General features: G+C 43.1%; 3 protein-coding genes across 3 annotated transcripts; all 3 read right to left on the minus strand.

Annotated features, from left to right (window-relative positions):
* Positions 1-1332: 1332 nt before the first annotated feature.
* Positions 1333-3911, minus strand: glod5 (glyoxalase domain containing 5). The gene is made up of 4 exons (XM_080502128.1): positions 3827-3911; positions 3337-3492; positions 1770-1925; positions 1333-1693 (listed from the first exon to the last, which is right to left on the minus strand). Exons 1-4 carry the CDS (start codon positions 3884-3886, stop codon positions 1544-1546), a joined length of 522 nt encoding a protein of 173 aa, XP_080358254.1. The 5' UTR covers positions 3887-3911; the 3' UTR covers positions 1333-1543.
* A 1519-nt stretch (positions 3912-5430) lies between these two features.
* Positions 5431-12054, minus strand: rlim (ring finger protein, LIM domain interacting). Its single transcript, XM_080502617.1, has 4 exons — positions 11923-12054; positions 10259-10485; positions 9013-9108; positions 5431-8932 (listed from the first exon to the last, which is right to left on the minus strand). Exons 2-4 carry the CDS (start codon positions 10425-10427, stop codon positions 7122-7124), a joined length of 2076 nt encoding a protein of 691 aa, XP_080358743.1. The 5' UTR covers positions 10428-10485; positions 11923-12054; the 3' UTR covers positions 5431-7121.
* Positions 12055-18890: 6836 nt separating this feature from the next.
* Positions 18891-27779, minus strand: nexmifb (neurite extension and migration factor b; the record flags this gene model as incomplete). Its single annotated transcript, XM_080502821.1, has 2 exons — positions 18891-23113; positions 27698-27779. The coding sequence occupies 2 exons, from the start codon at positions 27777-27779 to the stop codon at positions 18891-18893; spliced, it is 4305 nt and encodes a 1434-aa protein (XP_080358947.1).
* Positions 27780-62798: the final 35019 nt, after the last annotated feature.

The following is a 62798-nucleotide window of genomic DNA, read 5'->3' on the forward strand; positions in this document are numbered from 1 at the left end:
CCTCGGAAATAGCAATTCAGTTCTATAATTCTTATTTTAACGTCAGAAATAAATATGGTTACAAAACTTTCTGCCTCTAGAAAAAAAAAAAAACATTGCAAATCCAAACTAAAAATTTACTATTTTAAAAGATGATATATTCAGTCAATAAAAACACAAATGTAAAATGCCAACTTTGACATCTTAGTTAAGCTTAAGTTAACCATTCTGGCCCACAAAGGAGGTCAAGAGCATTTTTAGGATTTACCACTGGCGGACATTTGCAATGATGAAATCTCTGACTAACCTCTAGCTGCATCCAAGCGTCATAAAAAATCCTCTCAGCAACTGATTGAGCATCTGAAAATTATACTAATGAAGCTACAGAGCAGCAGAGACCTTTTTGAAGTCATCAAAGTGTTTCAGCTCGACATTCTGACTGTTAAAAGCTGATTTTTTATTTTTTTTTTTCATTCAGGAGTCGGAAGAGAAGGACGATTGTGAAGGAGTTTGTGTGGCGTGAGCAGCAGCAGGAGGCTTCAGCAAACTTCCAGTATCGGAACGATACAAGATGAAATAAGTAAAGTGTAGTTGTGCTCTTGCAAAAAACACGCTCGGCTCTCATCTTACTTTGAAACTCTGCAGGTTCATGTGTGGCTGACATATTCAGCGAAACCGCGAGGTGATGCTATGAAGAGTTTTATCAATAACATTCAGGGAAAAAAATGCAAGGAAGAAAATCTGTAGCAGCTGCTGATTTATTCATCAATCAGTCGTCAACTCTCACAAGTAGACAAGGAAGTTTTGAAAGAGCTTAGCAGACAAAATCTGTCTGTGAAGCTGAAATGGGCCAGACCATCTGTTGCAGGACTTTCTTTATGACTTCAGCTAAATATCTTCAGTCTCGACCATGCTGCAGGATGGTTTGAAGACCAGTCCTTTTCATATGGAAGAACAAGATAGAATCATATTCTATTAGATACAGTTACTATAAATCTTGACGCTGACTCCTAAATCAGTGCGTCAGATTTCTCACAAACTATGAAAACACACGACCAAAAGAGAACTTATTATTACCTGTGTAGTTTGATTACTTGTTTTCTTTCCACTTAAACTGATGATTATTGTCTCTGAATATCTCCAACATTGATAAGCACTAAAAAGTCAACAATTTAAAGAGATATTTAATTGTGTTGAAAAAAAAAATGTATCGAGAACATTTGTATAATTTCAACAATCTTTAATTCTTTGGGGAAAATACATACATTTCAAAAGAGTTTTGAAAACTTGAAATCAAACAGTGAGTATTTGATCGTGACGCCAAAAAAATCTTCAGGCCACTTTGTATGCTTAATTAAAACCTTATAAAATAGAAGCCTCAGCAGAATTGCAGAGGCAGCTGATGCCATCCATTCTGTCTAAACAAGTTCTTCAGCAGCATTCAGTTATGCGATTCCAAACCCCTAATTGTGCAGTGAAGGCAGGAGGACCAGATGGGCTGAAGGGATTGGTGAGCCGCGAGGTGTTTGGATGTATTTTCACAATGCTCACAAACAACAGCACATTAGTCGGAGGAAGAGTCGCCAGCTACCTGCTGGGTGTAGTTTGATACTTCAACAAGATTGTGGTCGGGATCTCTAAAGTACAGAGAGGTGATGGAACCCACTGCCCCAGTCCGCTCCACCGGGCCCTCCTCAATCTGCACTCCACAGACCTGTGGGGGAGAAAAACTCACGCTCAGCACTTTAAACCGAACGGTTGTGAATCAGACGGCCCCGACGGTGAGGCACCTTGAGATGTGCGGCGACCGCGGCCAGCGAGGTTTTGGTGATGAGACACAGGTCTGCTGATCCCGGGGTTGGACGCTTGGCTTTGGGTTCAAACTCCTGACCCTGCTGGTGGAGGTTAAACTTCTGCCGCCCAAAGCCCAGAGCCTTACGGTTTCCCTGCATGATGCAGACACAGCAAGGGTGGGTGTGGAGGAGCGCTTTAATCTCACTCTTTGTCGAAGCATGCCATCTAGTGGAATATCCTCGGTCACCAAAAAGCACCTTTTCTCACTAAACAGGAAGCAGACGGTGCAGCCTAGAATTACAGGCACCTATAATTTTTCAATATCTATGCAAACACATGCAAGTGAATTACTTCTGAATAATCTATTTTGATTTATAAAAATTAAAAAAAAAAAAAAGCCAAACATGATGTGTATCCTGGAGTCATTTTATCATATAAATACATGGCTGCAGGTCCTTGAACACCACTTTGAGCCACTCCAGTTTATATCTTGAAGCATCTTGAACCCTTTTAATACAAGTGACTTTTCTTCGGCAAACTGAAGCATCCAGGCTTCTTTTCAATTCGAAGGAGTCCCGAATGCGATGCGGGAGCTCAGTTATTTCCAAATCCCTTATCCAACTCTTCCATTTCCAGCATGCAACTCAACACCTCGTGTCTTACGTGAGGATTGTGTTTAATCATGGGCATAAATGTGGAACCTGAACAGTTTCTGCAGTGCATTCCCAAACAGCTTCATTTTATTTGTTTAACTGGGCCTCAGACAACCACAAATGAAATTTAAGAGTTTTTTTTGTTTTTGTTTTTTTTTTTTGCAAAAATAATGCTTCCTTTGTCTTTTGTTTCCAGTGATGGAATCCTTGGCCCGGTGAGGCCTAATGCCCAATGCCAGAATGCTCCAGCTCCCGTCCTTCGTGGTGTTCTTCTAACATCCACAATAAAAGCAGACTCGTCTCATTAGTTTCTAATACTGGGAAGCATCCTAGTTTTTGACGGTGAAATTTGATTAGAGGTCATCAATCTTTTTCAGTCTGAGAGCTGCTTCAATAGAAACAAGTAAAATGAATTGCTACGTGATTAAAAACCCTCCTGAATAATTACAGCTTCGCATCATGTTGGTTCTATTGAACAGTGTTTTATGAACCTGTGCTGTTCAGTACTGACAAGGTCCCTGGAAGGCCACCAGGTGCTGAGCTATTGCTACACAAATGTGGCTGGGTGAGCCTTTTGCCAGCATTTTCTGCCCTTCTTCTCCATCAGCACCTTGCAAGTACTGGTTAATATATTTTTATTTTATTATGGACCTTGTATATAAACAGTAGGGCAGTGGTGTGTCGGAGCATCCAACTTTAGTCCTGCAGGGTCCCTGTCTTGTATGTTTCATGACATTAGATTCAGACTTGTTATGGTTTTACTCCTGTAAAAGTCTATCTAAAAGCAACTTACTACAATATGTTTGAGGCGACAGCAGCTCCAGGCATTGCGGCAGAAAAACCATGAAATCCTCAATTCTATATCTTTCATCGAATGAATGAAAGCGTCGCCGTTAATTAGAAACACTACCTTGAAAGTGACCACCTGCATGCCAAGGACCGAGGTGTAAAAGTTGACCGTCTCCTGCACACTCCTCACCGTCAGCACCAGGTGATCGAGGTGGCTCACCTCCACCGGGCTGCTGCTCTTCCACCGGACACGTCCCACCGGTTCACGAGAGACGATCTGCAACAGATCACGCACACGAATTGATCCGTGATCCGTGTCGAGGATGCTAAACAAAAGGTTGGCGTGGGCACGACAGCGCCACCGCGTGGCGGCAGGGTTCCCTCGTAAACACGTGAAAGGCACGGTCGGATAGGAAGCGCGTCGCTTTAATGAATTGGGTTGTAAACCGACACGAGATCGGCGTTCGGGGGTTCGATCTCAACTGGAACTCAGTGATCGGAGGATTAGTGAGGGCGGAAGTTCGGCTTGTTGTTCCCCCGAAGCCTCGTCTGGACAAAGCCGCTGGGGAAAAGGTGAGATTAGACGTTGACATTGAAGAGATGAGACTTACTTTGAAGCAGCGGGGTTGCAGGAGCACGAGCCGAGCGGCAGCAGTCCGGATCGCCATCATCCTCCTCCTCCTCTTCCTCCCCGGTTCACCCAGCCGGTACTTCCTGGTTCCTGTCCGCTCCTGCAGCCTGGAACCAGCCGAGCTCCAGGTAATGTTTAACCACCAGAGACCTTCGAAATCCACAACTTACACCTGTTGCCCAAGCATGGGCGATCCTGCCACTTCATTATGGTCACCAACACCACATCAACAACCACAACACAAATCGGGGGTGTCAAGAATTACTACCAGTGTCTCTTTTTTTTTATTTTATTTTATTTCGGAATAAAATAAAATGGGTACAATGTAGGGTGACACACACTGATCAGCCATATCAGTATGACCACTGGCCTGCAAAGGGAATATTGAGGGTCAAAATGTCCCTATAGGCGTGAGCGAGCCTGGATGACTGGGTCAGAACATCCCCCAACCTGCAGCTGTGGTGCCGCTGGTATCCTGGTCTGCCGGGGGTCAAGAAAACCTGCAAAAGGCCCAACATTCGTCTCCTGTGAGAGAACTTTGAGCAACTACTTCCACATAAAGAATCGACTCCCTGTAAATTAAGTTTGAGTCAAACATTTTTTTTTTTTAAAGTGCATTTAGTTTTTCTCTACTTAAAGAATCATTGCGATTGATCTTTTTTTCATCCATATTATTGGAAAGTTTCTGTCCATGTTAGACTGAGTGGGATGTGCAGCTGACACCCCGGTGGCAGATAAGCCCACACCTCCACTGCTTTGGAAACAAAAGAAAGACCTGAAAATGAGGCAGCACGTCATGTTATGAGTTTTCACTGATCAGATTAGATTTGACTTGTTCATCTCAAGGAGCCGGGCTGCAGCAATGGTACCAACATCACCATATCTCAACTTCTTCAGATGTGTTACTGGTTAAATGTGGGGCTTTTTTCATGAAATGTAAAAAAAAAATTCAATTTCTCCAATTTATCATTTAATGTTTAGTGGATAAGGAATGTTTTCCTGATATTGGCCTCAATCTTTTTTTTCGATCACCAGGAAATCTGTGCCCGTCTTCTGTGGGATTCTACCACTAGATGTTTCAGCTTGGTTGGAAAAAAAATATATAAAAAAAATCCCCTCCAGCTGTTTTTGTACCACTTACCTCTCCTACCCACCTCCCAACCTTTATAGTTGTCAAATATTATTTCTGCACACATCTGATTGTTTGTGCTCTGGTCATTGTAGTTTAGTGTCTCAAGTCATGAAAAATCTCATAGTATATTTATATTGACTCATTTTATACCAAGGGAAAGCAATGGCATAAATGTTTTATTAAATTATTTGTTTCTTCTTTAAATGATCAATTGTGCGCTAACCAGTGTCTTCATACTAAAATGTCTTTTGTTCTGAGTCTTCGTGAAGAAAATCCTAACACAATTGAAAAGCTGGAATGAATAGGAGATCCATAATAAATAAAAATGTATATAAATCATTCCAAAGATGAAGCGATGGATAAAAAAAAAGAATCGGTGACATCAAGTACTAATAACTCCTTAACTTTGCATCCGCATGCAGAAGATCATCAAACGGTAAATGTACGATTAATTTAATAGCATAACAACAGGATTTAATTCAGCGGTTAGTTTCATTTATCACCCAGTTCACATACTGCACTGGGTGCGTCACAGAACAAGGCCAAAACTAAAGAATGGCCTAAAAGAGGAACATACATTTCATTTACATATTTATGGTATTCAACAACGTCTTGCATTCAAAAAGTCCCAGAGGGAAGTGATAGTTGTGGCTAAGACATCGATAAAACAAGAAACATGATGGCATTAATAGTGATGCTCTTCTCGTCCTTTCACCAGTGTCTCTGTTCGTCAACAGAACTATTGAAAACCTAGAAACAAAATGAAGTTTCACACATCAAAGGCAGTAAGTTTAAGATTTTAGCCATTAACAACCATTTTCAACGATAGCATACATATATTTTTTTTTTCTTTATTGCCCTACTTTCAATTTTGCGTGTATTGCACACTGACGTTCGCTTGTGAGGCAGAAAGAAGGGCAAAGTGGGAAAGTGTCTCCACTTATTGACTTTAAAACTCGAGTCAAAAAGGTAAACTTTTTTTGTTTTTTTTTTAAGCTTCAAGTCCAAACTTCTGTGGCCAATAAGAGTTTTAGTCTATAGATAAAGGAAACCTATTATTTCAATGGAAAAGCAAAAGAAAAACCCACAGTGACAAAATCAGGATGATCATGGTGCATAACTAGTTCTGTGAGAGGAAGGAAACAGCAAAAAGCCATTTTTATTTCAGATTTCAAGCCTGTTGGTACATATTTTAAGCGGAAACGCTGATATTATCTGTCAATATATTGATATTCCCAATTTATAAAATGTTTTATTGGCCAAAATGGTAAACTCGTCAAAATGGAAATACTGTATAATTCCAAACTATACCGGCAAGTTTCAAATGGTAATCTGGGACAATGTTTCTTGTACAGTATTTGAGAGTGAATCGACATACATGAGTAAATGTCACATTAAAATAGCAATTTGTTTTATGGTTTCTTCCTGGTGAAAGAGAGGAGAAAGTGCAAGTTGCCACCTCGTTTAAGTCCTAGATCCTATGGCCATCACCTGTAATTATTCAGTTGTGTATATTAATCCCACCGATTTCTTAAAAAATAAAAAAAAATAGAATTTAAGTAATTGTAGCTACTATGACCCAGATCTTCTTAGGAGTCAATTTACAATCCAAAACCCAATTCACTGATACAAAATATGCATCAAAATTATTTTTTTTACAAGCTTATTTACAGCTAATACTTTGAAGTGGTGTAACTAAGTACTGTACCTATACCCAACTAACGGTATGTATGGCGCTCTTCAGGCGCTAATACAAAAAAAAAAAAAACGGATTTGAAGTGCCTGACCTACCTCGGTGGTTTGCAGGATCTATAATAAAGTAAAAATTCTTCCGGACATGTCGGCCTGCTTGTGCGCATGGCTTAACGCAATGCAACACTGCTACGCAATGATCAACAGCATGCATTGCTTGTGCCCAACTTTGGACTGCAGTATTCGATATCGAGCTGGAGACTGAAGGCGTGCGTCTCAGTGTCAGTGTACGGTGCACCTCCCCGACCCAACCTGTGACTGCGTTATGATCAAACTCACAAATGGCATGAGGGGAAAATACATTTCAACAGTGGAGACACCTTTCCTTAAAGCCTTGTATAGACTTGGAATAATTGTTTACTTAAATTGAGACAAGAAGTCTTGTTAAGAGTTACACCACGCTCTCTCGGTTGGCCGACACCAGGACGGCCCGGCGGCAAATGGGACAAGTGGAGTTCTCGGAGAGCCAGCGGTCTATGCAGTGGACGTGGTACTCGTGGGAACAGGGGAGCTTGCGCAGCTTGTTCCCCTCGGCGTACTCCGTTATGCAGACGCTGCAAGTCTTCAAGGCGTCACTCTCGCCAAAGTTGCGCATGGAGAGGTTGTCAATTTGTTCTTTGGTCAGCCCCTGCGGCTGGTCCTCGTCTTCGTCGTTCAGGAGGAAGAAGTGGGCCAGCCGGAGGAAGGGCAGTGAGCTGGGCTCCTCTAAGCTGATGGGGGGTCTCGGGCGGGCCGCCCTGCCGCTGGAGGCCGGGGGACCCTCCTCCATTTCAGTCTCAACTGTCCTTCCCCTGACCGCGGCAGCCAGCTGTTGTTCGTCCACCTCGGCAGCGGGAGCTTCGGCGGCCGTGGCGTCTGGATTGTTGAGGGCCTCCAGGTCAGCTGGCGTGTTCGCGCCACGGTTTGAATCTGAAGAGTCAGAGTCTGAGTCCATGAGGTAGCCGAGTTCTCCGAAACCAGTCATGATCTGCCGTATCATCGACTGGAGAGCCATCGAAGTCGCCTCTCCCAGACCTGCGTCTGAGATGCGTCGGATGGGGATACGAATAGTACTGACATAGGTCCTCACGCCGGCGCGCTCGGAACGTGAGAAAGTCCTGCGAAATCCGCCACGCTCACTCTCGTAAAGAAAAGTGTTGTTGGAGTTCTGGGACCGTGAGCGTGTGCGACTGGCGATGCTGTCTCTCTGCCGATACTCGCCTGGACGCACACGCCGCACCTGGAGGTCCAGCATAATAGTCGGCGGGCGCCGCCCTGAGGCGCCTCCTTCTGCCCCGGTACCTTCTCCTGCCGCTTCTCCTTCCTGAGATCCAGCGCTCTGGGCCTCTTGCGCTGGTTCTGCTCCAGTCTGAGGAGGCTGAGCGTCACCGTCGGCAGTGCTCTGCCTGGTGAGGACGTGTTGTCGAGTCCGTGAGCTGCCCTCTGCTTGAGGCACGGTGGGAGAACTTGTGGAAGAACTGGGACTTTGAGAGCTGTAAGAGTGTCGCGGGTTTGGGAGACCGTCGAGTTGATCCAGGCTGAGAGGCGAGCGGCTCCTGGCTAATCGGGCCCGAGTCCTGCGGGGTTCTGGACTGCGGCTGCGGGCCCTCCTCTGCCCTCTGCGGGGAGAAACACAAAGCGGGGGCTGTGCTGGCTGGGCAGGGGGAGGGCTGGGAGGTTCTTCTAAAACTTCTTGCGCAACAACCTCTTCTAGGTTGGGCTCTGTGGGCTCGGGTTCCACAATGACGGCCACCTCTTCTACGACTGGTTCCTCCACCACCTCTGGCTCCGGTTCTGGCTCTGGTTCTGGCTCTGGTTCTGGTTCCGGTTCCAGTTCCGGCTCCGGCTCCGGCTCTGGCTCTGGCTCCGGCTCAGTCTCCATAGGAACTTGCGGTTCAGCGCTTGCCGGCTCATCTGGAACCTCTGAGGTGGGCTCCGGTTGCTCTGGTTGCTCCGGTTGTTCCGGTTGCTCTGGTTGCTCCGGTTGCTCCGGTTGCTCCTGCTCTCCTTCCGCCGCAGCTTGCTGTTCCGCCAGGTTGCGGTTCACACTGATTTCCAGGCTGAAGCGGAAATCACCGCTGTTGGGGTTGGTCTGGCTCACAGCTCGCCAGGACTGGTTTCCACGGTGACCGGACCGCGTGGTGTTGCCCGTGCGCCTCACTGTGTTGAGCCAGTCCAGGAGACTGTCACCACCGGCAGGGTCCTCCGAGCTCTCCGGTTGTTCTGAAAGTCAGCAGAATTTAAAAGTGACAAATCGTATCTGGGTGTGAAAAACTTCGTGGAAGAAATAAAACCTAACTCACCAGCGGGCTCTTCAACACTCGGGGTGTTATTCTGTTGTTCGGGGCCGTCTTTGATTTGCTGCAGTCTACTGAACAGCTCGTCTTGTGTTGCCTCACCTGAAAAAAAAAAACAAAAAAAAACTCTGTTGACAAAAATAAATAAAAGAACTGAGTTTATTCTTTTGTTTACTTTGTTTTGGCTAGCGTGACCACCTGCAAGACACAATGCAGGAGGCTGAGAGATGGTGACAGTTAACGTCCTACCATAAAGAAATAAAGATCCAATGCAAAAGGACACACAGGGAGGAACAAACTACTGCTACATAAAGATACAGAGTTACAGTGAAATCTAGTTGAAATATTACAAATGTGTTAAAAATGAAAGGAACTGGTGTTCATCTTGTTCTGTATTGGCTGTTTGCTTTTCTTAAGACACAGCAACAGGACAATACGGAAAACCTCCAGACTTACCAGGGCATGCCACTGTTCACCCAATGCCCTCTCCTTGTGGGCTGCTCCACACTTACATTTCCCCTGCCACTGTCCTGGGACAGAAACGGATTGGACGTCTTCAATAGTCCGCGAGCTGCTGCATTTCCAGCATAATGACAATCTAAAAGTGGAGGCTGCTTCTTAACCCAGCATTTACTCGAAACGTATCATTCTTTCGTGTGTACAAAGGCAATGAGACACACTGTAACCAACAGGTCATTAAATGTTACACTAGATTTAAAATATTAGAAGAGGATCAGTACAAAGACTGCTTTTACTTCAAGAATGTTGAGTTCTGCTTATCAGATTTGAGTTCTATTCATATTTGAGCTTGTAGTTTGCAGTAGATTGAGAGTTGTTACCATACGAATAGAAACACGTGAAAAATCCAAATCCAACAAAGTGCAAATTCAACTGGTGGTACGATACAAATAAACCCCTGAAACAAAACCCAACATTGTTCCTGTTGTAAAGGCAGAATTTAAGGAAGAGTTATTGCAATAGATCACACAAGACTGTAGGGGTCTACCTCATGAAGTGTCCATAAAAGACACAAGGAAGTAAGTGTTATTCTAAAAGATGGGTTAAAATTAACATGTACTTTAGCGTAGCTGTTAGCTGAACCGATTGCAAAGGTAAGATGAAGAAAGGAAATCGAGCAGTGTACACGAAAAAGGAGTGAAAAAAAAAATCAACGAAAAGGATCATTTCTACAGTCGCAGACTTCTTTCACAAGACTGAAGCTATATGTTGGAAGTTCGAAGGTTTCCATTACCCGGAGTGCCCAAAAGGTTGTTGTCTCTCATGAGACGATAGTCCTCATCACTGAGATTGTTGACGAACTGGTAGAACGCCTCCTCCCGGTCCAGGCGGTCCAGCTGCCGCCTGCGTTGCGACTCGGGCACGTCACTGCCACTCTGCTCGCCACTGTCAGACCCTTCCATTGATGCAGAAGGAAGGGAGGTCGAAGGATGCTCTCCAATCTACAAGAAGATCCAGTTGCTACCGTAAAAAAAAAAAAAGAAAAAGAGAAGATGGTTGTCACAAATAGATCTGGGGGACTGACTTTAAACTGAATCAAAAGATTAACAAAACAGAATCACTCACTAAGAAAGAACACACAACAATGGGGGTGTGTGTTTATATAGTCTATTAATTGTGTCCAGTGTTTAATACAAGGCAGCGAAGCTTAACTTGAATACATGGAATTGAATTCACAAAAAATATAAACACAGGGGAAATCAAAATGTGGAGCTACTTTCCCCCATGACACTAAGACACAGAGTTCAGGTTTTAACTCTAAATCACAGGGAAACACTGAAGCACAGATGTGGAAAACTGAAGAATTTCTACCAGCTATATTACTGATGGATTCACTGATACTCTGGGGGCTTTGTTGTGATGGTGGTGTTTTCTTAGGGAAGGATTTTGTTCACCTTTTTAACATTATCTAACATTTTAGTTCCATAGAACTGTGTTAAATCAATATCATGCATCTCCAGACACTGAAGAGTGACAATGACTAATATAATGGCGTACAATCCCATTAAACATTTTGATTGAGAGCCATGTGTTTAATACGGGATCGATATCAATATCTGTGTAAATAGCACTGGTAAAAGAAAACATCAGAAAAGGACCAAGCTCAACATTCACGGCTTAAATCCACTGATTACAAAGCAAAAAACTGAAAAGCTCGCCTCACCGTATAAAAGCCACACTCGCAGGCAAGAGCCACGGCGTTCAGAGTAACATCATTACATAAAAACACAATTCTTGGAAGTCTATCATTTAGAGACGCAACACAATAACTGGTGAATCTCTCTTTCCTTTTGATGAACAGTGTGTTGGTCAAAGTCGAGATAAAAACAAAATGGCATCATGTAGCTTAGCTCACGGTGAGAAAACGCTTTTACACGGCTGCCAACACACGAAACAGCTTCCCGAGAATAAATTATTATCAAACATGTTTTGGTAACGTGTCAATTGAGCGGAAGGTTATGAGGTCAATGTGACACAAGTCGTTGTGAAACATCCTTGTCAGATGACCAGTTAAATGGAGCTGAAGCCTGTTAGCGGTGTTAGCTCCAGCACAGTAGCCAATAACAGTGACATTAGCCGACTGAGTTAGCCACAAACTTCGTGTCGATTTAAATCCCCTCACGGAGACACTTCCACCACGAATATCACAAAGAATATCAAGAACGACGGGAACTGGATATCTGAAGTGTACTACTCTTGAACTTTGCTTTAAAAAACGTTGGGATTCCGTGAGAAACACATCTACAACTAACTGCTAGTAGCACCGCAAGCTAACGAGGCAGCGACGTCAACCAGTGACGTTCACGGACAGCGAGCAGGCTAAAATTAGCTGGCTAATGAAGAATAAAGTTGATCTGGGGGAATGTGTCATCTGTCATCGACTCACGGATACATTACCTCTTCGGTGAGGTTAGCTGTAATGTATTCGAACGATCCGAGAGTTACTTTGAAGCTGTCTGAATACCGACTGACTGTTTGGCTCAGTGCGATCTCAGGTCTCCATTTTCTTTCTTGTGGGTAGGCTACGGCGATCCTCCGGAAATGGACCACACGAGGAAATTTTTCCCTGGGTTTGACCTTACAGGCGGACTCGCGTTTAACTCGGCCAATAAGGAGAGAGGATTCGAGCTGAGCTGTTCAAGCGACTCTGCCTGGAAGAGTTAACTGAGGGCAGCAACAGCTTTGGTGTGAAAGCTGTTTGTTTTGAACGAGGCTGTTTGGGAACCATTGCAGCGCCCCGGCGCGGTTCTAAGTGGTAACACTGCTTTATTCTGCAGTCTGGAAGACAAAGATCATCTGAACCTGGATGATCTTCATCCAAATAGTGTGAAATACACAATGGCTCTGGCAAAACTTTAAATGGTAAAAAAAAAAAAATAAAAATAAAAATAAAACAAAACACAAAACAGTCGATATTCACCTTACTTATAATTATGACTTAAAAAACAAAAATCAAGGTACAATCTGAGCAGCTCACCGTTCCAATGCAGAAAGACAAACGGTAATACTGTCAGTAAAGCAAATAGGGTTTTTTCGGAAGAGGGAAACACCACACATGCACAGGGAGAACATGCACATACATCCAAATACAGAGGTCGGCCATCACACACACACACACACACACACACACACACACACACACACACACACACACACACACACACACACACACACACACACACACACACACACATCACCATGCCTCTCTCTCTCTCTCTCTCTCTCTCTCTCTCTCTCTCTTTCTCTCTCTCGCTCTCTCTCTCTCTCTCTCTCTCTCTCTCTCTCTCTCTCTCTCTCTCTCTCTCTCTTCTGCCCCATGAAGGCAATTCCGAATGTATATCAGTGTTTTGTCTCTTCTGCTCTCCAGCTTTATTTCATTTAACTTAGGTTCACAGGGTTCTGAAGCTGATTCCACTCGACTACAAGTGAAGGTTGAGTACAGCCTGTACAGATCACCAGAGCAAACAGACACTGTGTGACTGGAGACATCACGTGCACTTATAGGGAGAACATGCAATTTCCACACAGAAATGTCCTGAAGCCCAGTCTCTAAGCGGGGATATTCTAGCTGTAATGTCAGACTTGTAATGACTCCACCACCATGTGGACTTCTCACATTAGAAGAAAAAAAAAAAAACAGATGAATTAAAGGCAGACAAAAAGTGAAATAGCTGAAGAAATGCCAAATGATCAAAAATACCTGCAGAGTTCACAAACGGTATAGTACCAGGTTTAACATATGGGGTTGAGCATTATTTTCCTTGAGGAATAAATTATGAAAACAACAAATGATATAAAGAAGGGCCCCAGGCTGATAATAGGTGTAAGACATTTGTGTGGGTGGAGGAGGGACAGCGTTGACACAAAAACCCCTGAAGTGAGGTAATTTGTGTTGGATTATTTCTTGCTGTAGCAATGTTTCATAGCAATACATTCTATGCCATTGGACTGCCTCATCATTTCTCTTTTACGTGGAGCAACATTTATTATTTATTTAGTAACAGGCGATGAGCAGTTGAGTTGAGTATGTGGCTTGCGGAGCCCCCAGATGCTGACTTAGCTGCTTGATCGTCACCTTTTTCAATGCAAAGAGACACCAAGACCAGATTCTGCAGCCAGTGGAAATCCCACATCTCCACAGTCTGAGGGCGACACTGTGTCCTCCAAGACGACAGCGCCGGCCCCCACGGAGAAGGATTTATCAGAGACCACCTGCGGAGAGGATGAATGACCTGCCAGCAGTCCTGATCTCAGCCTCATTGAACACTTGTGGGGTCGACATGGGCGTGCTGTTTCTGCCACAGTGACCAACACAGCCATGCTGGCTGACTTGGGACATATGCAGGTTGAGGAATGGTACACCGTCCCACAGCAATGCACGAGCAGGCTGGAGATTGCCATGAGGAGGAGGTGCCAAGCTGTTGCGGCTGTGTATGTTTCTTCCACAAACTACTGAGGCTCCTTTGTGCTAAATGATAGATTATTATGTTCTCAACATGTCTTGTTGCTTCAGTCTTTGATCATGGAAGTCAACGGCAAAGAAGAGCTGTTTGGCATCTCCATACTCAACTCTGCTGCTCATCGCACAAATACATGTTACTTTCAAATGTGCCAGGGAAATAGTTGCTTTTGATTAAAAGCCAAGATTTAAAAAAAACTTACAAGGAAAAAAAAAATCTGTGTTGTTGTGTGTCGTTCACTGACAGGACATTCAATTGATGAATGAACGTATAAACGGTTACGTCATTATCAAAAGTATTTGTCATTTTCTATTCAAGTACCTATTTTACTGTTAGCGAGGCAGTAAGAAGCTCTTGGGCAGTAGTTGGAAGTAAAAGAAGACTGAAGCTATAAAAAGGATTGCCTAAAGGAATAGTGCAAGGCCATTTTAATGACTTTAAAGTGTCAGACGAGTCTGGAAAGTCTTGGAGGTTAGAATTTTATTTCAGCAAATCTAGCAACTAAATTAAACAGTGTGGAGATATTTGCGGGGTCTTGGGATTTATTTATTTATTCCGAATGTGTTCACTCCTCCATCACAAAAAAACAAACATTTGAAATACTGATTCTTTTTAAATGATACTCTGATGTTTTCTCTGTAGGAGAGAGAAATGAAGGCACAACACAAGCAATTGTCCTAATAACAGAGCAGACTGCGACTGTGTCTACACTGTGTAAGCAGCACTTACTGACAAAACAACCAGGATCTCATTTAATAACCACAGGTGTACCTGATCCATCGCATTAAACATTCCATCTTATAATTTGCCTGCTCCCTTATCTGCTACGGGTGACTAAAGAACAAAAACAATGCTAATACCAACTGACAATTTTGGAGGCATACATCACAGGATGTGTTTATGGTCTGAGACTGTATCTCCGGCTCCAATTAAGCATGCCAGAATGAGTTGCAGTGCGGACCACAGCAGCCCAGCGCAGAGTTATGGATGAGCAGCCACTCTAGCAATGCCTGACCCTGAGTGCTAATTAGATATGACATTAAAATAACATGAGCCAAAACCAGCCTTGTACGGATATTAAAATGACTTTCGTCTGTGAATCTTCCAATGTAACAAACAAGAATGGACTAATTGGGATTATTAAGGTTGTTTTTTTTTTTTTTTGCTTTTGCACATATTGTAACATGATGAACCACTGAACAGAGCAGATCCTTTTATTCCCCTTGACTGTCATTGTGGCAGAGGGCCCAAAGATAGATTGAATATTTACTTACAGATATCCTCCTTACAATCCCAGTCGCAGGTATTTTAATATAATGTTTAGTTTTCTCTAAAAACTGCTCGTTCTACCTTTTTCTCATTATCACTTCCAACAGACTAAATTTTCATGCAGAGATGTAAATTTGATCCCATTTGTAACGGTATGCAGTTAAAGGCTAGTGCAACGGATGGGCTTTAAAAAACACAACCCAACTCTCTTCAGAAAGCAGCATTCAAAATCTTATTTTAATTTGTATATTTACTCCATAAACATTATTACAAAACTCAGCAAGTTACCAATATTACATTATCACCATACAGGCTTGATCACAAATATTTAAAACCTTTGCAACAATTACAACAAAACAAAAAAACAAAATAATACTCAAATAATTTACATGAAAATCTATAAAACAGCAAATTGTTCACAAATTATATTTTTTTTCCAAGTTTTCATATTTTTTCTTTGCTTATTTGTGTTTTGCACAGTAACACAACACTCTCACAACAAGATCATGGTCTTATTACAAAACTCCCAACAAAATGTAAATATTTCTAGTTTTTCTGTTGATACTTTCATATTTTGGTTTTTAAAACCAGAAACTTGTCATTGTATATCCTTTCCACTGCCCATAGAGGCGCATAAAAGGTTACTCACACACACAAATACTTCACAGCACTTTCTAAGAAAAATATACACTTACAAAATATGTTACAAATTGGCACACAAAAAATATACAAGATTTTGTAGTGTCAAGAGTTCATTAAGATTCCTTCTGGTAACAACTCTAGACAGTATATATAAAGCTCGGTAATCTTTTAATGAAAAGAGCAAAAGTAATTCCAATCAGTGTCAAAGAATCATGAAGTGAATACATCAAACATAACGTCATAATATACATTCATAAAGAGGGTTAGGTACCTAATCTATTTTGCATTTCTTTTTTGTTTTTTGTTAACTCTGGGTAAAGAAAAAAAAAGTTTAAAAAAAAAAACCCCAAAAGAAACAAAATGAAACCAAAAAAAAAAAAAACAATTGTCAGCTTTCTTAGCACCATTAACATGAGGCAGCTCAACAGTGGCACATTTTTAGAAAAACAAAAACAAAACAAAAAAACAAACAAACAAAGAAAATAATCTATGAACTCAGAGAAGTACATTCAATTTGACAATAGGCAGAAATGAGAGAAGGCAGACTAAATGGGCCTGCAGCCCATGTGAAGCTTCCCATCAGCAGCTTGTCTTGGTCCTAACCCTGATACACTGGAGAAAAAGAAACCAAAAGGATTATGGCAGAGAGGAGAGAAAAGAAAATAAGACACAGAAAGATTGATTACAATTTCCTGCCATATGCAGGCAATCAATTATTATAACTTGTGCGTCAGAATTGCCATATCCAGTGTGACAAGGCCTGTTTTTTTTAATCAATCAATCAATCAATCAGTGGATTTCTCGCACATCTCCATGCAGCCTCATTTAATTACTGCCGGGTTAGAAAAAAAACAACATCATGTCATTATTCAAAGAACAGAGAACACATAGAGCTTGTTTGAGTTCATATTTGTAAACGATGCTATTGTCCGTCTTGATTGGCTCTGCATTTCTCTTAAAATTCATTCAGAGTATAAAACCCACAGATTTCAAAACTGATTCAACGTGATTGTAGGGTCCTTTATAGGGTGGATTTCAGAGCTGTGAGGTAGTGAATGAGCCCAAAGTAATTAATAGCAATGGCCTGTGGATACACTGGATTAGATAGTAGTAATACATGTATTTTCCTTGTAGTTTGTGCCCTTATTTGGCGTCGACTCTCTGGTCACAATATTTTTCTGCCAAAATATTGAGCCATCAAAACCAAGATGACCTTTAAAGATGCATAAATGGAAATGCATTGATAAGACAAAAAAAAAAAGGAACAAAATAATCCAAGACTGATCACATCAGTGGTGCAACGTATAAAAAAGTATGGCAGTGTTGAGAAAGAAATTGCATGAAAATGTCAAGAAACGTTACTGTTTAAATTACCATTACCAGGTAAGACAGAAGTAAAAACTTCCCATGTGGAGAGAAATGCAAAGACATGCTTCCTTCATTTACAAGATTACTGATTCAACTTGTATTGAAAACTGCTTTCACATTCACATTGAACCTATTTGCAAAAATGTCCACTCACGACTGGCGCGTGCATCAGAACTCTCTATGAAATAAACGACCTTAAATTTCCAGTACAAATAGCTATTCAGTGAGGCACAGCCTCAAATGACAGATAATTCCCTTGCTTACCCTCAGACATCTGCACTACACTCTTCTTGGTCCAGAGAAAGCTCGTTTGAACATATCTTTTTTTTTTTTTTTTTTCTTTTGCCATCTCCTTCCTCTACTGTAGCCTTCAGAGCAGATCTCCTCTTTGCCTCTCTTTTGTTGCTTCTCAGTGCCAGGCGATGTTGAGGTAAATTGAATTTGGCAAACAAAGTAGGGGAAACGAGGAGAATTCAGAGTCTTTCTGATTTGGTTTAGTGAGTGGTGGTGTACCACTGCCAGCTGTTGGTGCCTTTCATCAGAGAAGAGAAAAAAGTCTCAAATAAAGAATTCCTGTAGTTGCAAGTCTCTGTAAGGAGTCTCCAACCCGAGCAGCCAATACCCCAATGGATAGAAAAGAGGAACAGCCAATATTCACACATATATAAGAGGTCATTTACACAGCATTGTTACTTTTGGCACATTGATTTTAAGATTATAATTATCTTCTTTTTTTTTTTTTTTTGCAAATATTGCATGTCCCTGTACAACAACATTGACAAAAATACTCTGAGGGTGGAGCTTTTATGAATTTGCAAGGCGTAAAAATGTAAATTTAGATCACCAGTTCCTCTACACTCCAGAAGAAAAACAAATGCTTGATCAAAGGAAATGGAAAGTCATTCCAACTTTGAAGGGGGAGGGAAAGACAAGGTCTGATATGTCATCAATACAAAATGGTCCCATCTTGTGGTTTTAAGATGTCTTGGGCTTAAGTAGGGCTCATTAAATGTAGGTTTCCCTCTTGAAATGAGCCAGGCAGTGTATGAAGGACAGCAACAACAGGACATCCATAGTCTGCATACAAAAACAGATGAGGAGGGGAGGTGCGTAGATGTCACTCAATGCATTTGTGTATATAGCTACATCTTCAGGGGGGAAAAGGAAAAAAAGATATAATTCAGGGTAGCTTGTTTAGCTGAGAAAATACAAAAACAAAGTTCCTCAAAAAGGCGACAGAACTGTTTTCAAGGCTTGTTCTCTTTTTTTTTCTTTTTTTTTTCAGACAAAAATAAAACAGAAACGACTATAAGAAGAACAAACAAAGCAGAAACAACAAAAGCAAGAAAAATGCAGCCATGGTCGTTTCAAATCTCAATCAAGCTTGACACAATCACTCAATAGGTAGTTTGCAAAGTACAAGAAGTTTTTCATGCAGATATTAATTTCCTCTTCAGGGGGTTAAAAGGAAGTGGAGGGGGGGCGGGGGCGGGGGGTCAGGGGAAACGTAGTACTCATGCAGCTCTGGCATAGCGTCAGTGTAGGTATGTTTGGGAGGGAGGGCTGAGCAGGTAGTGAGGGGAAAGTGACAGGGGGAGGGGTACGACAGCAGCTGATAACAAAATATTACCTCAGTTTCTCAAAAGAGGTCATCAGTGCTATGTCCTTATTTGGGTCTCTCTCAGCTCGCTTTCCCTTCAGTGTCTCAATCCGAGGGAACTTTGCACTGGTCTTGTGGCGGTACAGCTTTTTGTGTGCAGGCCCAGGATTAATAAAGTTGGGTTTATCAAACATGTTGCAGCCCAGAGCTAGTTGGGGGAATAAGGGATGGGAGGGGTTGAATTTGGCCTGGTTTTTTCCTCCCTTTCCCCCTGCCTTTCTGCCTCTCCCGGCCCCAGTTAACGTGGATCCTTTTTTCTTCAGGTCAGCTTCTGTTCCCGCCAAGATTTTCAGGGTCTTTAAGTTGAGGCTATTGGCCTCGGAGGGCATGCAGGCCTCAGACATGGGGTTCCACAGTGGCTCAATGGAGGCCATCATGAACCTTTGGACCTCAGCCATGCCAGAGACAATGTTGGACAGAATATTGGAGGGCTCCTCGAATTCTCTCTGGTCATCCCCCACCAGGCTGTTACTCTCTGACCAGCCGGAGCCAGCCCACTCCCCGGTGCTGCTACTGTCAGTCAGGCCTGTGGCACAACCACCTTCCTGATTCTTGGCGGCCTTCCCCTCTAACATGGCCTTTATCTTTTTGGTGGAACGTGAGTTCTGTTTGGGGGTCTTGACCTTTTCTGACTTTGGAGCTCTTGGGGCACGTACTTTCTTCGGGCTCTGTCCTGCAGCTGCCTGTTTGCAATTCCCTTTCCTCTTTGACTTTATGCTCTTAGCACCACCCAACAGCTCACCCGTCTGCTCATCAAACTCGGAAACTCCCAGCTCCTTTTTATCTAAACCCAGGACATCCTGACTGTTGAAGTTGTGCCGTGGAAACTGGCTGTCTTCCACTGGATATGCATTTGTTGTGTGCTCCTGCTGCTGTATAACGTCACAGTTCCACTTTACCTCCCTATTGCAGTCCATGCTCATATCATTGGCATCCTGATATTCTCCAACATTCCCTGTCATCTTCATCTCTCGCCCCACAACCTGAGGGGACAGGTTGGGGGTCTCCGGAGGGGAAAGTTCTGACAGTGATGAGTGTCTAAACTTGTCAGGAGTGAAGTTCGAGATATCCAGCAGGTCTGAGGACTCCCTGAGAGGGGTGAGGGCATCCACACTCTGCTGAATCACCACTTTAGGGCTGCAATGAGCTAAGAAACTGTCTCGGCCCTCCTCCTCACCCTCTCGCTCACAAGATTTGAGGCTAAGGGAGCTGTAATTGCTGGAGGAGGCTGACAGGGAGCCCACTGAGTCATAGCTGATGAGCCTGCCATTGTCTGTGCACAGGGACCCTCTCTGGTATTGCACCTGGCCCTCCACGCAGGCAGACTGACACACTTGCAGATCTGCCCCGGGCTGCAGCCCAGCCTCAGCCAGGTAGCTCTTCTCATAAAGCAGCCTGTCAGCCTCGGGGCTCAGCTGGCTGTAGTTAGACACTGGCATGTTGTCACTCAGGGGCACGGCAGCTGGGAAGCTGTTGGGTAAGATGGGAGTCTCGGGGGTCTCGGGGCCGAAACTCTGACTGTGACTTGCGCAGAGCTGTGGGTGCCACAACTGGGGGAAGCTGGGGCAGTTCTGGGGAGACTGTTGGAGCTCAGACTCAGAGGGGGGAGAGAGGACGCAGCTTTGAGCAAGCTGCAGAGAAGAAAACTGTTTCTCCTCCAGGGACAACCCCAGAGAGTACTGCTGCCGAGAAGACTGCTGGGGGAAATAAGAGATAGTTGCTCCACCAGAGGAGTCAGTGGCATCTAACAGGGTCTGCAGGTAGCCCCCCGGGATGACAGGGACACCCGTGTCTACCTCTGAGGAGGAGGGAGCTTTGTCAGGGGAGCAGGTGGATGAAACAAAGGGGAATTTCTCTTCAGATGCGCGAGTGGTGGTGGTTCTGTCAGAGAAATGGGGTTTGACTGTAGTTGAGCTGCTGCCTGCCTGTTCTAACCCAGCAGTAGGGTCCTCAATCTGTGCTGCAGTGACACAGGCATCCGTTTCATTTGTCACGCTCCTCCCCTCCTCTCCTTCTGCCTCTTTCATTTTCTTGCTCCTCAGCCTGGCTTCGCTTTTGAATTTCCTTATCCTGACTGTTTTATTCCCTCCCAATCTCCTCCCCTCCCTCTCCTCCCTCTCCTGTGTGCGGCTCTTGGCTGTGACCGTGTGCGTGATGGAGTTTGTGTCTAATGTGACTGGGAGACCTGGGGCTGCTATTATTCCTCCTACCGTGGGGGTGGCTTCCTCTTTAGTGACACCTCCCTGGCCCTGATCAGAGAGAGGAGAGCCCTGTGCTGTTGCTGATTGCTCCACAGTGTGAATCCTCTGAACCTTAAGCCTGTTTGCAATCTTGTATTTCCTTTTGGGATGACTAGAATTGAAAGGGCGATGATGGCGTCCGTTTAGATGAAAACCGCGTTGTTGTTTATCTCTGGCAGCCAGCTTAAGCTGTTCCTGTCTCTCTCTTTGCTTCTCCTGCCAGAAATCCTTCAGAGGAGCCAGTGTCTCATATTTGCTTACTGTGTCGGCATTTAAGCTCACAGTTGCATCCACAGGGTCCAGCTTTCCCAGTTTCACTGACATGAGCCTCTCTCCTTTAAACCTGTTGATTATGATGTACTTGATGACCACGGGAGGCTCTTTGCGGCAAGATTTCCGCCGCTTTTTGGGGCACCAGTCCACATCCTCTTCTTCTTTCTGACCAATGGGAGCCTTCTCTTTTTTCTCAGCGTTCTTCTCACTCTCAAGCGAGTCAACATCGTACAGGTAATCATCGCTGTATCGAACTTTTCTCTTGGAGCGCAAACCATAGTTGAGAGGGTTGGAGGGGCTGAGAAATCTCTTCGAGTGGGCCTTTTTAAACTTGCCCTCCTGCAGCGTGTCTGAGGAGGAGCCAGTGCAGGAGCTGTCGTCGCTAAATTCCCCAGACTCCTCTGTAGAATTGAAGTCCATTAAGTAGTTGATTTTGGGAGTGGACATGGGTGAGCCTTGTGAGCCATCAAGTGGGCTCCGACCACTACAGTCCCCTGTTTTTCCTTCTTGTACTGTTTCCAGAATAAGCTCGTCAGCTTTGGGCTGAAGCTCCTCACCGCTCCTCCTCAAAACTGTCACTCCATCCTCTTTCTTGGCACAGTTGGCCAGGACACTGGGAAAAAAGTTAAACTGCGTCTCCTCTTGGAGCACATTTGTCTTTTCCCTCATATTGTCCTGGAAAGACTCATAACGAATCTTCAGTGAACAGACATCGCTGCTTAATGTTGAATCGTCATCTTCATCATCAAAGAGATTATCAACATCCTCCTCAGAGAAAAGATTGACCGATAGTTCATTCTTTGAACACAAGTCCAGCAGCTCCATCTTACTCTCGCTAATGAAAGATTCAAAGTATCCCCAGTCCTGCCCAGCATTAGCTAACAGAACCTCTTCCCCACTAACTTTGTCCAGTAACAGTCCTTCATACAAGTTCTTAGCTGTTGAATCCTCCTCCGGGTCCTCACAGTCCTCCGTTGTTTTATTGTCATCCACTCTCTTGCCCTCACTCGGGGCTTTTGGCAGAGGAAAGTTAAGCAGCTGGTCAGAGAGGAGCTGCTCTCCGTAGTGACTCACTGTCTCTCCGGCATGGCTCAGGCACTGGATGCTGATGTTGTTGATGTCTGAGAAGTCTTCCCGGCTCACATCACCTATCCTCACACTTAGTGCAGTCTCTGTGTCAGGGTTGGCGTTGGGGTCATGGGGTGGGTTCTGGATGGAATTAGGGTCTGTAGCATCACGGGTTTCAATGAAACAGCCAAGGCAGGTGCGGGTAGGCTGGAGAAGACACTCCTCCGTCAGGGCAGACACTGTGTCGGGCTCCATCATTGTAGATGACAGAGGGAGGGCGACGGGCAATGGAAGGGATGTTTTCTGAGGCTCTGCTGTGGTGCCCCAGGAGTTTATAGCTGTGGTAGGAAGTGATGTAGGACTGGGAATGGGAGCATGGTGAAGGTGGGGAACTACAGGGGTGTCATCGGATGGTGGGCAGGGGGCCACTGTGATGCCTCCAGAGGGACTGGGGCTAAGAGGCAATTGGAGAGTTGGTGATGTAGGAGTCGTCCTCTGGTGCGTTGGGCTGGCCTGCTGGGAAATCTGTGCAGCAGGAGGAGGTGAAGATGGTGGGAGGGCAGCATTGACGAGCCCGCACAGACTCAGATCATTCTGCTCACATACCCCTGCAAGAAAAGAAAGGAAAAAAAATTAGCTGTTTGAACTGTAAGTCTGAAGTTAAATTACATTGTTTTAGCTTGGTAGCTCTCTGACTTTCCTCTCAGCTGCTTAAATGCAATTACTGTCAATTAACCCCCCAGAGCTTGAAATGTCATTTTGTGGTGCCAGCCTAAACATTAATAATTCAGTTTTGGAACTAGATTTAATAAGGTGGGCATGAACAACGTCATATTGGACAACTTCTTAACCATTAACGTTTGATGCTTAAATGTAAAAATTGGAAGTAGGCACAAGGTGACACAGTCATTAAAAAAATACACCAAACTCTCTGAAGACTAAGCATGGATTCAGAATAGGAAGTGATAAAGAGCTGCTAGAAGTGCAACTAATTCATTTAACAGCACAAAAGAATTGCCTTCTAGACCTATAAGAAACACTTAAAAGATGTTGGTGATCAAGGAAATAAACAACATTCTGATAAATAATAGTGACTAAAACACTTAGAAAAAGGCCAACTTTACTGAAACATCTGCCATCCAAAATGTTATTGCTACTAAAATATGAAAAAAAAATAAAATCCATCCATGAATCACTTTGTTTCTGGATATATCAAAATACCAACACAGTGTAGAACGGTGTTATATGTTTTTCTTTCACAGCGCAAAAGCAACATAAGAGATCAAATTACTGCAGTCTTGTTCGTTTACCATCTGCCCTTTTAAATTTTCTTTGCAAATGCAGATCAAACTTTGCTTTTCAGCATCAAGATACCATGGAAAGCCATAGACTGATAGCAACAATAACTGTAATGACTAAAATGAAAGTAGGTTTTGGTAATTTTCTACAGGTCAGTTGTGACAATGTCTTAATCAGTTGAAGACATCCATTTGATGAGTAACAATCAAAACTCACAGAAGCGAGCGTGTAGCAGCAGGCAGATAGCTTTGTTTGCTCTGCATAATTAGATGACAGCAGCGGAGGCAGGTACGTACACATGGGACACGACAGGCCCATATGCTGGAGACTGTATAACCAATATCATCTACACCTGCCTCCCTCTACAATAACAAGCTGTTGCCTCACACATATTCCTCAAAATGATGCCAGAAAAAAAAGAAAGAAAGAAAAACATAGCACAGCGATTAATGTGTTTGCAGAGGTTAACTAGCAACATCTCCCATTTTAGAATGGATGCACCTAATCATTATTGAGGTAGTGATAAATGCTTGAGGGGAAGAGTGCTTTACAAACAATATTCCTCCTGATTGTACTGGTGTTGAGTAAATCTGAGTATGGCTGTGATTTAAGAGTGATTTAATGAGGTAATGAAATTTCTGAGAGCTGGTCTCTGTGGGTCTGTGGCCTGCAGAAGCATTGGAGCAACCACAACACCTACTATAATCAACTGTGCTACTGTCATTCTTAATGAAGAAAACCTCAGGAGAAATATGCATCTTCCCTCATTCTTTTGGAGTCAGAAAACTGTAACAGCAGCGCCTTGTCAGAGACTGCAGATTCATCACAGCAAGGCGTTCGCCATCAGTTCCTTTCAATCTGTGAGCCAAAATGACCTCAGAGCAAAAGCATGTGACTGACACATGTTCTCTGTGGAGAGTCAGAAAAGATATCCTTTTCTACATTTAATATTCAATTTCAGGCACAGCGGATGGCCCTCATTGTATGGAGGAGGGGACCTGAATGAAAAATAGCTTTCAAGACATTGGCCCAGTCCAAAAGTAATTTTCAAGCACCCATTTTGAGGCTAATATACTGTAAAGAAATGATTAGTTATCTCTTTTAATTGAGGCAACCAAATAAAGTAACAACGAATATGGAGAAATTAGCTTCCTTTATCCCCATGTGCTCACATGAAACCTAAGCTGCCATCTAATTTTGCCAAAAGATTGTTCAAAATTGCTGAAAACATTAAACTCATATTGAGAAATGAGTTTCCTCGGGGTTTATAATGGATTAACAATCTACCCCATCCAATGTGTGTGAATTGTATTTCCTGAGCGTCCTCGTGTGCATGCGATCAAGTGTATGTGTGTGTGTGTGCAAGGGAGAGTGATAGAGTGTGAGTATTGGCTTGGGGGTATAGTGTTATCGAGAGGCCATCTGTCTCCAGCTGGACCATTAGCTCTTCAGCTGTTCAGAATGTGCCACAGATCAGTCAGTCAGACAGGTATATATACACGCGCGCACACACACACACACACACACACACACACACACACACACACACACACACACACACACACACACACACACACACACACACACACACACACAATCGCAGTGATGACTGGAGCTGACAAATCGAGTTTGACATTAGAGGTCAAAGGGGGATCAGCAGCCTCATATTCAGTGATACAGCACAGCATAATGTTACGACTGCATCTGAGCTGGCAAATGTAAACAAGATAAACATCCAAAATGCTCCCCATTGCCAGAATTCAATATCGAGCTTACAGAAAGACTAACTCATATACTACAGTAACATAAAAGAAAATATCTTTATACACGGTGAGCTCATCTTAACAGTTGTAGTTTCGCGATGGTGTTATCAGGAGAAGTGCCTTGAATAGAAACCGGGGCTGGATGTGACACAGCTCAGGCAATCTGGCATGAACATTCACCACTGAGCATATGGAAGGACCCCGGCTGCTGGCAGGTGGTGGTGATCTTCTGATCCCTCACCCTGCCAAGCCCAGCCATGCTAGACAGCCCGACCACCGCCAAACTAGACCAGACCAGACTAGACCAGTTAGCACTCCCAGCTCAGTCGCCTCTGCTATTCCAGCCATAACGTTCAGGGCTTTGTTCACCTGAGGTAAGCCCGGGCTGCTCGGTGCCAGGCGGCTCTGCGGGGAAACAAGCGCATGCTGAGGGACATGGTCATAGACATGGGGGGAGAGATGAGTTGGCGCCTGTGGTCCTATCTATTAGTGTGTCAGATGCCACACATGCACACGCGCACACACACACACACACACACGCATGCCTTTTTCCTTCTTTAAGGTCCACTTGCAGTCACATTTAAAACCAGAGAAATATTAGAATCATTTTATAATGAAGGCAGTCTGTCTCTGATTTGAACAAGAATTGAATTACTATCTCCTATTCCGTTGGGCCATGGGAATAGAATTGCTTAAATATCACTACATGAACTACAATGCAAATGAAAACAGCTGACATGACTTTTTTCTTCCTCCATTAAATGGCTTTTTGAAATCATTTATTTTTCCACCCCTCCCTTTTTAGCCATTCTCCAGCCCTGTTCAGCTCGCTATCTCCTTCCAATTCCAACTTCCTGCTCCTTATCCCCGTTATAAGGAGGCTTTTACATTGGTAAAATGCAGAGCTAGCCGTTCTGCAGCTCAGCCACCCGGGGCGTTCGCTCATCCAGCTGGTAGGCCAGCCACGGAAATCGCTTGCTCCATCCTCACTATATGACATTTTGTGAATGGTGGTGGGGAGGATCAATCCAGCCCATACAGGATGTTCATAATAAGTGGTGAGTAACTGCAGTATGATTCATGGACGTCCTCCTCAAAGCTGCCCTATTCCTGCTCAATGGAGCCGTTTTCATCCTTTGCTGTCATTCTGTCTCTCTCTCTATCTCTCTCTCTCTCTCTCTCTCTTCCTCTCAGTGCCTCTCTGAAGGAACAGGCACTGGGGATAATCTGTGTGATTCTCACAGCAGGGACCGGTCAGTCCCAACTGAGCCTGACCAAAGCTGAAACACTAAGATAAACCCCATCTACAGAGCAGCGGTGCTTGGTTGAGGTAAGCTATAGGGGGCAGTAGGTGGTGGCTGAATGAATCTTGGAAAATGCACGACATCAGTGGAGTTGATAGTCCAGTAAAAGGAACAGACTGTACTGCAGATATACTTGGACTCATTTGAATTACGTTTGATATCAAGAGCTTACATCACACGGATGTGAATACAATGCACAGAGATTTCACAGACAGCTTGCGGCTAAAACTCAAAATGAATACCTAACTATAAACAAATAATCTACAAAAGCCATCCCCTGCAAATAGACCTCTTTTGTCTATGCTAATGAGCCCGAGTATTAGTGAGATAATTGATGGCTGCACCCTCTTTTACATTTGTACCTTTTTATGGGTGAAGATAGATGGTATGATTCTGGTCGGTGGAAGCATCAGTGGAGAGGATGAACAATAGCTTAAAACGCTTCATTTAACATTTTCTTTCCACTTTTCATTTAAAAAAAAAGAAAGGGTGTACCCACCCCCCCACCATATCTTTTCAAAGAGCTTTAAAACTGGTTAAAAAGCTAATTCAAGCACCCAAGTCCAATAGTATGTGCTAATACTAATTGACTTTTCAAAGTTTTTAAAGTGTTGTGAGGGAAACTGTGGTTATTAAGGTTTCACTTATTCTAACTAATGCTTGAATATTTTTTTTTGTTAACAGAAATTAGGGAAGAAATTTGTTCTCTTTAGTTCCTAATACCAACTTTCTCTATCTAATATTATAAATGTCTGACAAGTCATGTATAAAATTTGGGTAAAATGGTAATATTTAACGTGAACAAATGACGACGAAGAGCCATTACCTGTGTCCTCCAATACATCTGCATTTTCTGGTTCTGAAGTCTTCACAATCAATGTGAGACTGCTGTCTGTTAGCACATCCATCAATACGGCTCGACGTTGCACCACCTACGCATCATTTCGACTGTCCCACCTGTTGAAAATGAAACAGAAAGAAATAGAAGACGACATGAGCACAGGAGGGAATCATTACAGGGTGACTGCCATGTGCCTCACCCAGAATAACACAGAGGGCAGAGCATTAGATTTCATTACAACAAAGTGTGACCCTAAACACAGGCAAACACAAAGTTGCAGTAATTGAAGAAAAAGCTCCAAACGTGACAGAGACATCAAAGAGCCCCTCGGGGCACCAAACAATCACTCATTTCTTCTCCGTATCACAGATTCATGCCGAAGATTAATTTAAACTTTGCCAACCAAGAGAGTACACACGGCACCCACAGCTGAGATCACTATGGCAACTGTATGTCATACTATCCTATTTTAAGCTTCATTTAACATTTATAGCGGAGTTGTTAACCTATGCGAACCTTACATAGGCGTCTTTGAGTATATTTGTTTATTGTAATTAGCTGACTCCCTCCCTCCTGTGTGCTTCAGAGGCAAGAAAAACCCACCCAGCTCAAAGAGGAGAGATTAAAGAGATGCGACTGAGGCGTTGACAGCAAACTGTGAACACTGACAATACTTTTTATTGTAGCAAGTGATGGTGAAAGTGAGGGTAGGGGAAGATTGAGTGTGTGTATACACGGGTTACAGTGGATACAACATAATGTGGGGCAAGATGAGAGGTTGAAGTTTGTCAGCCTCTTGAAATCGAGTCCTGCGACACAAAAAGGAAAATGCGTATTACTCGGTTGTGACCGTGCAGAAATAACCGGGATATGAGAGACTCTGGTCCAGTCGATGATGTTATGGTTATCTGTCTGTTTATTTGGTTGTGTCTTTCTCCTCCTGCAGTTCTTCTCTGGAGAAGAGGTGCTGCAGGATGACAAATGAGCCAAGGGAGGGGGATCTAATAACATGATCTCCTTGTGGTGTGAAAGGGGTGGCTGTGAGATTAAGACAGACGGCAGGCAATAAGACAAAGGTAGAGTGCCACTGACTACAACAAACTGCCATCTCTTTCATCCTATTTCTTCTAAATGTCATTAGCTGCTCACTGACCTGAGTGGGAGAGCTACCTGAAGGGAACCCCTGCTTCAGCTTGCAGTTGCATACACATCAACTCAGTGGGTAATTACCTCATGAACCATCACATCGACTCATGTGTGCAGCAGGTACAGGGACCCTGTAGGTAGGCCCAGCCAGAATCTGTTCTTCTCTTCAAAGAGTGGGGCTATTACACCTAAAGCCCAAGCTTAAGTGCACATTTACAGAGCAATGTAATGGTTTTGAGGTCATCTTGTATCAATTCGGCTCACTGAGAAACTGAAAATCTACGCCAGGCAACAAACACATCGACTTCAACAAAAGCATGAGATGGATTTGGATATTCCGTCCACACAGGCAGACCAAGATGAGGTAAAAGCGTCCTGATCTGCCTCGTCAATACAGCAATCCAGAGGAAAATAGTAAAGTCACGACAGCGCCCTATTAAAAATAGGCTGCAGTCACGGAGCAGTGTGTGTCCACAGTGGCTGTGACACAACACACAGCTTGGACGCTGGTCAAGCCACAGAGGTGCAGCTGGATCAGCGCTGGGAGCTGCCTGTAGGTGAGTAGCGAGGTCTGCATGTGCGTGTGTGTGTGTGTTTATGCTCAATTGCACGTGTGTTAGATGAAGCCCCAAGGCTGAGGATCCACAGCAACAACATTCATTCGCAGGAGCCGCGCGTAGAATCGAGATGGAGAGAGAGAGAGAGAGAGAGAGAGACAGAGAACGAGAGAGACAGAGAGAGAGAGAGAGAGAGAGAGAGAGAGAGAGAGAGAGAGAGAGAGAGAGAGAGAGAGAGAGAGAAAATGCAACGCAGGCATTTAACAACACTCCCAACACCCCTCCTACTAGTCAGCTTTGAGCTCAGTGCCTCAAAATTGTGTTTATTTTCCATATTATTCATGATTCTCCTGTTTCTCCTGTATTCCCCCCTCCTGTTACCTCCACTGCTCTGTCAACACGTGACGAGAGGCCATTTCAATAATGAAGATGGACTAACTGCAATAGAAAGTGCACATAAATTGGAGCTACAGCCAACAAGCATGTCCAATTTGCCAAGCGGTTAAGCCTGATGTCTGGGTGCAGATTTAAGAGAGCGCCGTGGCTGCCGTCAACAGGTTTGTGCCGACCTGATTCATCCATCCACATCATTAATACTTCACAGAGGGCACCACCATTTAACTCTGCTGCAAGAAACCACTCTTTAAACGCCACACATTAGGGCACGTAATCACTGCACTCATTTCTGGAGCATTCAGCAGGTGTAGGAAAATGGCTCGTACTTCTGACCCCTCCATTGTTCTTGCCAGTGGGCTTTGGGTCCTTTGCAGAATGAGAAACAGAAACAGAGACAAAGAGGAGCGGGTGGAAAAAGCCAAACAGAATGATTACGATTTGATTTATCCTTTTAAACCCTCCTCCACACGCCATGCGTTAATGTGCAAGCTGGATAACAAGATAAGAACATGTTTACTTGTTCTATATGGAACTTATCGGCACCACAATCTAATTCCTGCAAGCCTCTTCCCTGGTCCCCGTTTCACTGCATTTCTTCTCGATTCAATTGCATTTCCCTCCAATGAAGCGTCGACAAGAGGAATAGCTGGAGAGGTATTGTGTATAATTGCCAAAAATACGAGGCGAGATCCCACATCGGCAGTATGTGTAGGTACAAAGGGCCCATTGTGTCAACTGAAGGAGAGAGTCAGGGGCCAAGGAATGGATCCCCAACAGAGGACCTCTCAAAGAGGGCACAGTGCCACAGGGAACAGTGATCCGAACAGACAGCGTTGAAATGGCGACTCCTCTTTTCAGCACAGGTATACAGTTTCAGAGCAGGTTCGCTGGCTGGCTGCAGACAGGCTGAGTAACCTCCGTCACACGCAACTCACAGTAATACTCCTGAGCTTTTGAGTTCACAGCAGTACGTGGTAGGAGTACAGAGAAGCACTAATCCAATACAGACACAGGTGCACAATAATGCAGAAAACATTCATTAGAAAGTATAACTCATATCTGTTCGCAGATGCAGGAAGATCTTTCTCACCCTAAAGGCCAGGATTTCTAAATCTGAGATAAAACAGGAACAACTAGACACTACCCTGTGAAAGATAGTGAATATCTAACCTGCTTTGTACAGACACAAAGCCTCTTTACTGTTAACTACCTTTTCCCAAAGCTTGGGTTTGACTGCTGCATCTTAACATGCCATAATACTGTAAGAGAGAATCATCAACTCTGTTCCTTCATATTCCTTTCTGTCTGTTTTGCAAACATGTGCATTACATAGTCAAACAGGCCCCCTCACAGCAGACATGTCAGAGCTCTCCTCCTCCGAGGGCTTTGACACGCCAAGCAGGTCTCACAGAAGCTGCACTGTCAATGGATGACGGATAAAACACTTTTCATCACCTCACGTCGCTTTTAATTCCCTCGTAAATGAAACATGCAAGTATAGCAATGGCTGGAGCTGAGTGACCAACAACTTGTATGCACGGTATGGTGCCCACACGGGTGGAAAAGATTGAGGAGCGTATTTTTATAAGTGAGGAACGTGGATACAGCTGAAATCGACAACAAAATACAAAAGCTGTGGGATCTGTCATAAACTAGAATGCACTGCTTCCTGCTGTGTAAATGTAAACAGAAAGCAACAATCACACAAAGTTTTCCATTTATGCTTGCGAATAGCCATGTAAACAGGACAGGACCTACGGAAGTTTGTGGATCCCTTCTCTTATCGTGCCAAAATATCCCAGCGAAGTCAAACACAGGTGGACACACCCACCTTAACATTCCGAGCTCCAAAAGAAATAAAACGTTTTATCGTGATTGTTTTCAGGAGGAAATTGATCGTTTTGACAATCTCAGGCCAGGTAAAAAGCTCTCCAGGTTCTCCTGTGAGGACATTCACAGTCCCTAAGGGAGCCTTTTTATAATGACAAACAAGTTTACCAAATGATTAGGTTTTATAGCAGAGTGATACACATGCTAACCAAACAAATGCGTATTTCACATGACCAATGAGGACCAGATACAAAAATGAGTCCTGCTCATTTACAGTTTCACCGAGTATCTAACTTCAAAATAGATAGAATCATATAATCACATTCTATAATTCCCAAATCATACTGGACAGTGATTGTGTTGCTGATGGTCAAACTATTCATCCACCAACTCCTTTGTCTTGTACCAAAATTATAATTACATGAATCAGGACTTAAAACATTCTAATATTTTTAGTTTTTCAATTCAGCAACAGAATTTACTTATTTTATTGTCTTTAATTGCAAAAAGCTTTTACCTCATTTTTCTGTCTATATATTTCTTAATCACTTTGTTTGAATGTATTTCTTCTTTTTTCCCATGTATAGTACTGTGTCTGAATAGTATTGAATTATGTGCACATGCATGCCTGTGCTTGTGTGTGTTGGATTATCTGTCACTCTCCGTTGGACCCGTGATGGAGTGGTGGCCCTACATATCGCTTAATATCGGCTGGGATGGACTCCAGCTCCTCATCACCCGGCTTCAATACAACTGATGACGAAGATTATAGGTGGATTAATAGGTTTTGGGGTTTTTTTTTGGTCGGCTTTAACTCAATTTTGAGCTCAAGAAAACCACAAGTGTAAAGTCAGATTCTTTTTGCTTTCGTGATGCACCACATTGACCATCTTGAATCTGACTGTTTTGAGAAAAATAGCATTAGAGATCAGCACAGATCAGTCTTTTTTTCAACTCCTGTTATATAAGATATATATTATAGTTGCTTCATATAATTGATGATTTGAGAAATTACAACTGGAAAAAAAAAAAAAAGGCATCAGTAACACCTGACTGAAATAGTAACATGGTGTGTGATAGTCGTAAGATGGATACCAGATGTTTTCCAGATGCTTACGTTTATGTTGCGGCCACTTCCCCGCAGAAAGCTCAGATGATCAAACTCTGTAAGGAAGACCGCTTGTTTGGCAAGATCTGTGCTGCAGCTGAGGACAAACCTCAATGATTTTGTCTCTGTCACAGGAGGAGAGAGGGGGAGAGGGAAAAAAAAATCGTTTCTTATCCGTATATCTTAATTCAATAGTGTCTCCCACGTGTGCCACCAGTACGGTGCACCTTCACTGTCAGCTGTTTAGTAATGCTTTTGATCCAACACCTCCATCTAAAATCTCCGACGTGGCCACGGTGATGGCACAGATGTGGCCTCCGCTGGAGATAATCATCGTCAATCACAAGTTGCTGAAGAGCCTGGAAGGCCTCTGATAGGCAAAGATTTACTATGAATCAGGATTATGGCGCTGGATCTTTATCAGTGAAGTGCAACTTGCAGAGACAGATCTGAACAATTGTAGCAACTGTTTCCTCTAAAGCTTCAACCTGTGTCGACATGAGCGTGGAGGAGGCCCCTGAATATAATTGAGAATGCAGCTTTTTCTTGGGAAATCACTCAAGCAATAACATTTTGATCCTAATGTGATCGTGCAAGTGCTGAGATATTATATACGAGTGACGGGAATTAATCCGAGCTCAGTATGCAGCTTCAGAGACAAGTGCAATGCAACCGCGGCCATTTTTCACTGAAAGATTTATTTCAACGAATATTGCACAATGTTTTATAAGAGTCAAATGAGCTTACTATCATCAATTTTGTAAATTTTATTTTGTTTAGAACTGGAACTGAACTCGAGGGAGTCATAAATCCTGCAATTCTGGATTATCAGTTGTGAATTAAATAGCAGTATCCAGTCAGTACCAGGGATTACTCAATCTCTCTTTTCATTTACAGCACATTAAAAGACTGTTTCCTTTAATGTGCTGCAATGTAATCTCAGAGTGATATTTTACATAAAGTCTTATGAGAAACATACACACAGTCCAACACATATGGATGTTATGCTGGATAAAATATACAATGCACGGTTAAATTAGCAGCATTAGCTTTATATACATGCAGTCACGACATTTGGAAACTAATACGTTTGGAGTTAATTCAGCATTGTATATGCAAGCACATACTGTCTGATTTTATATATATTGACTCATAACCGTTTCTTTGTTATGTTGTTACACAACCTGAGCTTTTCAACAGCAGGAAGAGCACAGAAAAGAAAATGAGAAAAACAAGTGGAAGGTCAAGAGTAAGAAGAGAGAGACAGCCGATTTCAATGCATCATTCCTCCAGAGACTGCTGCTGCTGCGCCATGCATTTACAATGCTGCTTCATTCATACAAGTACACATGATCAGTCAAAACAAGGCCAATGTTTAAAAAAAAAATAGATGGGGGGGGGGCTCTGTTAGTGAATGGCAGAGAGAAGAATGGCAATAAGGCAGGCAGTAGGCGAGGTGTTAAAAGTTGATTAGGTTGTTAAAGGTCACATAGTCAGGCCTCATCAGCTGTCCCAGTGGAGCGCGAGAAGCAGCTCAGGGCCTCAGCACTGCTGCTAATGAGACAGAAGCAATGGCATCCTCACTAACATATGGCTATATTCTGCTCCTATCTACAGCAGTCGTCTTATGGTATACGTGCCAGTACCCAGTTAATGTGATGACATTAACAAAAAAACATCTCGACTCGCCTGAGGATGTTATAACAAGCGCAGAAACATCGCAGAGAGGAAGACTGTGTTAAACACGTACGGCTAAATTATTTGATCACAGAAACTTGAAATATGCTGTATGTTGGAACACGCGCACACGCACGCACACACTCACATAAACACAGATGGGTTAGTACGCCATAAACTTTCACATCACAGATTCATTTGCTCATTTGAGCAAATCTGTGTTTGGTCCACCCACTGCACTTGAAGGGTCAGTCTTATGAAACGATTGCGTATTTAATGAGCCTCTGCATACAAGCAGATCAGCGCACAACTCACACGCGCACGCACGCATACGCGCGCACACACACACACACACACACACACACACACACACACACACACACACACATTCTTTTACACACTTATTACATGCACAGTGCTCCCACTCAGTACAGTTAAAAAGATGCTGATGTATGAGTAACTGCTGATAAATACAGAAGCTGCATCCACCCCCCAGAAATGCACTGCCAAAACTAACAATCATGACCAACCTTCTCAAACTCCTGACTGATACACACAATACCACGCAGTCTCACATACTCGCACGGCATGCATCAAATAATCTTTAGTGCAACAGCAAGAAAAAGTCTGCCATTACAGATGCAATTATCATATATCCAACAGGTGCATTTATTACAGCTATGCTTCATTTGCTTTACTGAATCTAAATGAGACTGGGGTACTGTGGGCCATTACACCACAGTGATCAGTGCTAATACAGTGACATAATGGCCTGCAGGTTTACATGCCTGTAAAGGCACTCCATCAATGCCTGCTTCTGCCACAACTCCTGTCAGACACATTATGGGTTGAGGTGATCGATATTTTTTATTACCACCACTTTGTTCACCCGCTCACATAAGCTGTAGAATAATAGACATTCATGCAGTTGTCAGGGCCACTGGCTTTTGTTTTTGCCAAGGGTAAACCTGCGTGAGCGCCTCGGTTATTCTCGTCACAATGAACGACCTTATGTTTCTCGTCATGTGTTAGATATGTATGTCTGACTGCGCAGGAGTGTGGGCGCTTGCATTCATTATCACATAAGCATGGCATGCACAAGTAGGCATGCTTCTTATATCTACTCATGTAAGAGCTTAAAGTTAGAGTCCTTCATAATGAGAAGCTCTTAAAGGTGAAGTCGGATCAATCGGAAAGGGCATAAGAAGAGGTGATGATGGTCGCTATGGTGCTGGCCTCCTCAGTAGGAAATCACAGCTGAAAAAAGAAAAAAGAAGCACTTGTAGCAAAAGAGAACTATACTGTACCAATTTTAATTCAGTCTCCGCAAGAACACACTTGCCTCTAGTGGAAATGGTGGGGGGAAAAAAGCAAAATCACACTCAATATCAGTGTTGGCTACAACTGCCAAGAATGGCTAATCAATAGAGCACTGCACCTATGGGAGACATGTTCCATTAAGTCTGTGGGTCAATGTGTTTGCCAGCAGATAGCACTGGTTTATTTTCCCTGACGCTTGTCCCCATCCCCATATACCCCACATGCTTGATTAGCCGCCCTGCTTGCCTCCATTGATGTGTATCAGCGATCACCCCAGGAGTCCTATCAGTCAGTGACTCTCAGACGGTTGAGGGTGAGCGCGTACAACCCGTGACCTCTGCCCTCTGACCCGGGATGACCCTCAGTTAATTAGAGGTGTGTCTTTACCAAAAGATCAGCTGAACTGGCACCATTACTTTTCAAACTGCACCGTACAAACATGTGGACTCGGATACTACCATTCAGAGGTGAATTCAATATTAAGTGAGAGAGTTAAAAGATGAAACCCTGAACCATTTTTTGGTGGATGATATGAAATAGTGGGTTTAAAAGTGACCGTTTTCTTTTCTTTTTTTCCGTTGACAGCAACATGTTTTGTCGGCATATACATGTCATCGCTTCACAGACTGACAAACAGAATGTGAGAATGAGCACGTAACACAAGAGCGAGTAATTAATGAAATGACCTCTGAACACCGTACCTACAGCAGCCCCCTCTCATCACAGCCGCACACAGACACGCACACACATACTAGAATAGAATGGCTGTCTGTAGCTGCTGGAACCTGCCAATTATTCTGTACTTTACTGGACCCTCGCTGCATCGGAGGTGTGATTGGAATAACAACCATCCTCCAAACCACGCTATTCTCCATTCCCTGTAGGGCAGCATTGAGCCAGCAGGGGAAGAGGGAAGGGAGCGTGACGAGAGGGGAGCAATGATGAGGAAGAGGATGCACACGAGGCGGAAGAGGAAGAGAAGGGGGAGCACAAACCCCCCCTCCCTCAAAAAAAACAAAAAAAAAAAACAAGGATTACTTGATGAAGGAGTGAAGGGGAGGCGAGGGGAAGAAGTCAAAGCCGGGGCTCCCTGGCAACATGCAGAGGCAGAGGCAGTGTGAGAGTGAGTGCTGTCTGAGTGACACTCACTCTCATATCCCCCCTCTGGGGAAATAACCCCTTTAATCCAGCATGCTCTTTCAGATAGACAAGATCCCCCTTCTTCTCCCAGCAAGGATATGAAATGCTCCCCCTTGTGATTCAAATACCAAGGATGAGGGCTGGAAATCGAATAGACAACAATGTGACGTGGCGCTGCAAGAGAAAGACATCAATGTCTCTGTCCCCTCCTCTCCCGCAGCTGACTCGCTGCCACGGAAGAAAGCACAAAGTCATTGGTTGCCACTGGAGGAAGTGGAGGAAGTGGGCTGCCATTGGCTCGTTTGTTGGGAGGTGGCAAAACATCGGTGGTGAGAGGCACAATAAGCCAGGATCAGGTGCCTTGAGGTGTCTCCTTGGAGAAACATGTCTTGTTTAATGGAGAAAACATTTGCACGCTTATGTCACAGTACGCTTTGCATATATTTCCTCTCGTTGTCGAAAAATAATTGGCCTGAAAAAGCAGTCACTTTGCTTTGGTTTTTCTGAAAATCACATACTATATCCGTCCTGCTGTTTTTAATGCCGAGTCGCTGTTAGTAATATCCTTTCTCATAAGCGCACACAATATGACAAACATTCAGAGACAGAGTTAATTAACAGTACATGGCTCTAGATGGACCGCGGACTCAATAAAGTGAAGGCAGGCCTGGTCGCAGCAGGCCGAGCGGCAGGACCTGCAAACCACGCAGCCTTTTCAGCGTGAACCGAGGGAGGTCTTTTTCTCTCCATACTGGTAAATCACTCCACAGCCAGGCTGCTTGGTACACAGAGCGAACTGCAGAGCTAGGCCGACACAGTGTGATATTATATTAGCATTACAAAGGCTTTCCCACCATCTGTGACACACTGTGGAAAAAATAAAAAAAATCACTTTTCTGTTTCCAAGCCCCGAGTGCTGATGTTTCCATAGGTTCAGTGAGTAGGGCTGATGGGAGTGCGGCTGGGAATGACAAAGGAAACACATTTATTACTGCCTGTCTGACACGTGTGATTCACCTCTGCTAACAGCACATGTAGTGTACACAACCAGTTCAAATGTGCAGTTGTTGAAAGCCTTTTGACTTTAATCCAGGGTTAACAAATATTGGTATTCACAGCCATTATAAACTGCATCATATTGCCACACTGCGCATGGAAGTAATTCTAATCTGATTCAAAAACATAGGCTTGGTTCATGACCATTTCCAGCATAGCGTATGATTTACAAAAATGAAAAAAAATCCATACAGTGTTATGTTCTCGTCAGTGAGAGCAGATAGACTTCTGTGCTTCACTCAGAGGCCTAAGGGAATGAATAGACTTGGCTCATCCACACAGCTCTCCTTGCTTTCCACTGTAGCCTGTTGTCACTAGCCCCTGGTTGTACGCCAGTCGCCTACTTGGCAGGGAGAGGTGCTGTACAAAGCAACTGGCAGGTCTGGTAAATAATGCTGATGGAGTGTGATAGAGAGAGAAGCATCTCCTTTATCCCACACAGCTACTCTATCTGTTTCAGCAGAGAAAAAGAGAGAGGGGGGACAAATGCGGCCTGCTTTTTTTTTTTTTTTGTTGCAATCTATTTGACTGGAGAAGCAGGAAAAAGCCCGACCTACCTAGCTTCCTCTTTGTGTTATCTTTCATTATGTTTGCCAGCTTAAGAAAAACCAATAGCCTTCAGCCAATGGCTTACCAGAATACCCAGCACTGCAGAGGAGACAACCTGCCAACAGCTGGGATTTAGTTGAAACTTCATGCATACAATTACACAGATGAAGGAGGGACAAGTGGACAATAGCAATGCAGCGTTGAGGGGAAACACTCATCCAGGCAATCATGCAAAGCCCTCTACTTAGTCAGTAAAACAGGAAAGAAGGAGAGAGAGTGAGGTAAATGTTATTATCACACACGCTGTACTACTGACTTCACAGTTCAAGCTTTTAGCGTCATCATGGAAACATGATCACCCTTTTGTGGGAATGCTGCATATTCTTCAACAATGGTGTGAGAATTAGGTACATAAATGCAAAGGAAACTTTGCGGTTTAGTCACCTTATTAAAAGCTCCCCTGTACATCTGCATGCTCTGTTGGAGGAGGTTGCATATATGTGTGTGTTTACTTTGCACAGGAACTTAACCTACACCAGGAAGAAACTCATTAATATTGATCATTCCCTAAATTTGCATCCAACCATCAGTTCCTCCCGTTAAAGACATGAAGAAGATTACTGGGGGCAACAGTTAATAGGAACAAGCACTGCTACCTGCACACCCTGGGTGGCTTTAGGCAAAGGAAACACAAACACGTCTCAGTGGGAAGAAAAGAAAATCCGGTATGTGACAGCTCGTGATGCTATATACAGGCTCTGTACCAACTGGAGCCCACATATTTGAACGAAGACACTGCACATGTTGACCCCTGTCATCTGATGTGTATATTAACTGGCAGTATTACTGCATATAAAGCACATGTATGGCTCAGTGGCAGAGTATAAAGCCACTCACAGCCCCGTGAGAGTGCAAAGGGTCAATGAGGTTTCCAGCCTCGTGTAATATCCCTGTCACTGAGCCTCATTCTGAAAACACCTGTAGAATCAACCAGCATCCCCCCCTTTCACTAAGCCTAATTCGCATTAGCATATGGCCCAGAATATCCAGTCTGGGGAAGCAGTCAGGAAGACAGCCCGGAGAGAGCGAAGGTAGCAGGGTTAGCTCTCTTGTCAAAACCAATATCCACCTCTTGAAGACTAGACTGGGGAGAGGCAGCCAAAATCATCTGCATAAAGGAGAGGCACTAAAATCACCTCTCATAAAATACGACAGGGGAGCCAGCTCACACTGGTTAAAGCATGATGAAAGGAATGGAATCCAGCACAGCTCCCTGTCTGTGGATAATCAAACAACCCTGGCGCTAAAAGCATGGCATTCAAATTCAATTGTGAAAGCTGCTGCTGTCTGAGGAAAGAAAAAGACGTGAGAGAAAAATACATTCGTTGTTTTGAACTCTGTGGGAGCTTAAAAGATGTGTTTTATAATGCCTCCCATTAGAAATAAACACACAAACCTCTAAAAGCAGAAAAATAGTAGATTTGGTATATGCGGCACTAACGAAACGCAGAAGTAATTGTGTCAAATAGGGATTGATTGGTAATAGAATGAAAACAATAAAGATTTATTAAAGTGCAGGCAGCAATGTAATCTCATGATATCTTCAAGCCAGAGCATAACAGTCACATCTAATCCCCAAGGAGACGGCAGTACAAATTAACCAGGAGACGATGACAATATATCACATGGCTTGTCAATGCACAAGATATCCTTGTTGCTACAAGCTGACCATTTTGTACGCATGGACTGACAGTGAAAAGGAAAAAGAACTGAGGGGTCTTAAAAAAAAAAATGGAGAAGAAAACGTGATTCAAATGCTTTATTCCCTGCAATGCCAATGCTCGTGGAGAAATATATAAAGTAGAAATATATATATACAGTAAATGCATGGAGTGAAATAACATCAGTGCACATCAAAGAGCTGCACACGTTCCCTGACACAACAGCGAGCTTTTACACTTGGACTGCAATGTAGTGGTGCGCCAAAACAGCCGAGGCAACAGAGAGAGCGTATGAATGCCTTATTACAGTGTGTGAAGTGGAGCTGGGAGCAGGGAGGGAGTGGAGAATGTCTCAGTGACAGAGGCAAAGGCTGATGAAAGCCCTGCACAGAGCAGTTGAAAGCGTCGACACATGACACAGCTCATAACTGCTCACCATCCAGGACAGGATTGCATTCATGTCGCTCTATCCTTCATGTATATTTAAACACTCACAGCTCCACTTCGATTTCAACCCCGCCAAAAAAAAAAAAGTTTTTCCAACAGGAATATATATATACACATGTACGGCAAATATACAGAGTAGTACTGATCACCAGTGATCCCAAAATGGAGAAAATATACGTCATCGCTGTTCTTTCGTTTTTAGTAAGTAGAAAAACTGAGCAGGCTGTAGTGGCCCTGACACATTAAGACTGTGTGATCTCACACATGGTGTATCTTCAAGGCCCTTGGTGTGTTTGTGTATGGGTGTCAATGTGAGAAAGTGTGTGGGTGTGTTTGCTTGACTATATCTTTGTGTAAGAGAAAAAGGGAATGACGCGGTGATGAGAGCCACGGAGAGAGACGGAGAGAAAGAATATGGACAGGAGGTGCTGAGGAGAGCGAATGAGAAATGGGGGGGAGAATAAAAAAAAAAAAAACATGGGAGGTGATGGCGGCAACGGCAGTGGTGGTGGTGTGTGTGTGGGGGGGGTCTCTGTGAGCCCAGGGGGTAGGTAAGATTACAGATGTACACACAATGTTCTGGAGCACAGGCCAAGGGCTGAATAACAGAGTGTTGCTGTTTCTCTAGAGCTGCTTGCTGCAGCTCACTCTGTGCCTCGTTCTGCTCAATGCCCTGGGCAGCCATTCAGAGACGCTCCCCGAGCAGCAGCATGGATAGACTCTCATATCCCAAATAACAGAGTTCCTCTAACAGAATGGCACTGTTGTTGATGAGCCCTTTGGAAAAAAAAAGAAAAGAAAAAGATAGAAAGAAACAACACCCAGAGAAGAATAACATTCAAGAGAGCACACATTTTTCTCCACTGTGGTGTTATTTACATTGTTTACTAGAAGGTAGCTCTTTCAAGAACCTTTCTACCTGCCTTTTTTGTGATTTATGCAGATTATGACTTATTTCTAGAAAGGCTTTTACCGTTGTCATTATAGCCAGCTTAAGATAATGCCACCGATACCTCAACAGTCGTATAAACACAGAGGCTCATGTTAGTCAAATTCAGGTGAAAATAATCTGATTACCCCGGATTATATGTCTACACAGTTTAGTCTAATTTATTTCTTTGTTCTGTGTTCTCCAATGTTCGTAGTATACCATCTTTCTGCACACAAATCCCAGCAAAAAGGAGACAAGATACAGTTTTGTTTTTTTTGGTTACAGCATGAATGATAAATGAAAAAAAAAACACTATGGTATAACAGTGACTCTGCTATTATCCGTAGGCTACAACAGTCCTTCACACACTCAACTTTATAATCAAAAATAAGAATCATGCAAACTCTGTTTACAAAGAGACGTCATTTAGGTGCAGTGTACATGCAAATGCACAACATCTTTTAATAAAGTAGCCAACTGCGGAGAAGAGGCAGTTTCATAAAATACGAAGCAAACACAATTGTGCCTCTGCAAAAAATATGTAATCTACAATGTAGTAATCAAATATAGACCTATATTGTTTTCTTATGGGAGCAGACATCAAAATATGTCTATTCTATTATACAATATGTAATTTCCATTTTTTACCCAATATTACTTTTGCTTACATGATTTATTTATTAATTTTTTTTAAGAAAAATGCACATCTCCTCTCGTGCGGCACCAGCTTATAGGCAGTAAGTAAAACCGCTAACTCATAGTCCTCGCTTTCGCATACAGTTACCTGTAATTCCCACCAAAGAGGAGTTTCAAATCAGAGCATTTAACTGGAGGCCAATCCACTGAAGAGTGAGATCCACAATCAAGCTCCACATATCAAATCTCCATCCAACACAAACTCTGTTTATACAGGTAACCGTGTGTGAAAATACAGTCTGTCTACAGGACGTGATATTGTGAGGAGGGGTGACACTCGCTTTCTCCCTCGTACAGCGATTCACGCTACTCCATCAGCAGACCGGCTAAAAACGCATAAGAACATTCTATTTTTCAACTCAAGTAAAGCAGTGCTGCCCACTCTCAGCCATCAAGAGGGAAAGTCACCCGATTAACTGACGGCACATATTTTTCCTCAGGGTTTTGTGTGCATTAGGACTGTTTGCGTGAGCTGGAAACAGTATTGTTTCCATGTTTGTTTCGTTTTCACCATGCAGCGATTGATAGGAGCCCACACAAGTGCAGAACAAAATGTGAAACCATTCAGTTGAACGTGTTGATGGACAAAGTATTCCAGCACATCGGAGCGCAACAACAAATATATCTGAAATGTAGGGGGGTTGGGAGGGAGAAATAAGAAAAAAGTAAACTGCAATCTGGGAGATTATCGGCCACAAAGTCAAAGCTGTAGGGGAAAACAAGAGCGACGGAAGAGATATAGAAATGACTGCAAGAGCATAGAAGGGGTACAATATAGAAGTTATCTCATAATAAAGTCTGTAAACAAAGGTCGTGGCGAGTCGGCTGAGGAAATGCCTCTCACCACAATAACAGCAGCGTCTCTGCTGATGGCTGAGCCGATTTACAGCTCCTTCTCAAAACACATTAAAAACAATTCAAACACTGTAACTCAATGTGTGCGTTGTCCATTAATCTATTATCATAACCCCGGGCCAGTATTCTGCCCGAACTGGTACACCCTCCCTTGATAGATCATATTTATGAGAGCAAATGTGTAAATGGTTGTGTGTTATTTTGCGCGTCTGTCGCGCGTGTTCCAGAAGATGCGCTTCCACGCAAGTGTGCTCACAATACCACAAGTTATTACACGTGCAAACTTTAAGAAGATCCAGCCTTCTGTTGTCGGGATCCGTAAATATGAAATGCATCATTTCAACATGTCAATACAATCGGATGCAATGGATTGCCCTTCAGGTCTGCCCTTAAGAAAAGGAGTTCCGGAGAGTTTGTGTTGTTTATGATAAATGTGACATGAAGCAAATAAAGCAGAGTAAAAAAACAAACAAAAAAAACAAGATGTTATGATGCTTGAACAACAGAAGAGTGTTCAGAAAGGTCTGAGCAGCACAGCAGGAAAATAATGTTCAAGCATCTGGAGGCAGTGGGCTGTGATCAGTTAGCCTCGGCTTCTATGTCATTTTAAAGCTTCCATCAATGTGCAAAGCGACACGTCTAAAGTTGTGCAGCACTGCTCCCCCTGGGCCAGCATGAAATCACTCACATTTCTGTCCGCTGTGTTATTTCACGACATTAATGCAAGGCTAAAGAGAACATTTCCTTGTCGTTCTGTGGCAAAAGCGCACGCGCACACTGAATCACATAAATGTATATTTATGAATGATGAGCCTCCAAAAAAGGGTCTTGAATGCAGTAGACGTTAAAAAATGTGACACTGTTTTAATTAGAGAATGGGAGAGTCTGGCAAGGAGTGCAGTGATGAGTTCACAGCAGGACAAAGTAAAACAAGTCTCCGCATTATTCTGGAGAACCAGAGCAATAAGTTACTCTTCAATCTCACGCTGCGCAAATTACAGGTAGCATCAGAGTTGTCAGAGGGTGAAAAAAAAATGTTCGAACATTAGTTTTAATAAACAAATGATGTTCAAGGAGCATCAATTTCCTTTGGAAAAATCTAAAATAACATTTCCCAACATGAAAATAAGACTGTTGTAGGGATAGAGGAAATGCAATCATGTAAATTGCTGCTCTGAAACACTGAACGACGTTCACACCGGATACAATATAGTCATGTGGTTATTGTTATGATGTGATTGTGCATCAGTGGTGTTGATTTGTACTGTCACTATGTATAGTTTCATATAGAGCCGGGTAAGAATAACTGTTGTGATAAAAGACCTAATGACAATGCTTGAAACAAACAAACCCTCGCGGGACAGGGTGGAGGCTGACTGCCATTTAATCATTTCAACTACAAACAAGAGAAACCATGCAGGCACTCCCATCTTATGAAAGACCTTTCTTACAGGATAACTGCACATTTCATATATTCTTGAGTACACAGACTTTATTTTACTGTGCTTTCTGAGGAGACGGAAAAACCAAAACAACAAAAAATCATGAAAAGACGCCGATTTGATAGACCATCAAATGGTCCGGTTGATTAATCAATCCCCCTATTTCAGACTGGCCACTGGTTTGATCATACATTCGTGCAACTCCACCCGCTGCCTCGAGCCTGCACTTGTGTACGTTTTCACCCAGCTTCAGCAAAACAGAGCTGTTGGGATTGGGGGAAAAAAAAAAAAATGGTTTCAGCTGATTAATTCTTGATTGTGCATCCTGTATCCTGCAGAGCCCTTCAGAACTGCATTTCTGTGCCCAAATGTGTTCACACATGAAAGACTGCATGACGCAGGCGTTAACATGTAAAATAAGAAGGAAAAGGATTTTTTCCCCCTTCTTTCCTCCATCTCTTTCATGAGTTTTCCAGCTAAATGATTTAACTGACAAGATCCCCCCCCCCCCCCTCCTGATCATGAATATTTCAAACAACCCAAATATTATCATACAGACCTTAAAATCTTCTCACTTCAACTCTGCAGAATCAGAAATCTTGACCCGAATCATCTCAGGTCAAAAATTCAATGTTAATATCAGAGTGTCAATTTAAATTCATATCTCAGCTAAAAAAAAACTGACTGTATCACTGTACTTCATGTTGTCTTAGCGTGTAGTTATTGGCGCTACATCAATATTACAAAGACATACAACGTTCACCCTGTTTATTTGGGGGTCAGTGATTCACTGATTTGAAACAGTCCACATTTAAAAGTTGCTTGGCCTTTATGTGAAACTGCTTGAATTGCACTCCAATCAAGTAAAGATACAAATTACTTGTATTAGGTACTTTTTAACCACACGGAATGTCAATAGCCCGTCTTTGATCGAATGTACCTGTATAAAATATCGACAGTTGCAGATTCAAAGCACATTTTTGACATGACCCTTGAAGAATATGAACATGTTTTTTTTTCAGCAAATCCCACGAATCTGCGCCGTTGCAGATGCAGATTTGAAGGTTTCAACATCATTCGGAATACTGAGCGTAATCATTCCCGACTTATAATGTTGAAAGTAGCAAAGTGGGATGCATGATTTAAATTGTATTTGTCGGAGTAAAAATACATACTTGAAACAAAAAAAAGCATCATAAAATACTGCTTAATTACAGTTGTGTAAATATACACAGTTTGTTACTTCCACATAAAGCATTTTTCCTAATATCATTATCAATATAAGGTCAAAGAATAAATTCTGGATTAATGGGGAAACCTTTCACAAATGCTAAGAAACTTTAGATAAGTGGTGGCAAGAGACCACAAAATATTTTTTTGCGGCGGTGACAGAAAATAAATGCTGATTTACACTATTGCATAAAAAAAAAAGAAGGAAGAAAAAATAGGATTTGTGTTCCTGGGCTAAGCACACACATGTGCACACACACACACACACGATGGCATATGTATTAGTTTGGGAGTTTGAAGGGGTCAAATGCAGGTGGAGACTGTGTTCATTAACTTGTGATGGATCCTTCTTCGCGGGCGATACCGAGGAGGAGAAGCGGCCACACATTCACTTCCTCCAAACACCCGTTTGAAGTGGCTGCTTTCATCAGCGGCAACCACAGCTTACCTCTTCAACCTCAAGGCCAGCGCTCCTGCCTCCACCGACACACGGGGGGGCCAAATTAGTGGGGTGGGGTGGGGGGGGGGGGGATATGAAGAGAAACGTAACAAATGCAAAAGCTCCCAAAAAACACGCACCGCTTGATACAATGAAACAATTAGCTTCCAGTCATGCTGCTGAGCAGGCCCAGTCGGCGCAGATACTGGAAAACCAGAGGAGCGACACTCTTCCTCAGAAGACGGAAACGTGTCAGCATGCAGACTATCGGGAGCATAGTAACAAGGTAGAACCACATCCCAGCCAAGTTGAACAGCGACGGCTATTTTGGATTGATGTGTTTATCATCAAAACGCAGAGTGAGGGGAATAGCTGCTGTAAGAATTGCAGCATACTCATTCCTTCCACGGAGCTGGACGATCAATGCCAAGGAGAACTGAAATCATGGTACATGAAGGCCCGTCAGCAAAGAGCCTTTAAGAATGATAATGAAGGCTTTGATATCATCGGAGTTATCCGAGCAGTACAAAACAAAGTTAAACTGCACTGAATTAAAACTAACACAAATATTATTAGATAAAAAAAAAAAAAAGCCCTTTTAAAAAGTCACTTCATGGGGGCTTTATTTTAATGTCACATGTATATATGATGAGATTAAAATTTCATATACAAAATGAGGAAATGAGGGAAACAGAAAATGAGAAAATGTTATCTGTCAAATCAAACGTCTTAACAGTGTTGGGCGGGCTTCCTCCAAGATGTCTGGCAGGCGAGGCCTTTTACCTGCATGACTTTCATCCTTCGAATTTTTGACTATCATTGTATTAAAAAAATCACAGTGAAGGGTAAAAGTATGATCTATTTAATCAAAAATCTAATATACCCTTATTGCCTATTGATCCAGACAGCCACCAACAATGCCCATAATTGTGAAAAATAGTTTCAGTGGCCCAATGTGGTTCAAGCTCCAAACTAAGGTCCCATAATAGATCCAATTCAATTCAACTCAACTTCATTGGTATAGCACCAAATACAACACAGCCATTTCGAGGTGCTTTTAACAGAGAGAAACCAAACAAATCCACATGAGCAAGCACAAGCGACTGTGGAAAGGAAAAACTCCCTCGAGCAGGAAGAAAAACGTTTGCAGAGCAAGACTCAGAGGTGGCGGCTTTCTGCAATTCCTGTTGGGGTGAGAGGACAGAGAGGAAAGCAGAAGACAGACAGACAGACAGACAGACAGACAGACAGACAGACAGACTGGGGTAGAGATTCAGATCCTGGTTCAGGTAAGGGGTAGGGATACAATCCTACACTTTTTCAGCAATTTCACACGTGTCCAACAGCATGGTATTCACACTATATTGTCCTGGTCCTAAATTTCCGCCAGTCTAAAAGTCCCTCCCCTGAGCGCTAGAAAGAACAGGCTGTTTTTGTGTCTGTACAATGAACTGTGTCTGTCCACGCCGAAGCCACGCCACTCTCTGGGCGAGGATGCAGCTTTTGCTCTTGGTACCATGAGCTACTGTTTACAGGGGATTGATCGCTACGGCTCGTTTTAAACGCCTGGCGCCCAACCACACCAGTTTGTAACTAGAATCTGATTCAGACGGAGAGCAGAAGTTCAGACTCTGCGGCTGCAGCAGGACGTTCGTGAAGAGAACAAAATGGCACCCGCTCGTGATTTTTTTAGAAGGCAGAGCTCATCGACCTGTGGAAGGGTCAAAGTGAGTATCCACTGCCAGAGGGAGAGGTTAGTTCCCCAGTTGACGTCATGAAGGAAAAACCTCAGATTATGAGCACACCTTCGCTAAAAAGTGGAGCAAGCAAGTGAGGAAGACGACAAGACTTGACACAGGCTATAGGCACAACATTATAAAAATGGATTTAGCGTAACATTAAACCTGTACATAGTTAATGTTATGCAACGAGACAACAGAAGAAAATACTATATAGAGTATATATACTTACTATATACTAGTATAGTATACTATATATAGTAAGTAGAATAAATATTCTACTTACAACACACCCATATGACAAAACCAAAATTATTGATCAAGACGAGTGAATCATTCCTCTATTTTCTGTAAATCGAATGGAACAAACTCGTATTGTTCATAAATGTTGCTTAATATATTTCAGCTGGTCAAACTACCGCTGTGCGGAATTCAGTTTATTTCACATATTTATCGTGGAAATAAAACCAGAAGCATTAAAACGCATGACGATACTGGTCATTAATTATCAACAGAAACACTGCAGGTTTTCACCCCTTCTCCGTTTGAATCGAGACACATCACACCATATTAAATTGTATTATTTGTTATCTACAGTATAGTTGTATATATATTAAAAAAAAATGTATCCCATGAAGGAAAAAAAGAGTTTATGTTATCAACCAAATGATGCAGTCGATGGGGAATGTGAGAATATAATCAGGTATTTCTTCTCAAAGTACTTTTTTGTTCTCAATGAATGCTACAGTGCAGGTATGTCACTGAAACAGTGCATCAACACCACTGCAGTGCCTCTTTGACCTTGTTAGATGCTGTTTTTTTTTTCTCTCCTACAATTAAAGCCTCGTATTGGGCTTTTGTCCTGTTCTGTGCCATGGTGGCCTTGCTGCCTCTATCCAGCTTCTCTTGTGTGAATGACAGCTGATAAAAGCTCTGGGCTTTCGCTGGCGTCACCGCCACTATGTAATTCCACTGCAGGGGAGTGTGCTTTTAGCTATGAAGCCCACTGTCACAAGAGCACTAAAGACACAGGCACAAACCCTCGCCAAATTGCCCTTAAGCTCCAGAGACGTTTCGTCTGACATTTTATTGACAGAGACAATTGTCGCTATTCTAACCATGTGGTATTTATTGTATTGCATCAGTATCCCTGCGTACACCGCCGCTAACACTGAGATAAGGCTGGTGGCTGCATCAAATACAGCCACCCTAATTACGAGGGTCCGCATTAAAATTTCATAACAAAAAAAAAAAAAAAACAAGATGACAATAAAGGCTCTCCAGTCAATAATGCACCAAGACAGCATAATACCAAATTATTCTCAACAACCCAGAAAAAGTAAAATACTAAGCCCAGCTTATTTATGCTTGCAAAAATTGTGCTTGTGTGTAGAAGAGAGAGAGACAGAGAGAGAGAGGGAGAGGGAGAGAGAGAGAGAGAGACAGAGAGAGAGAGAGAGAGAGAGACCTTGAGTGCAATGGGAGGAGTAGATGCTGCAGCATTCAGGGAGGGAAAGCAAAGCTAACTGTGAGTCAGACTCTCTCTTTCTCTCGCTTCGGCCCATACCTCCCTCCTTCCACTCTCCCCTTCTCCTCCCTCTCTCAGCACTTAAGCAGCTGCCTCCACTTATGCAGGGCATTTCAGATGACAGGGGGGAGGGAGGGAGAAAAAGGAGAGGAAGGGAATGATGGGGGGTGAGGAGGGAGGGGGGGGGGTTGGCATGGAGGAGCATTGGGGGAGGGAAACAAAAGGTTGCACGATGATTGCACAACGACTCAAAAGCTGCTGAAGGGGGACATTCCAGCTTAGGTGAGGATGCTTTCTTCACCTCCCCCACCTCCTCCACCTCCTTCTGCTCCCGCTCGAAAAAACCCACGCTGCCATACATCAAAGACGAGAAGGTTAACCGCTAGACACAGTAACCCCTGTAATAGAACTGTTTTCTAATGACCATCAAAGAGTGTTTACGACCACTGGGCCTGTGATTAATGGTCATATGCACAGACCACCTCCGGTTTCAGCCTCGTTCTCTATTTGCATTTTCGAAAACGCCGAAGGGGATGAGGAGAAAATGACAGTTTGGGTTGAAGATGCCTCTGAACACTCCTCGGATATCTTTCAGGACAGGAGTGACTTAATCTTCTCCCGAAAATGATTAGCGTCCAAAATCAAACCACGACAGGAAAAAGCCTCGTTCGATGAGCGATGAAGCTGCAGTGGTGACACTGGTACGAAATCACTAAAAATTGTTTTACGTTCATTTGTTTGCATGCAACAATGAATACATTCTGGACAAATTCAGAATTTTCTATTGCAATTTTTTGTTAGAATGCAGAATATAAAGATTGTATGTGCATCCCTAATTCCACAAAGCATAGGTCAAAGTGTAAAAATGCAAAAAATTATGAAATTTCCAAAACAATTGTTTATTTAAAAACAGAAAACTAATCATCGGCTTAAAGTTGTGACTCCATCACAAGGTTTGCTCAATTTTAACTGCAGCAAAACTGCTTAGTTACAACAGAGATATAGGAGACTGGAAATGTAACTTGTAATTAAAAAAAAAAAACCATTTTGAAACAAATTAGGTGACTTGGTAAAAGGTCAGTAACATTCCTGGGAGCAAAAAGAGCCTTTTAGAAAGGCAGAGTCTCTGAGAAGTTGAGATTTTCAAAGGTTCACCAGTCTGTAAAACGAAGTCCAGAATTTGTTGAACAATTTCCGAAGAAGAAAATACATCGAACTGCAAAATCAAAGCATCTGCGATACATAATGTGAAGGAACAAATAAGACAGTTTTAGCACGTGGGACGGGGCTGAGGATCATTACAGGATGTCCATAACCTTTTAGCCCTTGTTCTGCACTGAATAGAGACGAGGCGTCATTATGTACTGCCTCAGCAACACTTACACAAACCATTCTTAAACTAAAGTTGTATCATACAAAGAAGAACCCCCCCCCCTCACCCCAAAAAACAAAAAAAGCTCATTAAAAATGTTCTGAGGCCAAGTAGAAAACTGTTCTGTGGTCAGATTAGATCAAAACACTGCATCCATCACAACAGTATGTGTAGTAGAACAGTGCAGGGGCTGACGTGCCTGCAGTCGAGACCTTCCACCAACAGAAAACATTTTATGAATCACGAAACAACAATAACAACAACAACAAAACCCAGGTATGACATCCCAGGAATGTTGAGCAGCCAGAATCCTGAATCAGACAAGAACAACAATAATGTTCTTACGGGCCACTCCATCATATGGCTCCCTCACCAGATCCTAACAAACATTTGATCAAGGTAGAAGAACTTCTACTATGTAAACAAGAGTCAGTCCCAATTTTTTTCTGAGATGTCAACAGATGCAAAGATACCTGATATTATTCATGACATGGTAAAAACGAAAAAAAAATCTTGTATTCAACATCTAATATGCTGTTCATGTGGTGTTGCGCAGAAAGTTTTGCTTTCGAAGATCTGCAAATAAATGCATGATTTCCAGATCGTCCCGAAATCATTGGAATTGGAGCTGTATTCAAATATTCCCATCATTTCCCTAAAGCCACGCAGAACAACAAAACAGTCGCCCAATGAAAACAATCCCATTCCAGACTCAAGAGGACAGCGGCCATTTTCAATGACAGTGCATTTTTCAGACATGTCTCATAAACATTGTTTATGTGACACGCAATAAGAGGTGGGAGCAGGAGCAGGAGCAGGAGCAAAAGTCCAGAAAACACACAGTCTGTCCCTGGTCCTGACACAAAACACATCCAACACCCTGATCACAGCAGGACAACATCGCTTGTGTGTTCCTTCCAGAAATGTTCAAAAATCACGACTGAAATGTTATTCTGCTTTATGACGTGCCAATTCTCTGGTCAGGGCTTGGCACAACAAGACTTAGGTTGAAAAAATTGAAATAATTCCTCTGTTGTTTAAAGACAGCTTTTTCGTCTGGGTTTTAAAGTTAAGTTTAATGAATGTTTGGTTAGTTAAAGTCCAAAGTATTGACATGTGCCTACCTACTGCTGCTGGGTGGAGCATATGTACATGTACAGTATGCACGGATGAACACACACACACACACGCACGCACGCACGCACGCACGCACGCACGCACGCACGCACGCACGCACGCACGCACACACACACACACACACACACACACACACACACACTAATTGTAATGTCTGAGCATGGATGCAGCAGCTTAGTAAAAACACAGATCAGAGTTAAAATTGGTATCATAGTCTTAAGACGATGTAATGTACATGTTCATGGAGACAAATCAACCTGTCTGGGCTTTACATAAATGAAATCCATTAAAACGCTTTAAGGTTGAAAGGTCTTATTTTTGAAACAAACAAACAAACCAAAAAAAAACAACAAGTGTTGGCATTTAATTAACATTGTCTCCCGAATTCATCAACATTGGTGCCTTCAGTACGGATGAACGTTACCGTCCCCAGCTTTGACATTTCACTGTGTCTGAATCATCAGCTAAAGAGGTCAAAATAAGTCAAATGCCCAATTTTAACAATGCCAGGAGGAGAAGGTTTGTGTTCGAAGACACTCAGAGAGTAAAAAGTAAACTCTCAATGGAAAAAATAAATATGCAAAGTACAATTTTGAAATACCTACTTGAAGTACTTTTTTGTACTTACACGGGACTTTAATAGATGGTTTAACATGATCTGACATAGTCACCCATTCACCAATACATTCACTCGCCCATTCAGACACCAGTGACGATGACACACCTTTCGGAGCATTCTGAGGACAAGTCATTTCCACAAGAACACTTTGGTACATGGACAAGGTGAGATGAGGGATTGAAAAACCAGCCTCGGGGTTTGAAGATCACCTGCTCTACCGACTGAGCCACAGCCGTCCTTAATGGAGTATACTAAAGACATTCCGTACGGAAGAAGACAATAATTCACAGAAACCCCCATGATCCCATAAATCTCTCCGCTGGAGCACTTGTGGCTTTCATTGGTTGATTTGATGGCATGAGACGAGATGATTGTTTCTGTAAAAGGGTGCCAATATCAAGTTTAAGCCAATCAGAAACTGGGTGGTGAGGATCACAGCGTCAGCGCGCCAGGATTTGAAGGATTCACTAACAGGATTTTAGTATCACATATAGTCTGCTTGTGGTCGAAGCAATCAGTCACATTTGAGCAAGCTTTGGTTGCGTGCGACTCAATATTCTGTAAAATAGCTGCAAAATCTCTGTGCCTTAAAGATGACTCAGCTTATTTTCCCTTTTTTTTTTTGCTGATTTAAACGTATTTATTTGGAGATATGTGTTTACAGCGAAATCTAATCTGGATCTCAACAATAAGTAGAAGAAAGCCTCATGTTAAGTATGTGTTTCAGTGGTTTAGCTTTAGCATTAGTTAAGGTTGTTGTCAGGGTGTAAAGTGTGTTTCTTCTGGATAATATTGATCTGTGCCATAAGAGAGAAAAAAACCTTTCCCAGATGGAGAATGAATCAGGTTCCCATCCAGCGGATTTGTCCACTTGTTCCCATCGTCCAAAGGATTGCGTGTGACTGCACTAGCTGCGGTTGTTTGTTCCTCTATCTTGGTCTTGCGATGGACTGCCCCCCCCCCCCCCCCCAATCCATTCCGGCGTGTAATCTGCTTATTGCCCTTTGACCAACAAGAAAAGGGGATGGAAGCATGGACGGCAAGGAAATGCACCTGTATAAAGGGATTTATGGGTAAGAGATGCAATAATAAGCAGGTGAGATCGACAGTGAGTGTTTAACTGCCGCAGTGTAGTGGCACAGAATGGGCATCGAATGCGAGACACATGTAGTGACAGACTGCACCAGAATCAAACACTTTTCACTTAGTTTCCACTCAACCGCCACAATGGATATTTAAACCAAAGCAAAGGCGCATTTGCCGCTGTCTCCATAATGGATTCAATACCACGTATTAATTGCTCTGAAGATATTTTCCAGACTCGATGTAATTGTCAAAGCATTTAACAGTGACTGGCGCGCTGTCAGCGCTGAATACAACAAATAAGGGTTTGTATTTTAAAGCCGTCTCCAGTTTTTTTTTGGGGGGGGGAGGGGGGAATCAATGCATCAAAAACGTATCACTGCACAGTCGAGTCTAATCATCGTTGACAAAGAAATGCAAGAGTTCACACTGAGGTCCGCTTCCCTTGCCGACTGTGCTGATGGCTGAGGATTTAAGATGACTAAACAGAGTGTGGCTGCGACCAGAGAGGAAGCTGAGGTCATTCCCTCACTGCCTCCATCAGCTTGCAGGACTGAGGGGGATGGCGGCTGCAGGAGTGAGTAACGGCTGGCCGCTGCAACCATCGTCACAGTGTCTCCCTCCTCTCCGTGGACTGACGTTAGCGCGATCACCGTGATATTGTTCTGATTAGCATGCGTTCGGAGATTTACTGTTTCATCACGTTAAATAAATGCAGCTTATCTGTGGGGGGGGGGGGGGGGGGGTCATATTGGTTTGGCTATCTCCATTAATCACTTCAGCACATTTACTCACTGTCTGGACTGCGCATTCTGTTTGGAAAGAAATTTCATTTTGAACATAGCAGGTCACTGTTAAGAGCCAGTAATATTTTGTTCTCTAACTTAAAAAATAAATAAATAAATAAATAAATAAATAAATACATAAAAGAAGATAATGCCACAGACGAATAATTGTTGCTTTTATATTTTGCCAATTTTTAATGAAACGCTTTTTGGACAAACTGTCTAACTCGATAAAGATGCCACAGCATGATTAATAAAGATATCTGAATCATTGTTAAAATTTCTTTTTGAGGAAAGAGTCGGACGAAAACATCAAAACTACAAGTGTTTGTGAGCATAGTGACTGAAAGCAACAGGAAACAGCAGGAGTCACTCTCTGCATACTGTAGCATACTGTTACGGTCTGTAGAGTTACATACTGTAACATACTGTTACTATATATATATATATATATATATATATATATATATATATATATATATATATATATATATACATATATATATATATATATATACATATATATATATATATATATATATATACATATATATATATATATATATATATATATATATATATATATATACATATACATATACACACACACACAGTACATATTCATAGAGTGACACTTCATTAACACTTCAGTCAGTCTTGAAAGCTCAGAACCATCTAGTTATGACGCAGTTGTTTATGAACATATCACCTGAACTAGAAGGGCTAAATGTTTTCTTATGCACTGAGGAGGACATGCAAAAAAGGTCATTGATGTCTGTCTTCTTCGAATGATCGTTTTTCATGTAAACCCATAATAAAGTTACTCATGGCACATTAATCATGAGGATTTGAACAATTTTCTCTACACTCTACTGACACTTTAAGGTTCTACTAACAACTGTTCAAACTGGACAATTCTCGCCTACATCAGGCATCAACCACAGCTCAAAGAAATATGAATATTCAACTTATAATTCTTCTAGTGAGAGATACGGCTCCAGAGAATGCATTCATTGCTGATTTATTAAGAATTCAAGAGGTTGTTTTTTTTTGTCCCATTTGAAACTGCAGCACAGAAGCAAAGTGAGAATGTTAATGTTCTGTGTCTGCAGGATGTGGAAACTGGTTATTTGTTAATGATGATAACAATATTAAAAGTCTGTCTCTGAGCTATTTCTCTTCACCTAAAGACTAAAAGTCAATTAAAACATTTATCTGCTTAATATATTTGTCTTTTTTTTAAATGGCTGCAGCATTTAGAAAACGCATGCGTGGGGGGGGGGGGGGGGGGGGGTGACCAGGTGTTTGCAATATCCGGTATAACTGAAACACAACTCCACAGATTTAACAGAAAAAGGTCAAAATTACAGACAGAAATATCCCTTATATCCAACACCATTTGAGTTATATGTCTGTGACATGGAAAAGTAAAGAACCGACTAACTGCTTTCATAATATTGGTTCACCATCCACTCATTAATCAGTTTTCTGAGTGAAGAAACATTTTCAGCCTTCAGTGAAAGGTCCAGTAGATTTCCAGCGCCTCCCATCGTGCCAGCCGGCAATAAAGTGAAAATGGTCATTAAATGCTGCAGCACTACTTAAGCCCACTGCTTCACTTTCTCTGGAAATAATTGCAAATCCTATTTTTTTTGTTAAACATTTTTGATGATTTAATAACACACTTTTGGGCTACTTTGAGAATCTAAAAGACAAAAGGGTCACAGACTAATTTATTCATTGAAGTAATGGAGGCGTATTTTTTTTAAAATAACTAAGCAAGTTCTATTGTTAAAAGTCTTCCTTTCATTAAGAGCTGGAGTTGGGTTTATTAAGTTTCTTTAATTTATTTCTCAGAATGAATATCCCATTAAAAACAACAGCACACTGCTTGTACTAGAGTCTGTAAATTATTTGATTTGATTGCCACTGGAGTAGAAATGAAATAAAAACCCAACAAAAAAAAACAAACGCTTTTTTTTGAGTGAACACAACTGAGAACTTTAAATGGTTAGAAACATAATATACATGAGCCGAAGAGGCCAACCAGTAAATGTCAGTCAAACAGATCCACCACAATCTTTCACTTCCCAACTCCTTCCTTATTTTCAACCGAATAAATGTCCTGCTTATACGTCCACAGTCTCTCGAGCCAAGACAAAAGCAGATCATTGATAACAGCTCGATAAGTGAGCCTGGAGGTCTCACGAGGGCTTTTGTGGAATTTCCAGCCAATATGTTACCATAATGGATCGCACATGGCACTTTTGAAATTGAAGTAGCTCGGTTTCAAACCCAAACTTTCACAACTGAAGTCAACAAAAAAAAAACACACAACTGCGGAGAGTTGGGACTTCTCTCTGTAACGTACCTTTCTGTTGGTACACCTTTAAATCTAATAATCACGATCCTCGGAGGAGGTTACATTTCATCCGTCAGATATTACACCATTATTATTATTTTTTTCCCTCCATAAATCACACGTCTTTTATCAGCAGTTTGTTTTTCAAAATGAGAGTCTAAAATGAAGACGGTTTTCATCCACATCACAAAATCCATTCCATTACTCTCACAGTAAAGATTTCCCTTTGTTCTCGCAGCCACAAATTATTTTCCCGTTGCTTCAGAAGGCGACTCCTTTAGTTGGCTTCAAAACCAAAGGACAGGGGCAGGCTGGGCGGGAGGAGGGGGGTAGCAGAGGACAGAAGGAGAAGAAATGAGATACACAGACAGAAAGGGAGAGGAAAAAGCGAGTGCACGGGGTAAAGAGCCAGTGAGCCAAGACAGGAAGATACAGAGAGGGGTGTCAGTGAGAGAAGGAGTGTGTACATTGTGTTTATGTGTGTTGGATTGGGGGGTGGGGGGGTGGGGGGGGGGGGGGGGGTAATAATAAGAGGACATGGGACAGAGCGACAACACTCCTTTGCCCTTCAGACCGTCTGCAAACTCAAATCTCAATATTCACTCACCATCTCTGGCTGCTAATACACCGCCTTTCTTTGATATTTGTTTTCCCTTTTAAAGTCATTGATGTTATTAGTTTTTGAAACCAGGCTTAGAGGCTTATTGATGGGCTGTGCAGATGGAAGTATAAATGGCCTCAGAATCTCTGATTAGAAGGAACAATAATTCTTATCTATTGCTGGTGGTGCTGCAGGAGGGAGTTTCTGCATTTTTCTGCATCGAGGCACTATCTCTGCTGCAGCTTTGGCCTCCGCGGTCTCTCTCAATAATGAATAAATACCTTGCTTTCTTGTGAAACACTTAATCGGGCAGTATGGAATCAGTGAGAGCGGTAAAAGGAGCACACTGTCACGGCTCTAATGTGTGTCTCCCTGTGTTCAGAGGGGGAGTTGGGGGTGGGGTGGCGGGTTAGCCTCTCTGATGTGCCACAGCTGAAATTGGCAGGCTATCAGTCACAACCCTGTAACACAATGTACAGCATTTCTAAACAGTATAAAGAGATATGACAGCCAAGAAGCCAGAGAGATGGATGGAGGGGGGGGGGGGGGGGGGGGGGGGGTAGAAAGAAAGGGAGCGACGGAGAAAAGAGTGCAAAACAGAGAGCGAGAGTGAGAGAGATGCCATTTTTAGAAGCCTGATGTGTAAGTCTAAATGTTTTCTTTACAACTGGGTCAGAACAGCACTTTATTCTAAACTCTGAGAGGAAGCGTTTGTCATTCGATACTCGGGTGCAGCAGCTCGAAATCTCTCGTCGGGAACAAGAGAAACATCGCGGTGTCGTCTTAAAAGGTATCCACGTTTTGTCTCAATGGAAGCAAAAGTTGGCAAGATGTTTGGGAGAGAGGGACTGGGCTTTCTGAGAGCAAATGAGAACAAAGGTGGGTCTGCTTCCCTGCTGGTAATCGGGCCTATTGATTAGTGACTGTGTGAGTCTGTGTGGGGCTGGGAGCCCGTGCTGGAGTGTGCATATGCACAGGGGTATTAGTGGCGCTTATTCTCTGGGCCTTGTGGGACAATGCAGCCTCTGAGCAAGGTGATTAAAAGGCTCCAGCTATTGAGCTCCTCCAATCAATGCTCCTCCTGTGCTGCTGGCCACTTCCTAAACAACATCCACATGTATCCTCGCGTATTTTGACCTCCTCCTCCGTCCACTCCCTTATTTTTCATCTCTCCCGAACGTAAAACCAGCTTCATTAAGTACCGGGACAAAAGAGGGGCAAATCCCCATCGACTTGTTGTGTGGCTTCCTTGACCACACCGCGTTGCAAAGGGACTTGCCATTTTTATCATGTGCACTGGCCAATTAAACAAATCTAATACTGGAAGAGCGGTAGGGAGTAGGATAAAAGTAGGAGTCTTTTCATTTAAATGGATAAGGTTAATGAGTTATTTGTATGGTTGACGTATTCCGATGGTTTAAAAGGTTAGGCGCATCTACACAGCTGCCCTTTGGAGTGATCTCCTCTGTTTCACGCTCCTCAAGCAGTGGTAATGAGAGGTCAGTGTGCACCAAGAGGGCCCCGGGAGCCAGCAGCCCCGGCCAGACAACCATAAAGCCACCGACATATTACTATTTCCTCTAAAATAAACAGGCCTTGAAGAAAGGAACAGGTCATTTTGGCCCTTTTCTCTTAACCTGACTATCTCTCCTTCCACTCTACCTCCCTCTTCCTCTCTCTCTCTTTCAATATCTCGACAAGTGGCCTGCTCTCAGCCCGCCTTGACCAGAGAACACTCCTCTCTCTTGTTTTTTGGAACATCCACTTTCATATTTTCAATAACTGCAGAATCCTATTTTTGTTTTCTAATGGAGCCACACTCTAAATCCCATTCAGAGAAACTGGCCTGTCTCTTTACATCTGCTGCCATAATCAGAACCGCTATTTTTTTTTTTTTTTTTTACCGCCGCCTGTCTCATCAACACCTCAGATAATCCGGTCAAAAATATTACATATTGCGGACACATAATCAGTCACGGAAAAAGATAACTCAATAGTAGAATGGATGAGGAGGAACGTGCGGGCGAGGCGAACCGCGGATGTTTCGCCGCCGAACTCGACACTCGGCCATGAACTTGGACATGGCTGGCGAGAACATGAGAACGGGAAAAAAAAAGGCTACGCTTTGCCTTAATTCCAAGCTATTGATTCTGTAATTATTTCATAAGCTGGTATGTCCAAAGACTCACAGGCACAGAAAATCCCGTATCACAGGCATCCAGGCAGCCTGGGGTGTGTTGCTGTCAGGTTTGCCAGTGTGAGCGGACAGAGGCGGTGGGCTCTGCTTAAGACAGAGTATTGGACAAACACAAACAAACGAGGCAGCGGCCACTGTGACTCAGTGCTCTAATGAACCAGCGTATTGACTTGCTGGCTTTTCCTTTCTCGCTGCCTCCATGTCTTTCTCTCACTCACCGACGCACACACTCTGCCTCGCTCGCTCGCTCCCTCTGTCTGCTATGTTTGTATGGATCCCAGCTGCCACTCGGAATACCAATTACTGTAGGTCCAGGAGTGGGGGAAGGGAGAGGGAGAGAGCGATGGAGTGAAAGGGGGGGAATGAGAGTGAGAAAGAGGGACAGTAGAAAAAGGAGAGAGAGAGAGAGAGAGAGAGAGGAGAGAGAGAGAGAGAGAGAGAGAGAGAGGGAGAGAGGAGGGACAATAAAAGAAGGGGGAGTCATGGAGGGGGGAGGGGGGTGGGGGGTGACTTGTTTGCTGGCAGGGTGATCCAGGGACGCTTGTCCTCACTTGGTCACCAGGAGAAACAGCTCTGAGCTGAAGGTGATGGTGAGGAGAGTGGAGGAGGGGGAGGGGGAGGAGGAGGGGGAGGACGGTGGGCAAGAGGGGGTCTTCATCACCGATGCTGTGGCACCTCGCAGGGAGGGAAAATCAAAAAGTGTCTCCGTGCGAGACGCTTACATCCCCGACACTGTGACACTCTTACAGCTGACACACAAGGAAGGAAAATCAAAGAGGACCTTTTTGTGGTCTGCCACAAATAGGTGCAGCCCCTCTGCAGGCAGGGAGGAAGGAGGGAGGACGAGAAGGAGAAGAGCGGAGCGTTTCCCCAGCAAAAGTAACATTTTCCCGGTGAATTCCCGGGACAAAGAGGGGCGCAGCATCTCCCATTACACAGATATTTGTATTTGATGAAGAACTGAGACCACAGGAAGGCTTTTGGTCCAGTGACACTCCTTTGCTCCCTCTCGCTTTTTTTTTTCTTTCTTTTTCCCCCCCTCTTCTCTTTTCCAACTGCCGCAACAATTCTCATGACAACCATAATGAGCATGCTCACATTCTGCACGATACCACTAATTTGAGAAATTTCCAGCACAAAGACATAATTAGACAAACTAATTAGACGAAGACTTCGCTGCACAGAGATCCTCCACAGTTCAACTCATCCGCCTACCTGCCGATGACTAAAATAGGAAGCCGCCGTCAAGCCCATCCATGCATATTCCCCTCAGTTAGTGCAGCGAGATGTTTGTGAGATTGGCGCACGAGGGAGAATAACATGATCTCTCCCAAGGGCGTCAGACGCTCCTCAGCAGCGGTACAGCACTGCCTTTGTTGTGGCTTTAGTGTCACATAGGACTAACAGGTCGAACCCAGCCACAGATTGTTGTCCTATTTATATCTAAGGCAGCAACATTGTCTACATGCTGTGTAAAAAAAAAACACACAAAAAAAAAAAAAAACTGAGCGCACCCACACCTATGTGCTTTAGTACAAGTCATATTAATAAATCGGAAAGAGGGGCACTCATATGGGCCGTGGACACTTAAAAACAAACAGAGGTTCCGTTCAGGTGTTCATACTGTGCTATAGATGAAGTGGTGGATTGTCTAATGAAGAATATGACAAGAGTACTTAGAGCGAGTTGGAGAGGCGAGGGAGGTAGAAGGTAATTGATTTTAAAAGTGATGGGAAAACCCACAGGTCTCAGGAGGGAGCAGAAAACTGTCTCGGCGGATACAGAAGCCCCAGCTGCCTCCAAGAATAATGGAATTAATCCTTAGTCTCACTTAAATACATTTTATAATGGGAACTTAAATTAACATTTTGTAAAGCCCCAGAGGCGAAGTCAAAGTGTAAATTGTTACCAAATGTCTTGCTTTTCTCCTCACAATGGGCCCTTTGTCCTCTGAGTGTTTGTTCCTTGTAGGCACTCAACTCAGTGTTATCCAAATAACTGTGTTTGCTCGTTATCATATTGTAAAGTGGATGATTAAAAAAAAAGAAAAAATAGAGGACCGACTCCATGTACACACGAAAACAAACGTGCATGTCTCCCGTCGACAGCTCCACGGGGCCAAAGAAGTAATGTGCACATGCGTACGTACACATTCATATCTCTGAATGCTTGGCAGACTGTCACCGCATTCGCCGCGGAGCCTCAATAGTTGTGGGGCAGATTTGCAAGCGCACAACAGAGAGATACAGACGGCGCACTGCAGTGTTTGTTATTGCTAATTTCTGTCAGGTCACCAAGTCCAGGTAGACTCATAGTACAGTGGGATTAACAGTCAGCGCGGAAGGCTGCTGAACAAACTCGCTGCCCCAAAGACAGGTAGTTCATATGCATAGACACATACAAACACACACAAACACACACACACACACAGCATTGTCCACAGAGATGCACAACTTCTCCAGAGGCCTCATCACTTGAGCCAAAGCACTGCAGCAGCATACATCTTTGATAGCAGGTTTTAAACCTATTAGATCATATGGCTATAAAGTATGCATGCAGGCTGTACACCAGCTCTCCCCGGACAAAAGAGTTTCTCTCAATGGAATTACCTGCATAAATAAACCATAAGCAAATCCTAAATAGCGCACACAAAAGGCAATAGGAAAGTCACTGTTGCGCATGCATTTGTGGACACACACACACACACACACACACACACACACACACACACACACACACACCTTGGAGACATCTCAAAGGAGCAGGTTGTGTACATAATTTGAATATAAAAGGAAAATACCTGCTTTTCTGATGCTCCTAAAGTATTTAGTCCTTAGTGACAGAACAAGAGCAGTGATAGAAGCAACAGAAGAGCTCCCACTAAAAGTAATAAAAGTGGTCACAACAGATGGAGGGAAAAAGTACTTTCTAACATTATAAAGCCTCATGGTTGTGGTTGTTATTGACTTAAAGTGGATATCTATAAAAATGCAACTTTTACATGGAATATCTCGATGAAAGTGAGTGCATGTCACTCTGTGAAATTGCATTTGTTCGTAACTTAATACAGTTTCCAAAAATGTAATGTTTGTAAATACTATTTAATGTAATGTTTGTAAATAC

The sequence above is a fragment of the Blennius ocellaris genome (assembly GCF_963422515.1).
Source record: "Blennius ocellaris genome assembly, chromosome: 9".
NCBI classification, from domain to species: domain Eukaryota; kingdom Metazoa; phylum Chordata; class Actinopteri; order Blenniiformes; family Blenniidae; genus Blennius; species Blennius ocellaris.

Coding starts and splice junctions, on each gene's coding strand:
- rlim (XM_080502617.1), bottom strand. CDS start 10,427: ATGGAAGGGTCTGACAGTGGCGAGCAGAGTGGCAGTGACGTGCCCGAG. Junction 9,109..10,258: donor CAACCTTTTGGGCACTCCGG/GTAATGGAAACC, acceptor TTTTTTTTTCAG/GTGAGGCAACACAAGACGAG. Junction 8,933..9,012: donor GAGTGTTGAAGAGCCCGCTG/GTGAGTTAGGTT, acceptor GCTGACTTTCAG/AACAACCGGAGAGCTCGGAG.
- glod5 (XM_080502128.1), bottom strand. CDS start 3,886: ATGATGGCGATCCGGACTGCTGCCGCTCGGCTCGTGCTCCTGCAACCC. Junction 3,493..3,826: donor TGCAACCCCGCTGCTTCAAA/GTAAGTCTCATC, acceptor GATCTGTTGCAG/ATCGTCTCTCGTGAACCGGT. Junction 1,694..1,769: donor CGGTCGCCGCACATCTCAAG/GTGCCTCACCGT, acceptor TCTCCCCCACAG/GTCTGTGGAGTGCAGATTGA.